This window comes from Dysidea avara, chromosome 1 (assembly GCF_963678975.1).
Source record: "Dysidea avara chromosome 1, odDysAvar1.4, whole genome shotgun sequence".
In the NCBI taxonomy this organism is placed as follows: Eukaryota; Metazoa; Porifera; class Demospongiae; order Dictyoceratida; family Dysideidae; genus Dysidea; species Dysidea avara.
Genome location: NC_089272.1, coordinates 6,752,688 through 6,824,776, shown reverse-complemented (window position 1 = coordinate 6,824,776; position 72,089 = coordinate 6,752,688). Strand labels below are relative to the sequence as shown.

Sequence of the window (72,089 nt, the reverse complement as noted above, 5' to 3'; positions counted from 1 at the left end):
GTTAATAACCGGTTATTTGTACACTGGTGCACAGCACTAAAAGGAATGTAAACAGAAAGCTTTTCAGTTTAATGTGTGTGACTGTCTCAGAAAAAACCCAATTTTTCTCATTTTGAGAAAAACAAAATTTGTATAATTAAGCATGCTATAAAGAAAAATATGCAAGATATTATCAGTCCATTACTCAGAGAAGGAAAACTAAAATCAATTAAAACTATACACCATTTTATTTGCCTGCCAATGGAGAACTCGAAACTGTTCAGTTTCTATAGACTGAACAGTATGTGTGTCTGTACATTTGTTTATGATGGGGTAAACGTAAGCAAGATTGTTGTAATTAAACCACCTTTTGTAAGTACCTAGAGGGGAAAGCTATACCTTGGTTGATTAGCTCATCCATGGCAAACCTTTTAAGCCGGATTCCAACATTGTAGACTAATACAAACAGAAGTAATGGCTGTGAATATAAGTGCCTGTAGTTTATTTTAGTATAGTCTACTGTCTCACACTATAATTCTAAACCTATTCATCACAAAAGGCTGAAACATTGGTGATCCACTCCTTGGACACCATAGATAATGCTGAGAAAAAATCAAAAGTTGTGTAAACAAGTTGGATTTTTGCAAGATGGTCACATATCAAGACACACGATAGTGTGTCGTGCGGCCCAAGAAGCCGGCGCGCCACACCGTGAGTATATTAACAGGAAGAAAGAAAATGCAATTTTCACACAATTTCACAATTTCTCTATAGTCTACAGTCTACAGATACCTTCAAACTTTTATGGCTCCCATATACTTAATTTTGAGCAAATAGGTGCTTGTAGGCATTGTATGGCTTTGTCTTAAACATTAAGCCTAGTCTGATTTGCATATATGTACACTGGAATGATTTGTCTTGGCTGTTGAATTGCAAGTTAACCTGTCCAGCCTAGGCTTCACTTGTATGGGTAATGAGGTGATTTGGGATGCTATAGCACAACTACGTATTTGGGGATAAAATGCCGACTCCACTTTTTGTAGTGTCAGCTTATGTGGCATGAATATCCCCGGAATGTAGTCAGGATAAAAAATGTGCTTGCATTAAGAACACATCCAGGTCAGGTACCAAGAATGCAGCTCACATGTTTTATTTGATCACATGATCCAAAATGGTCACTCTGCCTATATCACAGTACCATAACAACCCATTACTCTATCTCCTTTATATTGATGCTAATAGTTTACTGATTCTTCTCTCAATACTGCTTACAATCAATCTAGATGATGTGTAGTTTCTTGTGATAAGTTTATCTAATCCAAAACAGCCAAGCTGTAAAAAAAGTGTGCGGCCCTCAGAAAGGCTATGGTGAAAAAAGATGTGAAATCCAAGGTGGCGGCCAAGAAATGGCTGTGATGGTAGGTTAATGGTAAAAGTTTTAATAACAACAATTCAGGTGAATTTGGTGCCGCTTGGTCTTGGCACAAAATTCACCTGACTTGTCGTTATTAAAATTTTTACCATTAACCTACCATCACAGCCATTTCTTGGCTGCCACCTTGGATTTCACATCTTTTTTCACCATAGCCTTTCTCAGGGCCGCACTCTTTTTTTACAGCTTGGCTGTTTTGCATTAGATAGATTTAGCACCTTACATACCACCCCTTTTGGCTGTGTAACTACATACATACATGTTAGCGTAGCAATAAAAACAACTGTACACAGGAACATATGTATGTACTGTACATGTGTACATATTGTATAAAACTTACACTCTGTTCATCCAAAATGTCAGGATCACATATTCAGACAGCAACAACATAAACAAAATAGAAAACAACCATATCAACACATGTTGTATTTGTAATTTTGTACTGTGTACATGTAGGTGTTAACAAAGTTTAAACAAACTGATGTTGTGCTAATTCTAAAAAAACAGATGTTCATTTAGTTAATGCTTTATCAATGAACCACTCATAAGATTAAACAATGCATACAGTGCAAAAATATCAATGATACAAGACACGCCGTAGTAGGCCTGAGCCTATTGTCTTTTGAAATAGCCTATTATGCTTTTGAGCAATGCTCCAAATTTTTACCTATTACGGATGCTCCAATTATGCCCAGTTGTGTCCCATTATGCTCCAAATATGCTTATAAAATTGTGTCTTGACTGCTCTATTAGAGTACCCTATGCATCAGCGAATTTTCTATTAGGATATTCAATTATGCTGTGATTGTTCTATTAGAGTATATCGATCTTGAACTAATCTTTTCTTCACAATGTAGCTGTAAATTTGATTTTTAGCTAGTTTGTGCACTACCCCATTCTGCATCATGCAAAATAGACAGAGTTTCAGCTTCTCTGATGACCAATGCACAAAAATAGTGCCTATATGCTGGCATAATACTCAATGCTTTTGGCTACCTATTATGCTCCAAAATTATGCTGACATAATTGGCACAGGCCTACACGGTAGTGTGTTGTGTGGGCAAAAAAGCCAGTGTACCACACCGTGGGTATATTGACAGGAAGAAAGAAATAATATTTGTGCTTTTTCACATACTTTAAAAAAATTTGATTAAAACACAAACCCTTTAATCAATTTCTGTGGATGGAGTGAGTGTATGACGGTAAGTTCACGTACAATTAGAGAATAATTGGATTATTGCATACAGCTTTGTTTAAAGTGTGGTGCATTCAATGATGGAGTGCAGTATTTTCCTTGTTGTACTCTACACAATGCTATACAGCGGTACCTCCGTTATCTGAATGCCTGTGTGCTAATGCAACCTCAATAGTGTTCAGACAAGTGAATTACGTAGTTGGAAGAATATGTGACCCGCTGAGGGAAACCTGACTTGTTTGCATTTTCCTCCAACTTCATTTTATGACTTTTTTGTTGTCTAGAGGGAAAAACCAATGGGCGGTTAAAGTTTCAGCTTTTTCTGGTAAGTGCTTTTGGAGTTATAGGGGTAGACAACAAGAAGAGCAAAACAATTTATTTGTCAGTGCCTATATGGAAAATATTTACAGGTGCTCATTAAATAGATCATAAGTCTCGAGTGCAAAGGGTTACGGAGTTGGGACTTATGTCATTCTATTCACCATTAACTGGAGCATTCATCAAAGTATAGTTTTTGTCTAAATACACCCATGCAGCAAGAAGGCTATTTAAGGATAAAAATGGCATGTTTTACTGCAACGTAAACAAACACATGTAACTCACGTTTGCTTCCCGGTACAGAAACAAAACAAAAATAGTCCTGCTCTCCACGAAGAGGTGAAACCATTGCTTTATTAAATTTTAGTCTTTCTTCACTGTTTACTGAAGAAATTAAACCATGCATAAAGTTACTTTTGTAGCAGCATTTTACCCAATGTATTTCAATGAAATTAATCTGTAAAAAATAATTATGCAAATATGTCGGGTTTTCATTCAGCAGGTCACATATTAATTTCCATATTGAGCTCCATTTAGTTAGACTAATAGAACATAATGAAATACTCTGTAATCAAAGGGCTCAATTCTACTGTGGTATTAAAAGTGATCTAAGCATACACAGGGGTTACCAATATACTGTATTGTTAAAATATTTATCAAAGTTTCTTGAAAATACAAATGTTACGCATAAGCTATAGATTACATGAGCCTGCCAAGTTCATTGCAAGTTGCTGTTAGGAAATATGAGTGATATTGAACATGATTGCTACGCTTACAATTACGTCTACAACATTGCTCAACCAGCTGAAATTTCAGTAATTCTCAAAAAAAGTGTCTGTCACAATATGCTTGTATACCTCAACAGGACTTTATGCAATTTCATAATTACATAAGTACAACACAATACAATTGTAGACACACACCCTCAAGCACTGTCTTCCAAACTAAATACTAGTTAAAGCACCGCCGTGCATACAATATGGAAATAAAAGCACGAGGGCATGGGTGAGAGGCTAATATAGCACGAGGCGAAGCAGAGTGCTATATTAGGCCCGAGACCATGCCTGAGTGCTTTTAATTTCATATTGTACAAATGTAGCGGTGCTTTAACTGGTTTAGAGTGCTTTCTTGCCGTCTTGCTTGGAGCATTCGTTTTGTGAAGTCAAACCACGTCGGATTTCAGCCATCAGACAATCGGTAAGTGTCTATGTAGTACAGTTGTGGTAGTAATATAAGCACATAGTATCTTTTTGGCTACTTTTGGCGATTAGAAATGTTACGCATGTGATCTTGTTTTCGTATTTATTTTCCAACCAATGCGTAACTGTTCTTTAATTTCCATAACTGTACTTTATATTGTAATGCAAATGAAAAACATAGCACACTGAGATTACACATATCTTACAAAATAATTATGTGGATAGGATGATTCGCTTCTGTGTAGGGTCGAGCGATATTATTATTTTAGTAAATATCACCCCACTTGGTGGTGTAAGTAAACATACATGTTAGTTAGTAATACTGTACACATGCTAGTACAACATGTATGTATACTATATGTACTGTACATGTGTACATATAAAACTTACACCCTGTTCATCCAAAATTTCATGATCACATATTCAGGCAGCAACAACATAAACAAATAGAAAACAACCATTTATTCAGTATCAACACATGTTGTATTTGTACTATGTACAGTATGTGTTAACAAATTTTAAACAAGTTGATGTAATTGTGCTACTTCTAAAAACAGGAGCTAATGCTACCCTTATATAATAAGGAATCATAAAGCCATTGATAAAATATACTGTACAAAATAATTATTATAAACACACACAATTGATTCATTACACCTGGTTTGCCAGGGCCACCTTTAAATGAAGTGCAGTGTATTTATAGTTATCTATGTATGGTTTACCAATATAGTGTATTGTCAAAATATTTATCAAAGTCTCTTGATAAAAAGGTAATGATAAAAATGCAGAAGTTATTCATAAGCTACAAGGAGTGTATAATAGACTTGAGTGATATGCCAAACTCATTACAAGTTGCTGTGTGGAAAATATGAGTGATAAAGTAACATGATCACTACGCTTGTAATCACATTTCTTCCTGTTAAATCATTTTTTAAGTAAACCAGGTGTGTACCCACAGCCAGCCAAATAACTAGCTGAAAGTGTTTTGGTAAATATTTCAAAACAAAGCTGATGCTGTGTTAATTACCTCTAAATATTAGGCACCAGCTAATACCATACCTTGAATTAAGCAACTCTTTATCGAGACAAAATCCAACATACATGTAATGACACATTTTTCAAATTCTTTCTTGTTAAATAGTTATAATCTACTTAGCCAAGTGTATGATCTGGCAAAGTTTCTGCCTTGAATGCCAGTAACTTTTGGAGTTAAACCCCTACAAAGTAGTAACAACAGTGAGGTTTATTTTCCCACTACATATAGTACAAAGGTAAAGGCAAATTCAGTGAAGAAAATTGATCACGTACTATCACTTCAAGCAGATAAAAAGAAATGTCCATACGTATACCTTATGTACAGTATACTTTCGCAACTGCAACTGCAACAAAGATTTTAAAACTCCTCTTGAGTAGGCAATTAAGAAGGTTATTTTCTGTACCTTAAAACTTGTTTCTTCATGTGAGTGTGTGGACAAACATGCATACATGCAGACACATGGATTTTCCAAACCAATTTTAGGAACTTGGCATACGCATGGTTTATAAACTTATCACAAGAAACTATACATCATCTAGATTAATTGTAAGTGGTACTGAGAGAGGAATCAGTAAACTATTAGCATCAATATAAAGGGGATAGAGTAATGGGTTGTTCTGGTACTGTGATATAGGCAGAGTGACCATTTTGGATCATGTGATCAAATAAAACACGTGAGCTGCATTCTTGGTACCTGTTGCAGCAGATGGGTAGGATGTACTCTTAATGCAAGTAGATTTTTGCCTTGACTACATTCCGGGGATATTCATGCCACATAAGCTGACACTACAAAAATTGGAGTCGGCATTTTATCCCCGAATACGTAGTTGTACTATAGCTGTAAAGAAAGTTAGATTGATTGATGTAACTATATGATGTAATGACATGTGTGTGATGTAATGTACTGTAATTTATCCCATGTGGTTAGATTGCTTTAATAAAAATTAGTAGTTGGCGTGTTGAATAGAGAGGGCAACTTAGAGCTACGTGACAAATTGTTGGGCAGTTAATACCCGAGTGGATCAAATCAAGTTAATTGTTACAAAAAGTGGCACCCAACATGGGGCTCAATTATCACCGATCTAAACCTGAATTCCTTGGTGCCGGGTTGATAGGCACCTGTAAAGGTAGTGCAATTAGCTGTAATCGAACCGTTTTTCTCCTTCTACATTGCTCTTAGAAATTGAAGCCCTGAAACGACAGATACATCATCCACAGTCAGTTTGGACTGGCTTAAAGCAGTCCGGGTAGGCCACCGGGGAGTGCTCACCAGATTAACCAATGAATTAGATGAATTGTTGTCTCTTGCTCCTGATGAAGCTAAGGACAAGGTGGGTAGATTGAAAATATTGAATCAACAGTCGCAAAACAAATTAACAATTTTACAAAAACATGATGATGATATATTGGCGCTTTGTAATATCGACAAAATAGAACATGAGATCAAAGATTCTGACACTATTAACCTCAAGGTACTAGATTACAAGACACGAATTAATGAATTTTTAACCTTGACCACTAATCCGGTTAGTCCATCTACACTAGCTGTCATGCCACCAACAGTTCCAACTCCCTCACCTGCCAAAGCAAGGCTTCCCAAATTAGAACTTCACAAATTTAAGGGTAGTGTGATGTCTTGGACACCCTTTTGGGATACTTTAAAATCAGCAGTACATGAAAATCCAAGTTTATCAAAAATTGACAAGTTTAATTATTTACACTCACTGTTGGAGGGAGCTGCGAGTCAAGTGATTCAGGGTCTGCCACTGACAGACAGTAATTATGATACTGCAGTTTCACTGCTTCAAGAAAGGTTTGGTGACCCCCAGACTATTTTATCACCACACATGGATGAGCTATTAAAGCTACCCAAATGCACAGTTGACCGTCAACAATTGTAGAGAATGCTTTATGACAAATTAACTGTACATACACGCAGTCTAACATCACTGGGAATCAACATGCAAGAATACGGCAGTTTGTTAATTCTTATTATCATGCCGAAACTCCCAAACAAAGTACGATTACGAATAGCATGAGACTCAAAGGGGGAAGTTTGGAAATTAGAAACAATCCTTGAAACTATAAAGGTTGAAGTAGAGGCTAGAGAAGTCAGTAACGTGAATAAAGCCACCATGATGAAACAACATGTCCCTCCTAAGTCTCCATCAACATCCTCCGCATTGTTTACTGGTAGTCAGATACCAAAATGTGTTTATTGTGAAGGTGAGCATTACTCCTCCTCCTGTCAAGTGGTAAAAGATCTCAAGGAGAGATGTGCTATTTTAATGCGGGGAGGGACATGTTTTGTATGCCTTAAACCACAGCACTATGTGAAGGACTGTGATCCTAACAAGAACTGTAGGAGATGTCATAAACGTCATCATCAATCTTTATGTGACACCTTGGTCAACAAGCCATTAACAGTAGATACAAAGGAACCACCAGTTGATAAAACAACTGCAGCAAACACCACTAACTCCATTAAGGACAAGAAAGCCATACTTCTGCAGACAGCTAGGGCTGTGGTTTCTTACTCAGATGGAACTAAGGAGGTCAACATTCGCATTCTTTTTGACAATGGTAGTCAGAGAAGTTACATCACTGAAGCCATCAGAAGTAAGCTGGGTTTAAGGTCAATTAAAAGAGAAAAATTACATTTGAACACCTTTGGTGACAACAAATATCGAACACAGACGTGTGATGCAACTGAACTTCTAATTAAGAAGGTTGGTGGCAATGAGGTATGTAGTCAAAGTTAAGGTTCTCTGTTTTCCCACCATTTGCACACCTTTACCTCCCATTCTAGAAGTAAATCAATATCCATGTTTAATAATAATCCCACTTCTTCCTGCTACAACTTTGTTTAAGTAAAACAGGTGTGCACCCACGGCCAGCCAGATAAATAACTGAAAATGTATGCAAACTTCGGTAAAAATTTCAAAACAAAGCTGATGTTGTGTTACCTCTAGCACCAGTTAATACTTTAAAAACTCTTTATTGAGACAAAATCTGTGAAAACCTGACACACATGTAATGATGCATTTTTCAAATTCTTTCTTGTTAAATTGTTATAATCTACTTAGCCAATTGTATGATCTGGCAAAGTTTCAGCCCCGAATGCCAGTAACTTTCAGAGTTAAACCCGACCGCAGAGGAGTCTCCATTTGCAACACCGAGCAACAGGCTGAAAATAGATGAAAGAGAAGTGTAATGGCCACTTCACTTTCAAGTCAATAGTTGAGACGCGTGAATCATCTGAATTCTTTGCGGTAGATACATTACTTACAGAGGTGCTTTCCTGCTGTTCATCATTTGTACAGTGTGTGAAATAACTTTTCAGACATGACCTGTCGTACTGTCAGGGCATTGTGAAATTTGAGTGGACATCAAGCAATTTGACTGGACATTTTAACTTTTATTGTTACTCCTTTCCTGTGTTTCTACCACTTGTATGTTTGTTTCAAACATTGGGACCACCAATGTACTGTAGAGCTGATTACTTATCAAACACTCACAGGTACTGATAGTACAGCATTTTAAAGAGTAGCTACTGGTCACATGAAAGGGCTTCTATGGAATCAATTGGGCCTTTGTAGGAAAGGAGTCATAAAGACTTCAGTCAAGGCCTTCTATTTGCCTTGGAATGATATAGCTATATGGTCACACTTGGCTTATGCTGCCATGGCTTAGAATATATAGTGACTCTATCCCTAATGTGAGCAGATTCACTGATGCCTTGTTCATTCTAGCTTAAAAACTGGTTGTACAGGTGATCATGAATACCACAAGTATAAGTACTAATGGCAATCAAGTTATAAATACGTTATACTACTGCAGTACAGGCGACTGATACAAGTAGGCTGGTACAACATAGTAAACTGTTAACCTCAGAGGTAAACTTAGGCATGCCTTTGTGGTCAGTACAAGCCAAAAACACATAACTTAATTACATGTCAATACCATCATGTCCGGCCTCCCTCCTAGCCTAATCACAACACTACAAACTTCGAAAGGATAGTGTTTCTGGACATATTCAATTATGGACTGACACCTGGTGTAATTGACTGGAAATTTCGCACACTGTTTGTAGCACTGTGTAATGGGCTGAACATAGCTGAAAGTGAATCATAATGTCCATTTCACTTTTGAGCCAATAACTGATAGCTGGGGCTCACATTCATATGAAAACATCAACTCTGGCGCCATCCTTTCTTTTAATGCGGATTGTAAAGTAACTAACAGTCAAACTACTTCGGTGTTGATAATCGTCTGTTATCAGGTACTAACCTACTAGAGAATAGCCTGTTTGCTTTCGGCCTACATGGTAAAAAATAGCATGTATTTGCCCATGAATTTTTGAAACAGGTCTATCCATAAGTCGGTACAGAGAAGTTAAACTGCTTTTGTTTCTGCATAACTGTGTCAGAAAATCTCTTTTATCACAATGGCAAATGTAACTAGGCATCTGACCTTGTGAGTGCTCCAACTAAAAGTGGTGATTTCAGAAACTAGACCAGCTAAACTGTCATCCTTCTAGTATATTAATACCTTGAATGTAGCACTGTAGTGGATAAGCTATCTGTACTTGTGCTGTGACAGTGCAAGCAAATATACAGATTTTATGAATTCTGGCAATGGATTCTTGACACACGTTTTTCTAAGGATGTCTAATGTAATTATTTGTGCAACCACTCTATTAGACTGTTTGGCCACTAACTTTTCATATGTTATTTTATTGGGTAAAATTAAATAAATGACTGCTACAAATGATACCCTAGTGATCAAAGTTAATTGCTTAGCAAAAACATGAAGAACAACTGCTAAAGGTGAACATCAATTTAGTACCACAGCTACATAAATATCAAGACACACGGTAGTGTGTCGTGCGGCCCAAGAAGCCGGCGCGTAATACCTGTGAGTATATTGACAGGAAGAAAGAAAACGCAATTTTCGCACCTCCGTAGCTCTGTGCTGCCTTGATGAAACAAGACGATTTTTGCTGTGGACACTCCCTCCACCTTCAGCACGCAACATTCCAAATTTGAGCGAAATCGCTTCAAGCGTTCCCGAGATATGCGACTTCAAAAATTGGCTTAGTTTCTTCGTTTTTTTTTTCTTCTTAATTTTCTTCCTCTTTTCGCACACTTACAAAAACTGCTATAAAACGCGAACGCCATATCCGATCGCCTTGAAATTTGGCACACAGAAAGGGGGTAAAAAGCCGCATCTCTGCACCAACTTTGGCTGGAATACGATAAACAGGCTAAAAGTTATGAGCGATTATTCACGAAAAATAACACCAATATGTTGTCACGCCTATAGGGTAAACCGCGTATGGGAAGATGCTGAAAATCGGTGGGTGAATAGGTTAACTATTGAACCTCAAACCTTTTATGGTTCGAGCTAAAAACCAGGAAGATACAACGAAAAAACCAACAGTGTGTAACAATTATGCAATCGAGATTAGCTAATAAAAAACGACTGCTTGCCACGCCTACCAGATAAACCGCTTGGGATAATGCTTTGAAAATCGCTGTACAGATGGAGTTATCATCTTAGAAAGGCTCTTCAATGGTGTAGAAGAATCAGACTTAAAGCCACGGAGTTATAACACGAAATCCAACTTGGTGTAGCAAGTGCGAGATCGAGATACTCTAATAGAGCAGTCATCCTAATAGAGCAGTCACCCGAAGAGAATTCAAGAGATCAGCTAGAAACAAGTAACCTGTATAGAGATCAGCTACAAACAAGTCACCCTGTAGAGAGATCAGCCACAAACAATTCACCCTGTAGAGATATCAGCTAGAAGAAGTTACCTTGTAGGGAATTCATGCAACTATAGAAAGAGATAATTCAGCTAGAAGAAATCACCTTGTAGAGTTCAGCTACAAAGAAACCACAATGTAGAGAGTTCAGCTACAAACAAATCACCCTGTAGAGAGATCAGCTAGAAGAAGTTAACTTGTAGAGAGTTCAGCTACAAAGAAACCATCATGTAGAGAGTTCAGCTGCAAACAAATCACCTGTAGAGAGTTCAGCTACAAACAAATCTCCCTGTAGAGAGATCAGCTAGGAGAAGTTTCCTTGTAGAGAGTTCAGTTACAAAGAAACCACCATGTGGAGAATTCGTTTACAAACTAGTGACCCTGTAGAGACATCAGCTAGAAGAAGTTACCTTGTAAAGAGTTCAGCTACAAAGAAACCATTATGTAAAGATCTCAGCTGCAAAAAAAATCACCTGTACAGAATTCCACTACAAACAAATCACCCTGTAGAGAGATCAGCTAGAAGAAGTTACCTCGTAGAGAGTTCAGTTACAAAGAAACCACCATGTAGAGAATTCATTTACAAACTAGTGACCCTGTAGAGACATCAGCTAGAAGAAATTACCTTGTAAAGAGTTCAGCTACATAGAAACCATTCTGTAAAGAGCTCAGCTGCAAACAAATAACCTGTACAGAATTCAGCTACAAACAAATCACCCTGTAGAGAGATCAGCTAGAAGAAGTTACCTTGTAGAGAGTTCAGCTACAAAGAAACCATCATGTGGAGAGTTCAGCTGCAAAACAAATCACCTGTAGAGAGTTCAGCTACAAACCAATCTCCCTGTAGAGAGATCAACTAGAAGAAGTTTCCTTGTAGAGAGTTCAGCCACAAACAAATCACCCTGTAGAAAGATCAGCTAGAAGAAGTTACCTTGTAGAGAGTTCAGTTACAAAGAAACCATCATGTAGAAAGTTCAGCTACAAACTAGTGACCTTGTGGAGACATCAGCTAGACGAAACTACCTTGTAGAGAGCTCAGCTACAAAGAAACCATTCTGTTAAGAGCTCAGCTGCAAACAAATCACCTGTACAGAATTCAGCTACAAACAAATCACCCTGTAGAAAGATCAGCTAGAAGAAGTCACCTTGTAGAGAGTTCAGCTACAAAGAAACCACCATGTAGGGAGTTCAGCTAGAAGAAGTTACCTTGTTGAGAGTTCAACTACAAAGAAACCATCATGAAGAGAGTTCAGCTGCAAACAAATCTCCCTGTAGAGAGTTTAGTTAGAAGAAGTTACCTTGTAGAGAGTTCAGCTACAAAGAAAGCATTCTGTAAAGAGCTCAGCTGCAAACAAATCACCTGTACAGAATTCAGCTACAAACAAATCACCCTGTAGAGAGATCAGCTAGAAGAAATTATCTTGCAGATAGTTCAGCTACAAACAAATCACCCTGTAGAGAGATCAGCTAGAAGAAGTTACCTTATAGAGAGTTCAGCTACAAATTTAAAGAAACCATCATGTGGAGAGTTCAGCTGCAAACAAATCACCATGTAGGGAGTTCAGCTAGAAGAAGTTACCTTGTAGAGAGTTCAGCTACAAAGAAACCATCATGAAGAGAGTTCAGCTGCAAACAAATCTCCCTGTAGAGAGTTCAGTTAGAAGAAGTTACCTTGTAGAGAGTTCAGCTACAAAGAAACCATCATGAAGAGAGTTCAGCTACGAACAAATCACCCTGTAGAGAGATCAGCTAGAAGAAGTTACCTTGTAGAGAGGTAAGCTACAAATTTAAAGAAACCATCATGTGGAGAGTTCAGCTGCAAACAAATCACCTGTAGAGAGTTCAGCTACAAACAAATCACCCTGTAGGGAGATCAGCTAGAAGAAGTCACCTTGTAGAGAGTTCAGCTACAAAGAAACCACCGTATAGAGAGTTCAGCTGCAAACACATCACCCTGTAGAAAAATCAGCTACAAACAAATCACCCTGTAGAAAGATCAGCTAGAAGAAGTCACCTTGTAGAGAGTTCAGCTACAAAGAAACCACCATGTAGGGAGTTCAGCTAGAAGGAGTTACCTTGTAGAGAGTTCAGCTACAAAGAAACCATCATGAAGAAAGTTCAGCTGCAAACAAATCTCCCTGTAGAGAGTTCAGTTAGAAGAAGTTATCTTGTAGAGAGTTAAGCTACAAAGAAACCATTCTGTAAAGAGCTCAGCTGCAAACAAATCACCTGTATAGAATTCAGCTATAAACAATTCACCCTGTAGAGAGATCAGCTAGAAGAAATTACCTTGTAGAGAGTTCAGCTACAGTAAAATAAACCACCATGTAGAGAGTTCAGCTGCAAAGAAATCACCCTGTAGAAAATTCTGCCACAAACAAATTGCCCTGTAGAAAGATCAGTTAGAAGAAGTTATCTTGTAGAGAGTTCAGCTACAAAGAAACTACCATGTAGAGAGTTCAGCTAGAAGAAATTACCTTGTAGAGAGTTCAGCTACAGTAAAAAGAAACCATCATCTAGATAGTTCAGCTGCAAACAAATCACCTGTAGAGAGTTCAGCTACAAACAAATCTCCCTGTAGAGAGATCAGTCAGAAGAAGTTACCTTGTAGAGAGTTCAGCTACAAAGAAACTATTCTGTAAAGAGCTCAGCAGCAAAAAAATCACCTGTACAGAATCCAGCTTTAAATAAATCACCCTGTAGAGAGAACAGCTAGAAGAAGTTACCTTGAAGAGTGTTCAGTTACAAAGAAACCACCATGGACAGTTCTGTAATAAATATATGTATTATATATATAATTTGTACATTTACTGATAAAATCAGAAATATTTAAGGTACATCTGCTTCATCTTTTCTTTTTCCTGTGGTAAAGAAAAAAAGATAGGTTTAAAAAGTCCCAAAGCAGGCCATAGGCTGGCTTTGGGTATGCAAATACAAAAAGAAGTGAAATCTAATCCAAAACAGCTAAGCTGTAGAAAAGGTGTGCGACCCTCAAAAAGGCTATGGTGAAAAAAGATGTGAAATCCAAGGTGGCGGCCAAGAAATGGCTGTGATAGTAGGTTAATGGTAAAAATTTTAATAACGACAATTCAGGTGAATTTTGTGCCAATTGACCAAGCGGCACCAAATTCACCTGAATTGTCGTTATTAAAATTTTTACCATTAACCTACTATCACAGCCATTTCTTGGCCGCCACCTTGGATTTCACATCTTTTTTCACCATAGCCTTTTTTGAGGGCCGCACACTTTTTTACAGCTTGGCTGTTTTGGATTAGATAATACATTAGAACATGCTCTCCTAAAGGCAAATATGTGTGTAATATTAATAAGGAATTTCAACCTTTTTAATACAGACCACTTTAAATTGTGAGGTAATGATAGCCTTTCATAACTCAATAGACAATATGCATACTAATATATTTGAAATAAATTAGGTTTGCATGGTGCCGAGTCTCAATGGTGACTGATTCTCATTAATCCAATACAAAAGTATAGGCAGCGAATGCTACTCAGACAATAACTCACCACTAGATCTATGGGTGTGGCTTCTCAATTGCAACATATTACTTTCGAGTTAGAGGAATTTGTTGCTGTCAAAGAATCGTCCATAGCTGGTCTACCATAGACACAATGAGGCGATTTTGTACGTTCCCCATAGACCACAATACATTCAGTCACCATTGTGAGATGAATCACCTGTTTATTAGAAACTTTATGGCATACATATCGTCTATAAGCCCAGTGGCGTAGCTACCATTGAGGCAGCTGCCTCGGTAAAACTTTCAGCAATTCAGGCAGAGCAAGCCTGAGTTTTGGCACCCTAAATTTCTACTCAAACGTTACTAGACAACACTACTGTGCCACACATAATAGAATCTATACCTGTACTCACCTCAATATATAGTAGAGTAGTTAAGTAAATCAGTGAAACAGAGTAACAACAGTAGCAGGCATTATCAAGAGTTTTTTTAAATGGTTACTCGATTTTTATCAAAATTTTAATGGTGAGTCGGTATATTATGGCAGAAAAATGTGATAATACAAAACAAGATAAGGAAGCATAAAATGTCTATCTTAGAGTTATGGAGTAAGTCAGTTATTGTGTTGAGGGCAATAAACTAGTTAAATAATTGAAGCATTATATACTGTAGCACTTATAGGCTGCATGGAGCATTAGCTACTTAGGCTAGTTAGCTAAGCTTATGATATCATGTAGAAAAACGTTCAGAAATGGTTTCTTCCATCCAACCAGACAGTCAACCTGCAAATGCTGTACCACCAACGCCTGACAGAACTTGTGAATCAGATGAGTCAGAAGCAGGCCAGGTCCTAGCTGAACCAGGTTAGTAGTTAACTAGTAGCTATAAGCATGCATACACCATACATGTGTAATGTCAACATTAGAATAGTTAAATATTTTGACAGTAGTATATATCATAAAACTAAAAATCACAGAGTGCTTCTGTACAAGTTCAGAAAAGTTCTATAATGAGCTGCATGAAAACAATTACAAAACTAGATTACAACCACTAGTATATAGTGCATTGTGGTACACAGACAATCTGACTATTAACCAAAGTTACAGTGCTTATGTCATGTGTAAAAGTTAATTTTAAAGAACCATTAAGTGTGTCTCACAAAGAGATGGAGTCTTCCTGTCAATTGGAGCAACAGCTTGTTCAGCCGAATATTATCTCCATTTCAACAGCTACAATGGAGTCAGAAGTGAGCTTTGAGCAAGGTTAGAGTAATATTCAATTATTATGAGATTTGATGCATTATATCAAGACACACGGTAGTGTGTCGTGCGGCCCAAGAAGCTGGCGCGTAACACCCGTGAGTATATTGACAGGAAGAAAGAAAATGCAATTTTCGTACCTCCATAGCTCTGTGCTGCCTTGATGAAACAAGACGGTTTTTGCTGTGGACATGCCCTCCAACTTCAGCACTCCACATTCCAAATTTGAGCAAAATCGCTTCACGCGTTCCCGAGATATGCGACTTCAAAAATTGGCTTAGTTTCTTCGTTTTTTTTTTCTTCTTATTTTTCTTCCTCTTGTCGCACACTTACAAAAACTGCGAACGCCATATCCGATTGCCTTGAAATTTGGCACACAGAAGGGGGGTATAAAGGCGCATCTCGGTACCAACTTTGGCTGGAATACGATAAACAGGCAAAGGGTTATGAGCAATTTTTCTGCTTTTTGTCATTTATAAATTAAATTAGGTTTAACTTCTAGCTAGAGATCGGGGAGGATGGGAGTGCCATTAGGGCCGGTATAAAAAAAATTTTTTTCTGAAATAAAAAAAATTATTCACGAAAAATAACACCAATATGTTGTCACGCCTACAGGGTATACCGCATATGGGAAGAAGCTGAAAATCGGTGGGTGAATAGGTTAACTATTGAACCTCAAACCTTTAGTGGTTTGAAAGAAATCGAGCTAAAAACCAGGAAGATACAATGAAAAAACCAACAGTGTGTGACAATTGTGCAATCGAGATTAGCTAATAAAAAAACGACTGCTTGCCACGCCTACCAGATAAACCGCTTGGGGTAATGCTTTGAAAATCATTGTACAGATGGAGTAATCATCTTAGAAAGGCTCATCAAGGGTGTAGAAGAATCAGACTTAAAGCCACGGAGTTATAACACGAAATCCAACTTGGTGCAGCAAGTGCGAGATCGAGATACTCTAATAGAGCAGTCATTCTAATAGAGCAGTCACCCTGAAGAGAATTCAAGAGATCAGCTAGAAATAAGAAACCTGTATAGAGATCAGCTACACACAAGTCACCCTGTAGAGAGATCAGCTAGAAGAAGTTACCTTGTAGGGAGTTCATGCAACTATGGAAAGAGATAGTTCAGCTAGAAGAAATCACCTTGTATATATATAGAGTTCAGCTACAAAGAAACCACCATGTAGAGAGTTCAGCTACAAACAAATCTCCCTGTAGAGAGATCAATAGAAGAAGTTACATTGCAGAGAGTTCAGCTACAAAGAAACCATCATGTAGAGAGTTCAGCTACAAACATATCTCCCTGTAGAGAGATTAGCTAGAAGAAGTTACCTTGTAGAGAGTTCAGCTACAAAGAAAACATCATGTAGAGAGTTCAGCTACAAACAAATCTCCCTGTAGAGAGATCAGCTAGAAGAAGTTACCTTGTAGAGAGTTCAGCTTCAAACAAATCACCCTGTAGAAAGATCAGCTAGAAGAAGTCACCTTGTATAGAGTTCAGTTACAAAGAAACCACCATGTAGAGAGCTCAGCTACAAACTAGTGACCTTGTAGAAACATCAGCTAGAAGAAGTTACCTTGTAGAGAGTTCAGCTACAAAGAAACCATTCTTTAAAGAGCTCAGCTGCAAACAAATTACCTGTACAGAATTCAGCTACAAACAAATCACCCTGTAGAAAGATAAGCTAGAAGAATTACCTTGTAGAGAGTTCAGTTACAAAGAAACTACCATGTAGAGAATTCAGCTACAAACTAGTGACCCTGTAAAGACATCAGCTAGAAGAAGTTACCTTGTAGAGAGTTCAGCTACAAAGAAACCATTCTGTAAAGGGCTCAGCTGCAAACAAATCACCTATACAGAATTCAGCTACAAACAAATCACCCTGTAGAGAGATCAGCTAGAAGAAGTCATCTTGTAGATAGTTCAGCTACAAACAAACCACCCTGTAGAGAGATCAACTAGAAGAAGTTAACTTGTAGAGTATTCAGCTTCAAACAAATCCCCTGTAGAGAGTTCAGCTACAAACAAATCTCCCTGTAGAGAGATCAGCAAGAAGAAGTTACCTTGTAGATCGTTCAGCTACAAACAAATCACCCTGTAGAGAGATCAGCTAGAAGAAGTTACCTTGTAGAGAGTTCAGCTACAAAGAAACCACCATGTAGAGAGTTCAGCTGCAAAGAAATCACCCTGTATAAAATTCTGCCACAAACAAATTGCCCTGTAGAAAGATCAGTTAGAAGAAGTCACCTTGTAGAGAGTTCAGCTACAAAGAAACCATTCTGTAAAGAGCTCAGCTGCAAACAAATCACCTGTACAGAATTCAGCTACAAACAAATCACCCTAGCTGTAGAGAGATCAGCTAGAAGAAGTTACCTTGTAGATCGTTCAGCTACAAACAATTCACCCTGTAGAGAGAACATCTAGAAGAAGTCACCTTGTAGAGTGTTCAGTTACATTGAAACCACCATGGAGATTTCTGTAATCAATATATGTATTATATATATAATTTGTACATTTACTGATAAAATATTTAAAGTACATCTACTTCATCCTTTCTTCTTCCTGTGGTAAAGAAAAAAAGATAGGTTAAAAAAGTCCCAAAGCTGGCCTATAAGCTGGCCATAGGCCAGCTTTGGGGTATGCAAATACAAAAAGAAATGAAATCTAATCCAAAACAGCCAAGCTGTAAAAAAAGTGTGCGGCCCTCAAAAAGGCTATGGTGAAAAAAGATGTGAAATCCAAGGTGGCGGCCAAGAAATGGCTGTGATGGTAGGTTAATGGTAAAAAATTTAATAACGACAATTCAGGTGAATTTTGGTGCCGCTTGGCTTGGCACAAAATTCACCTGAATTGTCGTTATTAGCATATTATCGAAGGAATGTGTATTACACTTTCATTGACCATTGCATTAAGGAATTCATTGAACGATTCCCTGAGTCATCATTGTCAAGGGTTGATGGATACATTTTGCATCCTGGAAAGCTATCTAAAATCAACAGTAAAGAAGTAGAAGCAATTAAAAAGTTTTATGGCAGTGATCTTCCAAGTCCAGCAACATTCGAAGCAGAAGTGAAATTATGGAAAGAGAATTTTTCATCTTATGATGTTACCCAGTTTGATAAAATGAAGCTGAGATGTCTGAAGGACTGGAGTAGGTCTACCTTGACAGAGGAAAGGATGAATGGCCTAGTACTGATGTACATTCACCAAGATAAAGTTATTGACAAAGTTAACGTTCTTAAAAGATTTGATTGTTCTGGACTACACAGAATCAAATTGTAAAGGACACTTGCATGATCTGATTAATATTATTATACTACTATACATACTACAGCTGCTACACATATATTCAAATTTGGACATCTACTACAAACCTTATTATAACTAAATATGAAGTAATTGTAACACTAATTACAAGATAGATATCCACTTGAAATTTTCTGTCAAATTTAATACCAGGTTCAATCCCAGGACACTAAATTTTCAAACTTTCCTGGGAGGCATGCCCCCAGATCCCCCTAGATGACTCATGCTTTGCATTTCGGAGTGTACTTTGCATACTGTGGAAATTTATCCATTTTTGTGTAACCCTCAATTCAGTAGTCTTTTCCTGGCTACGCCACTGTAAGCCTAAAACTGCATATCAATAAAAAGCTTATTCATTGGCCTACGTACTTAGAGAAGGCTAAACAACCACTACAACAAGAGAGGGTTACTTGTTATGAACGATGTCTTACTTTTTCACAATGGCACATTCTTCATCTCAGTTGTCATATTGATCGTGGTTTAATCACAAGAGCTGTATATGGTCCTATTCACCATTGAATGAAAATTTCATTAATATTTGTTTGCAGCAATTTGGTCAAACTGGCAAGGAAATATGGATCATTTCCTAAAGGTATTTTTATGGTTCTTTGCTGAAAATTGTTACATAGCGAGTTTTGGTTCCTATCTTTAAGGATAACCCCTAGGTATCATTTTAATCCTTATTACATTACAAGTAGAGCACCACAAATTACAAAGCCATGAGATGAATGCTGTCGTGGACATGATGATGTTAATTAAGTCATTGACACTTACTTTTATGTTACATTACATCATGAACATTATTTAATATTACCTAATGTTAAATCTGTATACAAATGCTGTAAACACATTATTAAATCAGTCTTTTGTCAATGATAAGACTCAATAAGTGCTTTGACTCGTTGGCAAAGAGATTCTTCGCGACACTAACGGCTCCTTCAACGAGGCTTGGCATCTCCTTCGTGACATTGTTGGTGCTGTGAGCAGGATCCCGGTCTCAGGGACACGATGTCTGGTCCTATACGACAGTTAATAGGCCCTGCCAGGACTCGACTGAAAAGATACTTGGAGGAGACTGCCACCTTTTATCCACTGAAGTGGAGGAGAATACCTTAGAAGATGATAAGCTATGCGTAGAGGAAACAATTGCTCGTATATCTAACAGTTCTTCCCTTTTAGAGCGCCGTAACTGTGACTGGTCAGATGTACTAAAAGACTTAAAAGGCAAAGAAAAGACTAAGGAAGAGAAAAAAACTTCACGACTTGGCTGACGGACACAAAGGATATGTTGAGTTGTTGTTAGATGCCGGCAAAACTGTCGTTTTTCTTCAGACTAGGCTGAAGGTAATTTCAGGAGAACAAGAAAGGGCTGAAGGTAATTTCAGGAGAACAAGAAAGGGTTCGTAAAACTAAGTTAACTGGTGATGTTGATGACAGGCTGCGGTCTTCCACTTTGAACAAACATTCAGGTACAAAACATGAAAATGTTGTAACAGAAAATACAAGTTTAAAAGTCAATCTTCCTAAGTTACATTTGCCATTGTTTGATGGCGATATACAGCATTGGCCAGAATTCTGGGATACCTTTAAAGCTACAATCCATGAACAAAACATACCACCTGTTTCTAAGTTTTCTTATTTGAAAAGTCTGTTGAGGGGATCTGCTTTGTCTTCAATAGCAGGCATACCATTAATAAGTGAAAACTATAGCATGGCTATAAAGCTTTTACAAAATATATTTGGAAGAAAAGAAACCATTATAGATTCCTTGTATGCCAAGTTGCAAAATATTCCAAGGGTAGTTAATAACAAGTTTGTTGAAGTTCAGAAGGTATCTGAAACAATTGAGAGATTGCTGAGACAATTAGAGGCACAAGGTGAAATAATCAATGATCAACGAACCTTGGTTCAACAGATAATTTCCAATTTTCCTACAGAGGTTATAACTAGGCTTGAGGATTATAAACAACCTACTGTTCCTTGGAACATGAAGTCTTTGAGAGAAGCCATTTGTCAGTATGTGACAATACAAGAAAATGTACAGAGCAGTGTTGAAACCGGGTCACTACTGCTGACCCGGATGACCCACTGACCCGGGTAGCAATCCGGGTCAGACCCGGATTTGACCCGGATGTGACCCGGATTAATTAAAGCTGAGGCGTGCGATAAGAGCTATGTTTCGGCTAGTCTCGAGCGAGCAAGACTACATTTTGAGCATTTGATTCATGTTGAGTAAACAGGGGCAGATCCAGGTTTTTTAGAATTGCAACTTCAGCCTAGCTGTAGGTTGAAGACCAAAAAAAAAGGTCATCACCTACTAACAATAGCTACCCCTCACCATAGATACCCTCCGTTTCGTGCTACATACTGAACTTACTAATAAATGGGCGTGGCTGAGCGTATGTTTGTAATGCGATAAGTGGGTGTGGCTCACAAAAGAGCTACGCGATAGCGTTTATAAGTTTCCACGTCGTCAAACGAACAATTTCATTTCTCACGTGATCCAATCCGGGTCAGACCCGGATAATTTGTAAACCGGGTCAGACCCGGATGACCTGGAGAAAATGTGACCCGGTTGACCCGGATAACCCGACCTGGTTTCAACGCTGGTACAGAGATATGTGTATAACACTAACTTTTATGTTAAAGGGCAGCAGTTTGTGTCAAAACATGTTACAAGTGGTCACAAGTCTTTTGGTGCTTCCTCAGATGTTTCTCACAGGTCAGATGTGCTGACTGCTAATTCACAGAGAAGGCATATTGAGAGGAGTTCTACTGAGCCTACTTTGCCATGTATTTTTGTAAAGGTGGCCACTTCAATGATAAGTGTGATAGATGTTTCTTTGTCTGAGAGAAAACAGAGATTGGCTCAGCAGAAACGTTGTTTTATATGTCTAAAACTGGGCCATATGTGTAAGGATTGTCCTAGTTCACTGCTTAAATCATGTTATTATTGTGGTAAAGGTAATTCCCATAATAGATGTATATGTCCTCAGAAGTTTGGAACATCTGAAGTGAATGTAATGGTTCCAGAGCTACCTGTGAATACCAAAGAGGAGAGTGTTAAACCTTCTAACATTGACCAGCTTGCAGTGTCAAACTCTTTGACTACTACTACTCCCTCATTATTGCCCTCAGGTGAGAGAGTACTGTTACAGACAGCAACTGTTCTTGTACAGCCTCCTGATGGAATGGCATCTGCTACTGCTCGTGTTTTGCTGGATAGTGCCAGCCAGCATACTTTTATGGCTAATAACTTAGCTAAACAATTGAACTTAAGGTCAGAACATCAGGAATTTCCACATTTGGAGCTAGTAAGGCTACTGACCTAAGTACATGTGTTGTCCAATTTAAGGTCAAATTGAAGGATGGCACAAACCTTTCAATGTTTGCTAATGATCTCCCACAGATAACAGGGAACATTCAGAGGACCCCGTTGTTACAAAAGGATTTGAATTTTTAGATATGTTGCCTAAGGAGAAGTTAGCAGATTTCATACCTTGTACATTGGAGACAACACATATTGATCTGTTAATTGGCTCAGATTATTTTTGGGACATGGTTGGGGGTGACAAAATAGTACTTCCATCTGGAATGTTTATGATCCCATCTGGACTTGGATATATTATCACTGGAAAGTGTCCAGAGATTGCTTCTGTTCATCAGGATGGAAATCTTGGTACACTTTTCACTGCTACGAGGTTACATCATGTGGACGACTATCAGAGTTTACATTGTAGTGTTAATGTTTCTTCAGTAAAAAATCCAGATTTAGAAACGTTTTGGAGTTTAGAATTGGTGGGAATTGCTGACAATATTGACAGAGAAGGTGATGATGAAGCCCTTGAGAAGTTATGTAAAACTGTCAAATTTGTGGATGAGAGGTACCAAGTTACCTTTCCCTGGAAGAGAGATAAATCTGAGTTACCTTATAACAGTAAAGTTGCTATGAAAAGGATGAAGTGATTAGTTTGTCGACTAGAGGGTGATGTTTCATTACTACAATTCTGTGATAATGTTATTCAACAGCAGTTAGCACAAGGAATTATTGAAGCAGTACAAGATACAAATACAGTACTCGCAAATACATATTATTTACCTCATCATCCAGTGTTAACTCCATCGAAGTCTACTACAAAGGTACGTATTGTTTATGATGCTTCCTCTAAGGAAAAGTTGGGTACTAACAGTTTGAATGAGCATTTACATAGGGGACCAGTGATTTTGCCAGACATGGTTGGGCTCCTCCTGAGATTTCAAACTTATTCTGTTGTTATTTAGGCAGACATCGAGAAAGCTTTTCTCCAAGTAGCAATCCAGGAGGTAGATAGGGATGTGACACATTTTTTTTTGGCTTAAGGATCCAAATAAATTAGCAGTGGAGAACAATTTGTGTATACTTCGTTTTTGCAGAGTGCCATTTGGGTTGATATGTAGCCCATTTTTATTGGCAGCAACCATCAAGTTTCATTTGAAAAAAGAAGGATCACCCCTTGTTTTACATATTTTACATAACATTTATGTAAATAATGTTCTAATAGGAGTGGATAGTGTTGATGATACTCACGGAATTTATGAAGAAGCCAAACATATATTTAAGAAAGCTGCCATGAATTTACGTGAATGGAATTCAAACTGTTCAGAGTTTTTAGAATGTCTTCCAAATGGAGAGAGGTCTATTACAAGTGGTATCACTAAAGTTCTTGGTTTGTTCTGGGATCCAGTGGGAGACACACTTAGTGTTCCAGGATTTAATAAAGTTCCAGCAAACACTATTACAACTAAACGTGATGTTATTCACAGTGTTGCTAGGATATTTGACCCACTAGGATTTCTTTCACCAATAACAATTCATGGAAAGTTGCTTTTACAGAAAACTGTGGGTTCCTAATCAGTCATGGGATGAGCCAATAAGTCAAGAACTCATGTCAGAATGGAGTCAAGTGTTGTAATTGTTGATAGAAATACCTGATCTTAAGATTCTTTGATTTGTGAAGAATGCAAAGAGTGGTATGCAGTTTTTAATATTTTGTGATTCTTCAACTAAGGCCTACGCTACTGTTACGTATTTGAGAATCAGAGATACCAGTTTCCAACAAATTTTTTAATTTCAATGGTACGGTTGGTACCTGTTCGGCAGAGTAAAAAGAAAAAAATCTAAACATCTTACAATACCCCGTCTGGAATTATTGGCTGTTCTCATGGGAGTTAGAGTAGGTAAATTTATTGTAAAAGAATTGGGATTAGAAATAAGTGAAAAGATTATGTTCTCTGATTCACAGTGTGTTTTACACTGGCTTAAAACGAAGAAGCCACTGTCTTTGTTTATTGAAAATCATGTGAAGGAAATACTTAATGAGAGAGACACTACTTTTTGTTATATTGAATCAGCCCAGAATCCTGCTGATGTTGCTACACGAGGTTCATCTGTTTCGGAGATTGGCCAATCAGATCTTTAGTGGCACGGTCCTACCTGGCTTAAGAATGAGGATTCCTTATGGCCACTGTGGAATTTGCCTGATATCACACCTGATGTTCTGAATGAAATAAACTGAGAAACAAGGGTTCAGCATGTGTTGGAAACCACTATTGTTACAGTAGTTGAAACAAGTCAACAAGATTCGTTGCTGGGAATAGATGAGAAGCATTATTCATTACTTAGAAAGTTGCTTCGTATATCAGTGTATTTACTGAGGTTTATTAAAAGGAAAATTTGGAATAAGATAAACAGGGAAAAGTTTCTCAAACAATACAAGTTGCTAAGAACAGTTCTCGATAATGTTGAAGATAATGGATTCATTTCAGCTCAGGAAGTAAAGTTGTCATCCTTGTTGTGGACTTCCTTCATCCAGCACCGAAAATATGGCGAAGTATTCGTTGCGATCAAAAATAAAAGGAGACATTGTTTAGTTATGCAGCTCGGTTTGAATACTGATGAATATGATATATTAAGGTGTTATGGGAGGTATTTACATGCAGATATGACTGAAGAAGCAAAGTATCCAAAGTTATTACCTTGTCGTGTACATTTTACTCAACTTGTTATACAAGAAGTTCACAATTGTCTTGTCCATTCAGGTACATCTCATACCTTGAGCCAAATTTGCCAAGAGTTTTGGATCCCTCGGGGGAGGGCTGAAGTAAGATTTGCTTTGTCTAGATGTGTAATTTGTAAACGTAACAATGGAGCTCCCTTTGCCCTACCCAGAATGCCTCCATAGAGGGTTTCAAAATCAGCACTCTTTGAGTAAGTGGGCCTGGATTATCTAGGACCAAAACATGTTAAAGAGAATGGAGAGGTTCAAAAAATGTGGATTTGTCTTTTTACTTGCCTAGCTGTTCGGGCTATACATCTTGAATTAGTTGAGGGTCTTTCTGCTGAACAATTTTTGGACTGTCTTCGGAGATACATTGCCAGGAGGGGCAAACCAGAAGTGATAATATCTGATAACACTCCACAGTTAAAACTGTGTTAGATCAGAAGTGGTGTAACTTGATTAAAAGTGATGATGTTATGAATTTCTTTTCAAGTACAGGCATTGTGTGGAGGTTTACAACTGCAATGGCCCCCTGGCAGGGAGGTTTCTATGGCATAATCTTCCTAATGGTTTGTTCCTTAATGGCCCAAGACTCAGCCCCATACAACTAGAGCTCTCACAATTAATTGATAATATCAATTAATCGATGAAAACATATAATCAATTTTTTATTTTGTGATCGATGAAAATTGTGTAGTATACATATGTCATCAATAAAAGTTCCAAGCCTTTTTGCTCACTACAACAAATAGAAAACCTCTCTATACTATTCCATAAAGCACAAAGTTACAAGAAGCCTTACAACCACACGTGTAAGTACTGCTAACAGTGTTAAAATATCCTTAACCAGATCTTCTGAAAACAGTAGCTGTTACACTTTAAGAATAAAGAGCTGCATCAAAGGAAAAGATAATCTGTGTATAGCAGCCATCTTGATAACTACTCAAAACATGAAGTAATCCCAACAAGGGAGCATGTATTAGAATATTTGTGGTGCTTAATTTGTCGGGGTTGTGTAAGAGAAGCCACACCACCATAGGTAACCAGGTATTGTTGTGCTTTATAGCAAAAGTTACACCACTTCTGTTTTCTCAATGCTAAAAATCATTAGAATATACATCATGCAGTAGAATATCAGTTAACTGAAAAATACACCTCTACTTGGCTCACCATTTATTAACACAGATCCTGAGTTCTTAAACATGCCATATAGCATCCTGTAAGTTCTGACAACGATTGCTAGTGTTGCCAGCTAAACTACTAATTTTAACTACCTGTCAACTGCTACCATTCCTGTAATCTCCTTTTACCACTATAATGTTATTCTTGGTGATATGTAGTAGTGTTGTACTGATTCCCAATTTTTAGGCAGAACCAATATCTGATATTTTTTAACCTTATTTTACCAATAGTTAACCGATACCCGATTGAAGATCTTTACAAGTTACACTTGTGCATACTCCACTAAAAGTACAGCTAGTATGTGAGGTTGTACACTTACCTTAACTCAAAGTTGCTAGTCAGACAAGTAGGCTAGGGCTTCAACCATCACTGTTTATTATTGTGGTTACCACAAAACATAAACAAATTATCTAAGTACATACCACAGCCTTTGACACCAATCCTCCAGTGGTACTGCAGCTGCTGAAGCTGAATAAACTAATAATCTGTTGGCCACAGCCCATTACAATCGATTTCTGATTATGGAAAAAAGCTAATTATCAGCTTCTACTGATTACTGATCCTATGATGGGTACACCTCTAGTTTGTATACTACCATTACTATACTGTGTACAGTATTGATTCAGTGTAGCTGATGCTATATGCACGCTGTTCACTACATATAGATTAATCGGTTTAGTAATCAACGATTAATTAATTAAGCGAAACTGAGAGCCTACATACAATACCCCATGGAATAGTACACCATCCTATCACTAGAGCTCGGCGGTATTGAAATTTGAATACACGGTATTAGTAACAGGAAAATATCACGGTATATCAGTATATAGTTAGCTTGTTATTGTAACTATTGCATCATTTCTTGGGGCTAGTATGAAGCAGTACGCATCCCAAAAACCTAAAAATATACAGTTCAGTACAAGTAAGCATGTGTTGTAATGTGACAACTCCAAATTTTTGTTCAGGGCGTGTCTGCTAAACCATCAACAAATTGGATAATTTAACACCAAAGGCTGGGTTAAAAGCACTCCTATAGCGGCATTCATCAATATACAGGTATTTGGATATATCGGTTATCAAATGCTGTCATGGTATGATAATCGGTTATGATACTTTATTACAATAAACAGTATTACCGATATATCGCAGAGCACTACCTATCACTAACTATGCAAAGCCCCAGAGAGGCCCCTCTAATCTTTGTCATGTACATCTGACAACACACTTCCATATGTGCGTGCCCAACACACACACACACAAACAAACACGCAGACAACCATGACAACTTCCGCTAACATCTCAACCCATGATAAGAATTACCAAACACTAAGCACTAAACTATTCGACCAGTGAACTATTATTTGTTTAGCTTTTGAATGCACTGTACCCTAATAGAACAGTCAGATACTAATTTTCCATGTGAAATAGGAAAACACAATATATACACTAGATTTACCCTCAGATCACACACGGATATACCACCATTCTTCGCTAAAACAACACTACTGCTTTAATCACAGTACCAACATAGAAATGTATCAGCCCTGGATATGGAAACTTTCATGAATAAGGCTTTCAGTGTCTAGTAGAATAGAAACTCCCGTTGGAAAGAGCTAGATTTGCCTCTAAGGCTGAGGCTGCCAGTTTCATTAACACCGACACTCCGTATACAAAATTGAAATTTGAGTTGTGTGACTAATACTACTACTTATGTCAGTGCCTTCTTGTTGTACTCCACAAAATGCTGTACAGTGGGACCTCCATTATCTGAACACCTGTGTGCTAGTTTAATCACAAGAAAAGTTAATTAGCTGTAATAAGCCTATTCATTTATACAGAGCTCCATTCAACTACTCTAATAGAACATACACCAGTTAATGAAATACTCTGATAGAACATTCACTTTATAATAGAAATACAACTTAACAGGATTTGAACAGGTCACACTGAAGCCATCTAAGAAGTCACTAAAACATTTTATCAAAGACTCCTGAAAGGCCTCCTTAATGTAATGGCCTACACGCTTATAACATATAAAATTGAGTTACTATGCTCACAATCACAATTCTTGTATCACAACATTGCTATACCAGCTGAAAATGTGCATAAATTTCAGTAACTGTCATAAAAGAGTCAGTCACAACATGTCATGCACATATACATCATCAAGATTTCAAACTATACAGTAACTACTACATATACTGTAACACACCCATGAAGTTTGCATATGATTTGTAAGCACGACACCTGATGGCCGCAGGCCTGAAGATGGAGTGTTCACAAATCAGATGCAGGGTGTTTAACAACTGATTTGTGATATGGGGTATGCACAGGTCAAAGGTGCCTATTTGTAGGATCGAAAAAGTAAAATAGCCAGGTTATTATTGGCAATTGCTGAGTACTGTGCCAAAGGATTGAGTTTATTCACTAACTACTCTCTTGATAGTTGGTTAATTTATTGGTAGCTAGTTTATTTGTTGGTAGCACGTTGCCCATGAACAAGCGTGTGGTCAGTGTATCAATGCCAATAAGTCCAGCCATTGCAGCTTTACATTTAGATGTGTATATAACCTGTTGACATTCATTGCTGAGTGATTTAGCAATATAAATAATAGTTTCGTTATCTTAATCTATTGATGAATGAGCACGTGATATATACGTAGATAGTGATTCATCCCAGTAGTTGTACAGTTTCCCATTTATTCAGAAAAGTATGTGTACATCTGAAGCTGTGGATAACATCCCAGTGGATATTCATTCCAGACCAATTAATCAGCTTGATGTATTGGTAAATTTCACAGCCTGGTATTGTGACTTGCTGTGGTAGTGTAGTATATGGCTTCATTTGATGCCTTAGAGCCAGATTGTGTGGCCAAATAGAAGTACAGTACTTAGCCATGTTATAACCATTGCAGTTTACAATTGATTTGTAATACTGTGACCCCATACCCCCAGCACCATACTACAGTACATACAATACTTTGTGTACAACACAGACAATTTCAGACTGAGCACTGCTTTCAATCTCATAACACAAACATCATTCTGAGATTACACATTCATATGTTTCAAAATATAACCAGATTTGTGAAAAGGTACCTTTTCCATACATTTTAATATCAGCAAACAAAATGATGTAACACCTCACTCCTTGTACTGATTAACTTGCTCATATTTCAAAGTCTCCTTAAGCTGATATTAAGCCCTGCACTTAAAGATAGTCTGAAATTAAGTTCATTTTGTGTTTAATTAAAAGTTCACTTTCCGTTTGTTTCGCATGTGTAAACAAGACAAGACACAAGCTTTAAGCCTGTTAAGATATTATTATCTAATCCAAAACAGCCAAGCTGTAAAAAAAGTGTGCGGCCCTCAAAAAGGCTATGGTGAAAAAAGATGTGAAATCCAAGGTGGCGGCCAAGAAATGGCTGTGATGGTAGGTTAATGGGAAAATTTTAATAACGACAATTCAGGTGAATTTTGGTGCCGCTTGTTGTTATTAAAATTTTTACCATTAACCTACTATCACAGCCATTTCTTGGCCGCCACCTTGGATTTCACATCTTTTTTCACCATAGCCTTTTTGAGGGCTGCACACTTTTTTTACAGCTTGGCTGTTTTGGATTAGATTTCACTTCTTTTTGTATTTGTATACCCCAAAGCCGGCCTATGGCCTGCTTTGGGACTTTTTAAACCTATCTTTTTTTCTTTACCACAGGAAGAAGAAAAGATGAAGCAGATGTACCTTAAATATTTCTGATTTTATCAGTAAATGTACAAATTATATATATAATATATATATTTATTACAGAACTGTCCATAGTGGTTTCTTTGTAACTGAACACTCTTCAAGGTAACTTCTTCTAGCTGATCTCTCTACAGGGTGATTTGTTTGTAGCTGAACTATCAACAAGGTAACTTCTTCTAGCTGTTCTCTCTACAAGGTGATTTATTTGTAGCAGAATTTTGTACAGGTGATTTTTTTGTTGCTGACCTTATTACAGAATGGTTTCTTTGTAGCTGAACTCTCTACAAGGTAACTTCTTTTAACTGATCTCTCTACAGGGAGATTTGTTTGTAGCTGAACTCTCTACAGGTGATTTGTTTGCAGCTGAACTATCTAGATGATGGTTTCTTTGTAGCTGAACTCTCTACAAGGTAATTTCTTCTAGCTGAACTCTCTACATGGTGGTTTCTTTGTAACTGAACTCTCTACAAGATAATTTCTTCTAACTGATCTTTTTACAGGGCAATTTGTTTGTGGCAGAATTTTCTACAGGGTGATTTCTATGCAGCTGAACTCTCTACATGGTGGTTTCTTTGTACTGTAGCTGAACTCTCTACAAGGTAATTTCTTCTAGCTGATCTCTCTACAGGGTGATTTGTTTGTAGCTGAATTCTATACAGGTGATTTGTTTGCAGCTGATGAGCTCTTTACAGAATGGTTTCTTTGTAGCTGAACTATCTACAAGGTAACTTCTTCTAATTGAACTCTCTACAGGGAGATTTGTTTGCAGCTGAACTCTCTTCATGATGGTTTCTTTGTAGCTGAACTCTCTACAAGGTAACTTCATCTAGCTGAACTCCCTACATGGTGGTTCCTTTGTAGCTGAACTCTCTACAGGTGATTTGTTTGCAGCTGAACTCTCCACATGATGGTTTCTTTAAATTTGAAGCTGAACTCTCTACAAGGTAACTTCTTCTAGCTGATCTCTCTACAGGGTGATTTGTTTGTAGCTGAACTCTCTTCATGATGGTTTCTTTGTAGCTGAACTCTCTACAAGGTAATTTCTTCTAGCTGAACTCCCTACATGGTGGTTTCTTTGTAGCTGAACTCTCTACAAGGTGACTTCTTCTAGCTGATCTCTCTACAGGGTGATTTGTTTGTAGCTGAACTATCTACAAGATAACTTCTTCTAGCTGATCTCTCTACAGGGTGATTTGTTTGTAGCTGAATTCTGTACAGGTGATTTGTTTACAGCTGAGCTCTTTACAGAATGGTTTCTTTGTAGCTGAACTCTCTACAAGGTAACTTCTTCTAACTGAACTCTCTACAGGGTGATTTGTTTGCAGCTGAGCTCTTTACAGAATGGTTTCTTTGTAGCTGAACTCTCTGCAAGGTAACTTCTTCTAGCTGATGTCTCTACAGGGTCACTAGTTTGTAGCTGAATTCTCTACATGGTGGTTTCTTTGTAACTGAACTCTCTACAAGGTAACTTCTTCTAGCTGATCTTTCTACAGGGTGATTTGTATATAGCTGAATTCTGTACAGGTAATTTTTTTGCAGCTGAGCTCTTTACAGAATGGTTTCTTTGTAGCTAAACTCTCTACAATTCTAGCTGATGTCTCCACAAGGTCACTAGTTTGTAGCTGAACTTTCTACATGGTAGTTTCTTTGTAACTGAACTCTCTACAAGGTAACTTCTTCTAGCTGATCTTTCTACAGGGTGATTTGTTTGTGGCTGAACTCTCTACAAGGTAACTTCTTCTAGCTGATCTCTCTACAGGGTGATTTGTTTGTAGCTGAATTCTGTACAGGTGATTTGTTTGCAGCTGAGCTCTTTACAGAATGGTTTCTATGTAGCTGAACTCTTTACAAGGTAACTTCTTCTAGCTGATGTCTCTACAGGGTCACTAGTTTGTAAATGAATTCTCTACATGGTGGTTTCTTTGTAACTGAACTCTCTACGAGGTAACTTCTTCTAGCTGATCTATCTAAAGGGTGAATTGTTTGTGGTTGATCTCTCTACAGGGTGACTTGTTTGTAGCTGATCTCTATACAGGTTACTTGTTTCTAGCTGATCTCTTGAATTCTCTTCGGGTGACTGCTCTATTAGGATGACTGCTCTATTAGGATAACTGCTCTATTAGAGTATCTCGATCTCGCCAAGTTGGATTTCGTGTTATAACTCCGTGGCTTTAAGTCTGATTATTCTACACCATTGATGAGCCTTTCTAAGATGATAACTCCATCTGAACAGCGATTTTCAAAGCATTACCCCAAGCGGTTTATCTGGTAGGCGTGGCAAGCAGTCGTTTTTTATTAGCTAATCTCGATTGCATAATTGTTACACTGTTGGTTTTTTTGTTGCACCTTCCTGGTTTTTAGCTCGATTTCTTTCAAACCACAACAGGTTTGAGGTTCAATAGTTAACCTATTCACCCACCAATTTTCAGCTTCTTCCCATACGCGGTTTACCCTGTAGGCGTGACAACATATTGGTGTTATTTTTCATGAATAATCGCTCATAACTCTTTGCCTGTTTATTGTATTCCAGCCAAAGTTGGTACAGAGATGCGTCTTTATACCCCCCCTTCTGTGTGCCAAATTTCAAGGCGATCAGATATGGTGTTCGCATTTTATAGCAGTTTTGGTAAGTGTGCGAAAAGAGGAAGAAAAATAATAATAAGAAAAAAAAATGAAGAAACTAAGCCAATTTTTGAAGTCGCATATCTCGGGAACGCTTGAAGCAATTTCGCTCAAATTTGGAATGTGGAGTGCTGAAGTTGGAGGGAGTGTCCACAGCAAAATTCGTCTTGTTTTATTAAGGCAACACAGAGCTACGGAGGTGCGAAAATTGCGTTTTCTTTCTTCCTGTCTATATACTCACGGGTGTTACGCGCCCGCTTCTTGGGCCGCATGACACACTACCATGTGTCTTGATACTTGGATTTCGTGGTCTGGTTAATTGCTACAATTAGTTTGACAGCTGATCTTGGCATGGCAGGACCAAGTTGTATTTAATCAGCTTGACAAGGCACCTACTACAAATACCGTCTGTGTTATTTTATTTGTTTAAACTTGTTTATAACACTAACTGACAACTTTTCTGTCATAGGCGCTCACACTGGCAGACTGGAGCTTTGTGAATTATCTCAGGGTTTAATGGTGGCTCGTGCATGCATTCAGAGGTTTGTTGTTGCTTGTTATATTCTTTTTAACAACTGTACAAATGTTTTCAGGCAAGTTCGTCCCAGTCTGTTTGCTAGTCCGTTTTCCCAGTCCGTTCCTTGTTTTAGTCATGTACAATATGTACTCAACAAGCCTGCTGGAAGGTTTAGGGTGGTACCAAAGTGGCCATCAACATCCTGTCTTGCAATAACAGTTATTACAACCACATATTTACACAAGCTTTGAGGTTATGTTATGATGTTAACACTTGTCAGCAGGGGTAATTTATGGATTACCAAGTGGGTGCGAAAAAAACTGTTTTAAAGGTTTCTTAACCAGTTATTGGCTGACTTATACAACACTGGTTAATAACCGGATATTTGTACACTGGTGCACAGCACTAAAAGGAATGTAGACAGAAAGCTTTTCAACTTAATGTGTGTGACTGTCTCAGCAAAAACCCAATCTTTTGTATTTTGAGAAAAACAAAATTCGCATAATTAAGCATGCTATAAAGAAAAATATGCAAGATATTATCAGTCCATTACTCAGAGAAGGAAAACTCAAATCAATTAAAAGTATACACCATTTTATTTGCCTGCTAATGGAGAATTCGAAACTCTTTGTTTGTTTCTATAGGCTGAACAGTATGTGTGTCTGTACATTTGTTTACGATGGGGTAAACGTAAGCAAGATTGTTATAATTAAACCACCTTTTCTAAGTACCTAGAGGGCAAAGCTATACCTTGGTTAATTAGCTCATCCATGGTGAACCTTTTAAGCCGGATTCCAACATTGTAGACTAATACAAACAGAAGTAATGGCTGTGAATATAAGTGCCTGTAGTTTATTTTAGTATAGTCTACTGTCTCACACTTAGGGTTGAGCAAAAGTATCGATAGTGCGATATATCGCGATAGTAAATCACTATCGTTATCGCGATAGTAGGGATATCACTATCGTGATAGTTATGATAAGCTCAGATCTGCATTGAAATGGTATTAACAACCCTTCTATACTGTTTTACAGTTGTTATTACCAGCTTTCTTACAAAGGAGTGGCCTGTAAAAGCTTTACCAAAAGTCCGTATTCATCAGCCGCTCACGCAGTTAATTAACAAATGTCCTGTGCATGCAAAATAACTTTCTATATGACTGTAAATCATAGCTATACAACTAAGACTTTGTTAAGAGCAAAGTGTTTCATAAACTATCGGGATAGTATTCACCATCGTGATATTTAATGAGTAACTATCGTGATAGTAAAATTTTTACTATCGCTCAGCACTACTCACACTATAATTCTAAACCTATTCATCACAAAAGGCTGAAACGTTGGTGATCCACTCCTTGGACACCGTAGATAACGCTGAGAATAAAAAATCAAAAGTTGTGTAAACAAGTTGGATTTTTGCAAGATGGTCACATATTGATTTAGCACCTGTAATGGTGTGTTTTAGTATACCATTAGCAATTGATATGATGTCATGAACTAGCCTGAGTTGTTCCACCACAGGGTGATAAGTTACGTACGTAGATGTCACAGGGTGATAATTAAATTATTATCCAGTAGCAAAGCATGCTACTTTCTCTGGTTGTGTGGTAGTTACAACCCACTTTAATATACTCACGCACTGGGATTAAATATTGTTTTAGGTGCTTACATACCACCCCTTTTGGCTGTGTAACTACATACATACATGTTAGCATAGCAATAAAAACAACTGTACACAGGAACATCTGTATGTACTGTACATGTGTACATATTGTATAAAAATGACAAACTGTTCATCCAAAATGTCAGGATCACATATTCAGACAGCAACAACATAAACAAAATAGAAAACAACCATATCAACACATGTTGTATTTGTAATTTTGTACTATGTACATTTAGGTGTTAACAAAGTTTAAACAAACCGATGTTGTCCTAATTCTAAAAAAAAAACAGATGTTCATTTAGTTAATGCTTTATCAATGAACCACTCATAAGATTAAACAATGCATACAGTGCAAAAATATCAATGATACAAGACACGCCGTAGTAGGCCTGAGCCTATTATGCTTTTGAAATAGCCTATTATGCTTTTGAGCAATGCTCCAAATTTTTACCTATTACGTATGCTCCAATTATGCCCAGTTGTGTCCCATTATGCTCCAAATATGCTCATAAAATTGTGACTTGACTGCTCTATTAGAGTACCCTATGCATCAGTGAATTTTCTATTAGGATATTCAATTATGCTGTGACTGTTCTACTAGAGTATATCGATCTTTAACTAATCTTTTCTTCACAACGTAGCTGTAAATCTGACTTTTAGCTAGTTTGTACACTACCCCATTCTGCATCATGCAAAATAAACAGAGTTTCAGCTTCTCTTGTAACGCTGTGACTTTGTCGAGAACAATTATACTTAGCTACCACCAGTATTATTCTTAACACAGACTCCCTGTACAACAAAAGGAAACCTTAACATAACTACTTAACATCCAAAGTGTTAATTGTACAAAAATATATAATTAAACATATGTTACTACAGAGGTCTGTTACACTATCCCCCTCCACTAAGAAGATGTCCCATCTTCACGTTCTCACATAATCCTGCAGTCTCACAGGAGGCCGGTGCTGTCTGGTTGGGTAACGTCTTGTCTCACTTGAGGGTTGATCAGTTCCAACATTTGTAGGTTGTCTTGATGTAGGTTGATCACTGGAGTAGCATTCATCATCATAATCTACCAACTCCAAATCTGTTCCCACAGGTGGAGCTCGAGCGGTAGGTACATGTTCCTCACTTGCTGCGGCCGGTTGATCACTACTGGCAGAAGTGGAAGGCAAGTCACCATCTAGTCGAATGTCCTGTGGACATGGCTTTAATCGGTTAAAATGCACCACCTGTCGCTGCCTCCGTCCCCTTTGACACTGTACTCTATAGGTGCACTCGGACAGCTTTTTCATGACTTTGAAAGGTCCAGTCCAAGGGTGGAAAAGCTTCCTACTACTGTTCTTTGGGACTTTTGGGTTTAACACCCATACCATATCACCAGTCTTAAACGGTAAACCATTTGCCCTCTGGTCATAATATGCTTTCTGCCTTTGATGCTGCACTCCAGCAGTCTTCTTTGCTACTTCAAATGCAGCTGTCAGTTGCTTCTCAAGGTCTGCTGCATATTCATTGATGGATTGTGTCTTGTTATCTATTGCAGTGCCATATAGGATGTCTATGGGTAGAACTGCCTGACGGCCATACATTAAATAAAATGGTGCATAACTGGTCGAGGCATGAGTACTGGTGTTATAAGCAAAGCATACCTTGCGAATGTGATTTTCCCAATCCCACGGATTGTCTTTGCAGTGGGTAGCTAACATGCTTAGTAGTGTCCTGTTAAATCTCTCCACCATGCCATCACATTGTGGATGGTATGGGGAAGTTCTACTCTTTTGAATACCTAAAAGCTTGCATACCTCTGACATCAGCTGTGACTCAAACTGTTTCCCCTGATCTGAGTGAAGCTGGCTAGGTACTCCAAAACGCATGAACACCTCATCTACCAGGCAAATGGCAACAGTCTTAGCCTCTTGATTCGGGATTGCAAAAGCCTCCATCCATCTACTAAAATAATCAGCCACAACCAGTATGTAACTGTTGCCAGCTTGGCTCTCAGGGAATGGTCCCAAGATATCCATGGCCATAACTTGCATAGGATAGCTTGCTGTTATTGTACCTAGTGGCACTCGTTTGGAAACAGGAGGTGATTTCCTAGTAGCACAACTTGCACAGGTTTGACACCAGCTGCAAGTGTCATTCCAATATCCAGGCCAATAAAAACGTTCTTTAATCCTTCCAAAGGTCTTCTCCTGTCCCAGGTGACCACCTGCTACTCCATCATGCAGTGATGCCAGAATGTCTGACCGATGATTCTTAGGGACTACAAACTGTAGCCACTTTTGATCCCTCTGAGGTTCAGAGAACTGCCTATACAACACTCCGTTGATGACTATCAACTGGTCCCACAACTGCCAGAGTCTGCGGTCCTCGGGACTGTTATTGCTCAGAACAGCCGGTTTCTGATTAGTTTCCTTAGCAGCCAGTACTGATGAAATACGGGGATCATCTATCTGGACAGTTCGAAGTTCCTCTGGGGAGTGAGCACTCAGTGAAGCCAGATCAGTAGGGACTACTGCTGCTAGTGCAAGAGCCTCATCAGCTGGAATGATTCCACATTGTTTACAAGGGATTCTTGACATGGCATCAGCATTGTTGTGACTTTTACCTGGCCTATGCTTAACTGTGAAGTGATACTCTTGTAGCTTCTGTACCCAACGTGCAACTTGGCCTTCTGGGTCTTTAAACTTCTGTAACCACGCCAAGGCACCATGGTCAGTCCGAATTGTGAAATGTGATCCTAGAAGGTAAGGGCGGAAGTGCTGAAGAAAGGTCACCACAGCCAATAGTTCTCTTCTCATCACGCAGTAATTGCGCTCAGCCTTAGTCAAGCTTCTGCTGGCATATGCAACAGCACACTCTCTGCCCTCTTGGATCTGGGATAACACTGCTCCAATGCCCATGTCACTGGCGTCAGTGTCCAAAATGAAAGGCTGTGACCAGTCTGGTAAAGCAAGTATAGGTGCAGAAACTAAGCGAGTCTTTAATAGTTTAGTGCTCGGCGGTATACCGATAATTATAGTTATCGCGGTTTATGTACGTAACCGGTTAGTTAGTTGTGCAATATTCAGATAACCGGTTTATAGAAACACCGTTTTTTTTTTGTGCAGTAACGGTCACGTGTTTGTATGTTCTCAAATGTTCGATGGAGTTAGTGGCCAGGAAAAATGCAACGTCACCTGTGTGGACATATTTCGGTTTAGAAAAAGAGAGCGATGGAAGGATTAAAAGCGAAGATGTTGCTGTTTGTCGAAAGTGTTACCAACGCGTACGGGCGAAGGGAGGGAACACTTCAAATTTACTGTCACACCTGAGAATTCATCACCCGACGATTCATGGTTTAGTAATGACTGCTATTAAGACAAAAAATCGTCGAAAAGAAGATTTAGAGAAGCGGCAGCAGCCATCCATCGCGAGTAGTATGAAGAAAGTGCAACAATATGACAGAACAACGAGAAAATGGCGCGAAATTACTACTGCTGTCACCTATTGTCTAGCGAAAGACAGTTTGCCTATATACACCGTTGATAAAGTTGGATTTAGAAACATGGTGGAGAAAATGGACCCACAATATGATTTTCCAAGCAGTAAGTATTTCTCAAAAACGTCCATTCCAGCTCTTTATGAAGACACCCGTCAGAAACTGCAGCTAGATCTTCAAGAACAAGCGAAAGCTTTCTCTGCCACTGCTGATATGTGGACTAGCGTTACAGGAGAGCCTTATCTGTCATACACCATTCATTATATCAATGATGAATGGGAGTTGAAGACAAAGTGCTTACATACCCTATATTTCCCTGCAGACCACACAGGGCAAAATATTGCAGATGCTTTAAAAGACACTCTTTCACACTGGGGTTTAGATGCAGCAAACCAAGTGTGCATCACTACTGACAATGGTAGTAACATCTTGTGTGCCATAAGATCACACCTTGCTTGGCCGTATCTTTCCTGTTTTGGTCACAACCTTCATTTAGCAATCGGTAACTCAATTAAAGATGATTCCAGAGTGCAACGGGCATTGAGCATATGCAGGAAGATTGTTACTTCATTTTCCCATAGCTGGAAGAAAAAACGGGATTTATCAGAAGCTCAAGCTACCCTTGAATTTCCCCAACACTCACTTGTTAGTGATTGTGTGACACGGTGGGGGTCTCAACAGTTGATGGTAGGAAGGATATTAGAACAAGAATCTGCTATTCGACAGGTGCTTGCATCTGATAGAAGATGTTCACATCTACTACCAACCTGGCAAGACATTGAAGTGCTTCAATCAATTCACGCTGTTCTCAGCCCACTGGCCGAGTTTACCGACACACTGTCAGGTGAAGAACGTGTTACTGCTTCAGCCATTAAGCCACTGCTTGATTTATTGCAGAGGAAGACCTTGGCTACATCTCCTGCAGATACCACATTGGTTACTGATATCAAGGAAAGGATTATCAATTACCTTATGACAAAATATGATCAATCTGACTTTGACAAGTTAATCAATGTTTCCAGTTTCCTTGATCCAAGGGTCAAGACAAAACATTTGAAAGATCAAGATGTGATTAAGCAGCGTGTGATAGAAGAAGGCACTGAGTTGATAGAATCTGGAGCTGGTGTAGATGATCATTCTGTAGTTGTGGTCTCAGGTGATGAGCCATCTACAAGTAGTGGAGGCGTTGGTTGTCCGCCAAACAAACGACGCAAGCTAAGCAGCCTACTTAGAGAGGCTACAAGTACTGTTTGTAGCACTGCAGGGACAGTGACACCTGGCGAGGAGCAGACAGCTGAAGACAAGATGAGAAATGAAGTTGAAGAATACTTAAAAATATCTACAATTGATCCGGAAGTGAATCCACTAAAATGGTGGAAAATACATGTCACAGATTTTCCAGTGATCTCCAAATTGGCAAGAAAATACTTATGTGTATGTGCCAGTAGTTCACCGTCAGAAAGAGTGTTCAGTTTATCTGGTCACATTGTGTCTAAGAAGAGGAATGTACTTAAGCCACACAAGGTGAACATGTTGGTATTTTTAGCCAAAAACTTGTAGAAACTCTGAAGTCTCAGTTATTCAACAGTGATCTTTATAATACTGATTTTTGTTTTACTGAAAAAGTATACGTACATGAATAAGTCTGTGTGCATATACACATACAGTTGACAAGTTGTATTTCTGTAACTTTTTTATAATCTTTCATAATCATGACTGTCCTATCCAGTACTTGATTCTAACTCACTTTACCTTGTCCTGGTTACTGGCTGTAAATTGCATATCAGTTAAATTATTCAACCTGTATAAGAAGAAATTGTATGCAAAGAGTACATATGCATATAACAACTATATACCGATATATCGTAATATTTTGGGGTTACTAATATCGACTAATCAAAATCTGATACCGCCGAGCACTAGTCTTTAAGCAATCAAAGGCTTCCTGGCACTGGGTAGTCCATTTGAATTCAGACTTCTTCTCTGTAAGCTTGTGCAATGGTGAAGCTACTGAAGCAAAGTTTTTGATAAATCTTCTATAGTAGCTGGCTAAGCCTAGAAATTGTTGTGTTTCTTTAATGGTAGTAGGTATAGGCCATTCTCGTACACGACATGTTTTGTCTGGATCAGGTAAGATCCCATCTGCCGGAACAACATGCCCCAAGAATTGCACTTTAGGTTGCATGAACTGGCACTTGTGGGGTTGATGGCCATACACATGCGCAGGCACGGAATATTTAGATACACTATTAATAGAAATTGTGGGTGTGACATCATTATCTACTGTGGGGTCAGCATTGCTAGCATCCTTGTTCCTTTGTGTCTGCATCTCACTTGTAGTCATTGCCTTATTTTCTGGGTCCACAGGTATACTGCTAGCACATCCCCGAGCATAATTCCCTGGTTGCTTACAGACATGGCACATAATTGCTTGGGGCTGCCTCCTTCTCTTTCTTTGTCTCCGTGGTTGATATCGACTGCTTTCTGCATCTTCCACTTTCTTCTCCAGTCTGCTTAGCTTCTCCAACAAATTTTCTATCATCAATGTCAGGTCCGGTTCAACGAATGTTACAGCGTTCCCTTGAGTTGTTCCGGGTTGCACACCCGCGCCATCACCTTGAGCGCTGCACTGTATCAAATATGACTCGAGTTCCAGAGTAGCTGCAAGTGCTGCCACCATTGTTGAGGGGCGTTTTTGTCTCACGCCAAAAGCCACCTGGGAGTTGTCCAGTTGGTCGAGGTATCTATTGAGCGCGATGTGTTCCCTAGCTGCTTCTTCCAAGTCTGGATAAGCCTTGTTTGCTAGCACAGACAGTGCGTCAGCAAAATCACCCCAGCTCTCGCCCTCTTGCCTCTCACGAGAGTGTAACTCAGCTTTGTACAGATTCTTGGTTACTGACGGCTCAAAGCGTTCTCGAAGCGCCTCTATAGTGTGTTTGTACCCTGTGGCCTTAATTCGAGTAAGCGCCACGTGAGCTTTACCAGTCAATCGCACGTGCAACCAAAGTGTCTTCTGTACCTCGTCCCACCCGTTGAGTATGGCTACATTATCAAAGTGCTGGACCCAGTCGCTAAATTCCCCTTCCCCAGAAAACACATCAGGAAGAATCACTGGCCTTTGAGTTGTCACTTGACGTACTGGTCCTCGCTCCACCGGGTTCTCGTCGGACATTCCAGAATCAGTGCCTCTCGGGTCAGGCTTGTGGGGCGGTGCTCCTCAGCTCTGAAAATGTTTAAGCAACACAACAGTGTCCCGGTTCAATTAGACTCCACTTTATCAGGTACCGTTAAGGGTGGCCACGGTACAACAGCTTTCTCTCCTTGGGTTCAGAGTGGCGGCGATGACCAATCCTGCTGACTACGCCAATGTAACGCTGTGACTTTGTCGAGAAGAACAATTATACTTAGCTACCACCAGCATTATTCTTAACACAGACTCCCTGTACAACAAAAGGAAACCTTAACATAACTACTTAACATCCAAAGTGTTAATTGTACAAAAATATATAATTAAACATATGTTACTACAGAGGTCTGTTACACTCTCATGACCAATGCACAAAAATTGTGCCTATATGCTAGCATTATACTCAGTGCTTTTGGCTACCTATTATGCTCCAAAATTATGCTGGCATAATTGGCACAGAACTACACGGTAGTGTGTTGTGTGGGTGAAAAAGCCAGTGTACCACACCGTGGGTATATTGACAGGAAGAAAGAAATAACATTTCTGCTTTATCACATACTTTACAAAAATTAGAATAAAACACAAACCCTTTAATCAATTTCTGTGGATGGAGTGAGTGTATGACGGTAAGTTCACGTACAATTAGAGAATAATTGGATTATTGCATACAGCTTTGTTTAAAGTTCGGTCCATTTAATGATGGAGTGCAGTATTATCCTTGTTGTACTCTATACAATGCTATACAGTGGTACCTCCATTATCTGAATGCTTGTGTGCTAATGCAATCTCAATAATGTTCAGACAAGTGAATTACGTAGTTGGAAGTATATGTGACCCGCTGAAGGAATCCTGACTTGTTTGCATTTTCCTTCAACTTCATTTTATGACTTTTTTTGTTGTCTAGAGGGAAAAACCAATGGGAGGTTAAAGTTTCAGCTTTTTCTGGTAAGTGCTTTTGGAGTTATAGGGGTAGACAACAAGAAGAGCAAAACAATCTATTTTTTAGTGCCTATATGGAAAATATTTACAGGTGCTCATTAAATAGATCATAAGTCTTGAGTGCAAAGGGCTACGGAGTTGGGACTTATGTCATTCTATTCACCATGAACTGGAGCATTCATCAAAGTATACTTTTTGTCTGAATAAACCCATGCAGCAAGAAGGCTATTTAAGGATAAAAATGGCATGTTTTACTGCAACGTAAACAAACACATGTAACTCATGTTTGCTTCCCGGTACAGAAACAAAACAAAAATAGTCCTGCTCTCCACGAAGAGGCGAATCCATTGCTTTATTAAATTTGAATCTTTCTTCACTGTTTACTGAAGAAATTAAAACATGCGTAAAGTTACTTTTGTAGCATGCATTTTTACCCAATGTATTTCAATGGAATTTATCTGTAAAACAGAATTATGCAAATATGTCGGGTTTTTGTTCAGCAGGTCACATATTAATTTCCAAACAGAGCTCCATTTAGTTAGACTAATAGAACATAATGAAATACTCTGTAATCAAAGGGCTCAATTCTACTGTGGTATTAAAAGTGATCTAAGCGTACACAGGGGTTACCAATATACTGTATTGTTAAAAATAATATTCATCGAAGTTTCTTGAAAATACAAAAGTTACACATAAGCTGTAGACTACACGGGCCTGCCAAGTTCATTGCAAGTTGCTGTTAGGAAATATGAGTAATATTGAACATGATCGCTACGCTTACAATTATGTCTACAACATTGCTCAAACAGCTGAAATTTCAGTAATTCTCAAAAAAGAGTCTGTCACAATATGCTTGTATACCTCAACAAGACTTTACGCAATTTTATAATTACATAAGTACAACACAATACAATTGTAGACACATACCCTCAAGCACTGTCTTCCAAACTAATACCACATATGCCATCCGGAGATTACACATATCTTACAAAATAATTATGTGGATAGGATGATTCGCTTCTGTGTAGGGTCGAGCGATATTATTGTTTTAGTAAATATCACTCCACTTGGTGGTGTAAGTAAACATACATGTTAGTTAGTAATACTGTACACATGCTAGTACAACATGTATGTATACTATATGTACTGTACATGTGTACATATAAAACTTACAAGCTGTTCATCCAAAATGTCATGATCACATAATCAGGCAGCAACAACATAAACAAATAGAAAACAACCATTCATTCAGTATCAACACAATTTGTATTTGTACTATGTACAGTATGTGTTAACAAATTTTAAACAAGTTGATGTAATTGTGCTACTTCTAAAATCAGGAGCTAATGCTACCCTTATACAAGGAATCAAAAAGCCATTGATAAAATATACTGTACAAAATATTATAAATACATACAATTGCTTCATTACACCTGGTTTGCCAGGGCCACCTTTAAATGAAGTGCAGTGTATTTATAGTGATCTATGTATGGTTTACCAATATACTGCATTGTTAAAATATTTATCAAAGTCTCTTGATAAAAAGTTAATGATAAAAATGCAAAAGTTATTCATAAGCTACAAGGGGTATATAATAGACTTGATAGGTATGCCAAACTCATTACAAGTTGCTGTACGGAAATTATGAGTGATTAAGTAACATGATCACTACGCTTGTAATCACACTTCTTCCTGCTAAAACATTGTTTAAGTAAACCAGGTGTGCACCCACAGCCAGCCAAATAACTAGCTGAAAGTATATGCAAACTTTGGTAAAAATTTCAAAACAAAGCTGATGCTGTGTTAATTACCTCTAAAAATCAGGCAACAGCTAATACCATACCCAACTCTTTATCAAGACAAAACCCGACATACATGTAATGACACATTTTTCAAACTGTTTCTTGTTAAATAGTTATCATCTACTTAGCCAAGTGTATGATCTGGCAAAGTTTCTGCCTTGAATACGAGTAACTTTCGGAATTAAACCCCTACAAAGTAGTAACAACAGTGAGGTTTATTTTCCCACTACATATACTACAAAGGTAAAGGTAAATTCAGTGAAGAAAAATTGATCAAGTACTATCACTTCAAGCCGATGTAAAGAAATGTCCATATGTATACCTTATGTACAGTATACTTTTGTAACTGCAACAAAACAAAGATTTTACAACTCCTCTTGAGTAGGCAATTAAGAAGGTTATTTTCTGTACCTTAAAACTTGTTTCTTCATGTGAGTATGTGGACAAACATGCATACATGCAGACACATTGATTTTCCAAACCAATTTTAGGAACTTGTAATACGCATGGTTTATAAACTTATCAAAAGAAACTATACATCATCTAGTAAGCAGTACTGAGAGAGGAATCAGTAAACTATTAGCATCAATATAAAGGGGATAGAGTAATGGGTTGTTATGGTACTGCGATATAGGCAGAGTGACCATTTTGGATAATGTGATCAAATGAAACACCTGAGCTGCATTCTCGGTACGTGTTGCAGCAGGTACGTGGGTAGGATGCACTCTTAATGCAAGCAGATTTTTGTCCTGACTACATTCCGGGGATATTAATGCCACATAAGCTGACACTACAAAAAGTGGAGTCAGCATTTTATCCCCAAATATGTAGTTGTACTATAGCATTCCAAATCACCTCATTACCCATACAAGTGAAGCCTAGGCTGGACAGGTGAACTTGCAATTTAAGAGTCAAGACAAATCAATCCAGTGTACACAGACTAGGCATAGTAATTAAGACAAAGCCATACAATGCCTACAAGTACCTATTTGCTCAAAATTAAGTATATGGGAGCCATAAAAGTTTGAAGGTATCTGTAGACTGTAGAATATAGAGTAGTGCTGTGCACCCAATACCACAGCACCTGTATACTATGTTGCAAGGAGCTAGTTAGAGTTAGAGACTGTAAATTCTGGTAGCCGTCAAATGCATAGATTGCACAGACTAGCTAACAGGCCACCACATAACACAGTTTTTACAACAAAGAAAATATGACTGACTATTAGCTGCAAAATATAATCAACCAGTCTACCACTAGAGATTTTATGGTTGATCATCTGCCCTGGGTGTATGGAGCTAGGTACTGGAGATCTAAGCCAGTCTGAGCCGGTCTCACACTCCTACACACTGTATATTAGTTGGTAGTAATTTTCCACTGTATAACTGAAAAACCTGACAACACTTCATGGCAAAACAGTGGATAGAGAAGATTGACAGGTAGCTGGACTCCTAGAGTTCTGGCACTGACACACTATATAACCACAGACCCACTCTCCCAATAGACTATAGGGGCATGGCCTTTCTTCCTTCCTGGCTTAACCCAATTTGGCCAGATCACAATTGGATGCCTTAGATGAGTAACAGACAATTGATCCCAAATGAGAGACCATTTGAGAGCTCTACTTAGATCTCCTCTTTGGACTCAGATCTGCTCCCAAAATCTTTACTGGTAACCTCAGTTGTTGATTTACCTACAATGAGTACGATTTGTGGTCTTACAACACTTAACAACTGACAAGTAATCTGTTGAGACAACATCTGTAATTCTTCTCATTTGAGAGGATGACAAATAATTGTCCTGACTTGCACAAATGTTGAGTTTCAAATCACGCATAGCACATGCTATTGCAGGTCTGTTACTAGACAATGGAGAAAAGTTAATGGGTAGTGGGGAATGTGTGAAGCCGTGGGTGCTAGAAAGGAGGGAGGCAACACAAAAATACAAGGAGGTTCGCTACTTGCATTTTGTACATCAAAGTAAGTCCCATTCTGAATGGTTTTATGGCATGATCCACTTGCTTGTTCACAGCACTGTGTGCCAAACCCAGGGGTAGGTTCAGAAACAAACAGCCCTGGTACAGAACAGTGTTACACAAAAATTAATAGCAACCACGTAAATGTTAAGTTAATTATACAAACATATAAAACTGTTAACCTTCCAGTACTGTTAAGATAATACTCCACATTAACACTATTGCTGGATGAAGTATCAATTGACCACACTCGTTTAATAGATAGCAACAATTAAGTGACACTTGGCTTGATTATGTAATATTAAGCTCTAAAATAGTCCACAGAGACTATACATTTCTCTAAATAACACATCTGTAGGATATCTCAATGGGCAGTCCTGTCGCAGACAATGCGAAGAACTTGTAATATTTATATTGTAAGGCTTAATAATTTTTATTTGTGTACTCTCAACACATTATAGGCGTTGATATAGAACTTTAATGTATAGGTTTTCTGTGAGGTACTAGGCTCTTCTAGAACATTCTTGACACACTAGTATAAATAGGATGCTTGTTTGCTGTAATGTTAATGCTGGTAAAATACGGTGAAAAGTTGAATTAACTGAGCTGAACCAGGTCAAACTCTATCGATCGCGATATTTGGTGCCGAAACCCGGGAGTTTCCTTCAGAAAGGCTCGTCTTGAAGTTGTATTTCTTCACCCAAAGCTTAGAATCTGTGGTACCGTGGAAATTCATTGATAATGGTACCACAAAAGGCGAGTTGTCTGTCTAGTCAGATCTGTTGTTCTGTATAAGTTTTTACAGGATTCTGAAGGTGATGCCAGCATTGAGCACTTTAAAAAGTAATCGAACTAGAGCAAGAAATGCTTAGCCAAAGAAGAACAAGGAGCAAATGAACTCCTGCAGCAAGAATGGAGTAGTAGTAATGAACAGCAAATAATAAAGTATTGTTTATTAATTGGAAAGTCCATTCTTAGCCTTGAGACAAAGCTAGCACGATTGGAAACAGCTAATGATAGATTAATGGATGCTTATGATGAAGAAAATAATTCAGAAGCTTCTGCTGAATTTCAAACTGCTTTAGACCAGGACAGTGAGTTTATGGATAATGTTGTTGACAAGGTATCTCAACTCAAAGTACTTAAGGATGAAGTTGAAAGAAAGAGAAGAGAACTTGAAACTAGTCACACTCAGAACCTTGAGCAACGTCTTACACAAGTCCAGGAACAGATGTCCTTGTTGCAATCCAGTCAAACCCATTCTGGAGAATCTCATAGTTCTCGACTTCAACCATCATTAACAGAGCCAACCAAACTAAGCCAATTTGACATGCCATCCTACGCTGGAGATCCTTTGAAGTGGAAAGAGTTTTGGGACATGTTTGAGGCTTCTGTCCACAAAGAGAAAAGGTATGCCAATATAGATAAGTTTACTTACCTCAAATCAAAGTTATCTGGTGATGCCCTAGAGGCAATTGGAGGTTATCAATTATCTAATGAGAATTACCTAGTTGTTATTGATGTGTTAAAGAAAAGGTTTGGGAATAAACAAGTAGTCATTGATGCCTATTACCATAATTTGTCCCACTTACCTGTGGCCACTAACCATGTCAGCAGTTTGCGTCAGTGTTATGATGCCATTGAAAGGAATTTAAGGAGTCTAGAGGCTATTGGACAGGATGTAAATCACCGTCACTTTATTGCATTAATCAGTGAGAAACTGCCACAAAAGGTACTCTACCAGCTGTATATGTTAAAAGCTGAAGATAAAGAGTGGACGGTATCCAAATTCCGTCAGTTGCTTGGAAAACACATTTCAGCTATGGAAATGGCTAGCTTAGAATTTCCACAAACGGCTTCTCAACCCAAACATAGTTCAGGCCCAGGCTCTAGTCAAAGTGACAATTCCAGACGAAATCTGTTCACTTTCAAATCTACAGCCAGTGGATTGTTAGCTGGAAACAACAAGCAATATGGACCAAGGAAAACCCAAGCCAAATGTGCTTTTTGTGGCCAACCACATTGGTCAGACGAATGCTCTAAGTGTATAACCCTGCAGGAGAGACGAGAAAAATTAAAAGGATCTTGTTACATATGCTTGAAAAGGGGACACATGTCTAAGAATTGTGCCAAGGATAAAATATGTGCCCATTGTGGCAAAAAGAATAACCATCACAGGAGTCTTTGTCCTACTCTATTTCCTGACAGTAGTTCATCATCAGGATTATCCAGCATTGAAGATACAGTTGAATTTCAGCCTAAAGAAATGACCAAGACTAATGTTTTGATGCAAACAGCCACAGCAACAGTGAAGAGTGTACAGAGGGGTTCCTCTATGCCAGTTAGATTAATTTTAGATTCTGGTAGTCAGAGAACCTATGTTACAGACAAACTCACAAAAGAAATCCAGTTAAATTTAGGACCATCTGAAAGCCTGTCAATTGCCACATTTGGTGCAAGTCAGTCTACTAAGCTTCAATGCAAATCAAGTAAACTTCAACTTTATTTGAAAGATGGAAGTTTTATGACAGTTGATGTTACTGTGGTTCCTAGCATCACTGGAAGAATAACCCGTACTCCATTGTCTTCAGCAGATGTTAAGTTTTTAAAAGAATCAGCTTTAGAGGATAAACTTGCTGACACAATTGTTACAAATGCAGAAGTTTTTCAAGTTGACATGTTGGTGGGGAATGATTATTACTTCGATTTATTACAGCCAAGAAAAATAGATTTGGGTAATGGACTGTTCTTGTTTCAATCTACACTTGGTTGGATCTTTGGAGGGAAAGTAGCATCTAAAACAGAAGTGGAAAGTGAACAAGGCTTACTTGTTGGTAATGCGGGAGTAACACCCACAGATATAAACGTTGTTACACAAACTATGCTTACCTTGGTCGAACCATCCATTGCAGCAAAGCCTGACCTTGAGTTATTTTGGAATCTAGAATCCTTGGGCATCACTGAGTCACCTTCAACACGTGATGATGACTTGGCTTTAGACCACTTCAACAAGACTGTGAAATAAGAGGAAGGAAGATACATGGTAACATGGCCATGGAAAGAAGAGAACCCTGACTTACCTCATAACTACTACCTGGCATTAGGAAGGCTTAAATCAATTATCCAAAGGTTGCAGAAGCATCCTCAGATATTACAGCAATATGAAGCCATAATTCAAGAACAATTACAAAGGGGAATTATTGAAAAGGTGACAACAGAATCTGAAGAAGGACCAATAAAGCATTATATTCCTCATCACCCTGTTATCACACCAGCAAAAAGCACAACTAAGGTGAGAGTTGTTTATGACGCATCCGCCAAAACAAAACAAGATCACAAAAGCTTGAATGAATGTTTGCTCAGAGGACCCATCATGTTGCCTGATTTATTTGGCTTGTTGTTAAGGTTTCGGTTGTCTCCAATTGGGGTGGTTAGTGACATTGAAAAAGCATTTCTCAATGTAGGACTGCAGGAAAAGGATAGAGATGTCACACGCTTTTTGTGGTTGAGTGATACAGGAAATAAGAACACTAATGATGAAAACTTACAAATATATCGGTTTTGCAGAATACCATTTGGAATTATATCAAGTCCATTTCTTTTGGCAGCAACAGTCACCCACCATTTGAAGCAGATTGGAAGCATGACAGCTGAACATTTACAACGAGACATATATGTGGATAATTTGATAACAGGAGTTCACAGTGTAACAGAAGGACATCATCTGTACACAGAAGCAAAACAGATCTTTGTCACGGCTTCAATGAACCTTAGAGAGTGGTCATCAAATTCAGAAGAATTAATGGAATTGATTCCTAACCATGACAAAGCAACCAACTCTGATATCAAAGTTCTGGGCATTTGTTGGAAATTGAAAACTGATACACTATCAGTACCAGGACCATCTTCTGATAAACTAGAAGGAGCCTGTACAAAACGAGAAATACTTCAAGCAACGGCTTCAATTTACGACCCACTAGGATATTTTTCTCCAACTATCCTACAGGCCAAAATTTTCATTAAGGATTTGTGGGAAAATAGATTTGAATGGGACAGCAAACTTCCTACTGCGCAATTAAATAGGTGGGCAAATATATGTCAAGATCTCAAAACAATCTCAACATTTCACATTCCTCGATATCTTAGCACAGATGTAGTCGGAGATCAGCTAATAGAATACAGCTTGATTTGTTTTAGTGATGCATCAGGAAAGGCCTATGCTACTACAGTTTACCTACACCAATGGTCACCTACTAACTGCTCAGTTGATCTTGTTTTCTCTAAAACACGTTTAGCCCCACATGGAATAACAATTCCTAGATTAGAATTATTGGGTGTGCTTATTGGAACTAGAGCAATGCAGTTTGTTGAGAAGGAGCTACACTTACCTATAACATCCAGAGTTTTGTATACAGACTCACAATGTGTACTACAGTGGCTCCAGAGTAAAAAGCTTCTTCCAATGTTTGTAACAAACAGACTAAAAGAAATTAAATCGCTTGAGGAAACATCATTTCGATATGTTCCTACTCAGGAAAATCCAGCTGACCTAGCTACCAGAGGAAAGTCTCCAACTGACCTGCTACACTCCATTTGGTGGAATGGACCTTTGTGGTTAGCTAGACCACAAAACCAGTGGCCAGTTTACAGTGTTCCAGATAATGTTTTTTTATGAAACAAAGGAGGAGGTGAAGAAAGAAATCGTTTTTGAAGCAAAGCTTTTGGTAGGAGAGAGAATTATAGAAACTTTATCCACAACAGCAGTCAATCTTTCGGATATCAATCCTGAACGATTTTCATCACTACAGAAATTGTTAAGAATCACAGCATGGGTTGTACGATATGTTAACAAATTCATGAACAGAGAGACTACCAATGGGCCATTAACAGCAGCAGAGATTAAAAAGGCTAAGGTATTGTGGGATCAACACATTCAAGGAAAGTATTTTTCAGACACAATTAGAAAGGTCAGAAGGGGAGAAAATTGCAATTTAAAGCGGCAGCTGAACTTGATATTAGATGAACAAGGTGTTTTGAGATGTGGGGGAAGACTTCAGAATTCCGAATTGACAGAAGGAGCTAAATGTCCTAAACTTTTACCACCAAAAGATTATTATACAAGATTAATCATTGGAGATTCTCATCGCAGCATATTTCATGCTGGCGTATCACAGACACTAGCAGAAACACGACAGGAATATTGGATTCCCAAGGGAAGATCAGAAGTCAAGAAAGTGTTAAATAGATGCCAAGTATGTCAAAGTGTCGAGGGAGGGCCGTACAGGATGCCACTAATGCCTCCATGGCCAAAGGAAAGAGTCATTCAGTCCATCCCTTTTAAATGCACTGGATTAGACTATTTTGGCCCACTGCACATCAAGTACTATTCTGATGAAACTACAGAAGCTACTAAGAAGGTTTGGGTGTGTTTGTTCACATGCTTTGCAATTATAAGCTGTGCACCTCGAATTAATTGAAGACATGTCTGCTGAGCAATTCTTACTTTGTTTTCGCAGATTCATAGCTAGACGTGGTATCCCAAAGCAAATTCTCTCAGATAACGCAAAACAGTTCGAGACGGCTAAATCAGTTCTTAATAAGATTTGGAGTGAAGTGGTAACAAGTGATGAAGTGATAGATTTTTCTGCAACCAAAGGAATTGAATGGAAGTTCGTTGTCAATCTAGCACCCTGGATGGGAGGCCTATATGAGAGACTAGTGGGAATCACTAAGAAAGCACTACGTAAAGTTATCGGTAGCAGACATCTTTCTGAGAAACAATTGGTTACTGTGTTAGCAGAAGTTGAAACAGTAGTAAATTCTCGACCATTATCTTACGTGGATGATGATATCAACTCTAGTTTTGTGATTACTCTACTTAGTTTTTTAACTCAAAGTCATCAACACTTTGTTCCAGACTACTCAACAGATACTGACACTTTGTTTAAGATGACAGAGAAATTTGGCACAAGTGAACAACTACTAGAAAGGTGGAAAAGTGGCCAAAGATGTTTGATTCAGTTTTGGAAAATATGGTGCAAAGATTATTTACTTAGCCTACGAGAGAGAAATCAGTCAACATTAAACCAAGTCAGAAACACTTTTAAAGAGAAACCTCAAATAGGAGATGTAGTGTTGATCAAAGAAAGTTTACCACGTGGTCAGTGGAAGGTAGGAAGAATTTGCAAGTTGATTAAGGGAAGAGATGATGCTATTCGATCTGCTGAAGTAATGTTACCAACAAGGAGATACCTCCACAGAGCGTTGAAACTACTTTACCCCATCGAATGTCCTGATAATCATTCAGTGGAAGACAACAGAGTTACTGAACCGGAGAAAGACAACATAGAAAATACTAATTTACGTCCGATAAGACAAGCTGCTTTAAGGGCAAGACAGAAATTAAGGGATCATCTTGGGGGGAGTGTCGCAGACAATGCGAAGAACTTGTAATATTTATATTGTAAGGCTTAATAATTTTTATTTGTGTACTCTCAACACATTATAGGCGTTGATATAGAACTTTAATGTATAGGTTTTCTGTGAGGTACTAGGCTCTTCTAGAACATTCTTGACACACTAGTATAAATAGGATGCTTGTTTGCTGTAATGTTAATGCTGGTAAAATACGGTGAAAAGTTGAATTAACTGAGCTGAACCAGGTCAAACTCTATCGATCGCGATAAGTCCTTACAATCATTTCATCAACACATACGTAGCTACAAGGTGGCAAAACAACACAGCATGAAAGGGGAGAAACTACTCAGGGGGACCCTTGTGTATCTATAGCTCTAATTCCTGTCATATTGCATCCAATGGTTAGACGTGACTTCCACCAACTTCGGGAAACCAAACACGTGGGCTAGGAAACCGAATGTTTCCTCTCAGTAGAATTAATACAAACATTGTGTGGATTCTAAGGAGGCTTGTGTGAAAGAAGGAGTAATATTTAATGCCATGCTTGGGGTGTCCATGGGATGGATGCACAGAGGCCATCCAGCCACCACAGTCCCCACTGTCCCTCAAGAGGATAGCGCAATGCAAACGATTCCCATCCAGGGTCTCCGAGTTGTGATCAGACATGTCCAGGAGGCAGCTAGTCATGAAAGGAGGCTGGCATCTTTGTGGCCTGGACAATATAACATGTACACATGCATTACTCATGTCAAGTCTGTTATCACCAACCTGCATTATGGATAAAGTATTTCATACACAATATCCCAATGTGTTGGAGATTGATTGTAAGGTCAGTGGTTATGATCCAGGGCAACTTGTTGTCCTCCTTATTCAGTCTTACATGACGTTCAGCAGCATTACAGAGCATAGTAGCCACCAGAGTCATAAAATGTAAGGCATCAGCCTGATCTGGTATTCTATGAATGAAGTTCTTGGACAGAGTTCTACTGGCCATGCCAGGGGAAAGGTTTGATTAAAGCAATACTACTTGTATGCCATTGACAACATTCTCATAATACAATAATACATTCGGTCCTGTCACACTGCAACCACTGGTTGCTACCTTCACTAACTACTCATATAGTCTAGGAGACCAAATGTCACCTCCAAAGTGATTGATTCAGCAGAACATAGGGTTGCTACATATGTATTTTCAGCTGGCAAGCTTTGCTTCCAAGAAAGGACATCAAAGATGACCTTCCTCTGTCTAGGGATCTAGTCACGGGAGGGGACTAGCACCACATGTACTATTCCTTTTTATCACCAGTTTGTGATGGTTGGTTTGTCATGCACAATATCTCAATGAACTAGAGATTGACTGGACATCAATCACACAGCTAAACAGTCATTAGCATCATACACTGCTGTGTGCCACCACTGCAAAGGGTCAGAAAAGCTTGCATGCCTACTCACACTGATCCCTTCACATCTATGCACCATGCCAGCAATTCTGTGAATGTGTTTCTTGTTAGAGTTTATAAACCATAATCCTTCTGGCCATGCCAGTAATAGGGTATAGGCAACACCACTTGTATGACTATGATTATCACTTATATCCTACTGTAACTAATAATAACAGTGCTAACCTGCAGAATGTTAAAAGGACTCTGAATATACCAAGAGTTGTTGAGTTAGCTTGGAGTGTGCATTAAGCCTGCGACCATACAGCAACCAGTATCAGCCCATCAGACACTAGTTTATTTTATGGCCCCCCATACATCATGTTGGCCCTCCAGGTAGAGTTCTGATAATAATAATAATAATGATTTGAATATTACAAAACAATAAATAAATAATAAATTTTATAAAGTTGTTTGGTGTCTATTATGTAAAATTGTCTGTATTATGTTATATTCTGCATTTTTATGTTTGCATATGTCCCAGCTGTTCTCATTGGTGACAGTGAGAGGCTGGTATGTACGTATGACTTGTATGTCCAAACTGTATTTTATTGGTCACAGTGAGGGATTGGTGGGTAGATTAACCATGTATACCTTCATTGGTCACAGCAAATGTTTGGTATGTATGTCCCAGGTGTACTAATAGGTTGTCATCGCTCACAGTGAGAATGGTCAAATAATGTTTGCCAGGCCAATGAGAAATGTGGAAATAAACACTGAGAAGGAATTGTACACTTGCTATAGTTCATACTCCATCTTCTGTAGGTTTACCAAGAGAAGGAGTCTGGAAGCTTCTGGATGAAATTGATAACCCCAAGTTAAGAGACCTGGTTAGTCACCCACCCGATACAATCCTATGCAGTCACACTGATGTGTACAGTCAAAAAGTATTTCAGAATATGAATGTCATGGGCATCTTCAATTCAGCTTCTGTCTGTCCAAGGCTCACCATTTTGTTTTACTGCAACATCTAGGGGAGACAACCAAATCTAAGGCTTATGTTACATAAGCCAAGCTTAATCATGCGTACACTCAAGTTCTGGCTTTGCAGCCCCTTCATCCCATCTGTTTGTGAGAGATATTCTAGAAGGGCTTCAGTGTAAATTGGCTAAACCTATTGTGAAGAATTGTGAAGAAAGAACCACTTACAGTTGAGATGCTGGAGGCAATGGTCAGAGATGAGAAAAGCTCAGGTACACTAACAGACTTCAGGCTGGTGGTGACTGCCTGCTTACTTGGCTTCTCAGGATTCTTACATTGCACTGAGCTGGTAGCCTTGAGACCATGTGATTGCTCAGTTGCAGCAGAGATGCTTAAAGTAAATTTTATGAAGAGCAAGAATGACCAATTGTGCTGTAGTAAGGAAATGAGATTCTTCTATCTCAGACCAACTCCAAGATTTGTGGCTGTGCTGGAGTGATACATGGCCAAGAGAGGCATGAGATGGGTGGATGATTGCTTCATATTTCAGACAATCCAAAAAACAAAGAATGAGGAATCCCTGAGGCAGTCTGGTCAGATAAGCTACTCCTATATATTGGATCTATTCACGAAGATATCTACATTAGCTTTTGAAGCCACGGAGTTTGGGCTGCACAGTCTGAAGTCAGGAGGAGCTAAAACTACAGCTAATACTGGAGTCCTCGACCAATTATTCAAGCATCACAGTCGGCGGTGATTGGAGAACACAAAGGATGCATACTGTATGTCAAAAATAGTGTGCAGAACAGGTTGCAAGCTTCCAACAAATCAATGCTCTTCTATATTAAGGACTGCTTTGATGTGTTTATGTGGTCATCAGTCATCAACACATTATCCAATAACATCTAATGTCAAACTGCATGGCCTACTCCTAGGGCTGCCTTGACTCTGGCACCCTTGAGTAATTTGTTCAGTAACTGATAATTCCCAGCTGTCCAGTACTTAACAGCCAGTGCTGGGAGTGGTGGCAAGGGCAGTGCATCTAACCTGAGAAATGAAAAAACTTAATAAAATATATATTTTTTTAAATTGTGTATGTGATTTCCCAGCTCCCAGTCCCTAGTATGTGGCTCAGTTTTATCACTACCCCCATTGGTCAACCAAAAATAAACAAATGTCGATACATTAAAGCTGTTTGTTCATGGTTTTGACAGGAATGTACCTCAAGTTCTCCTCTACACCCACTCCTTCAAAGCTCTGTAGAGAGCAAACAAAAGCATGTGGCAATTATTAACAACTTGCCAGATGATGAGCACTTAATTTCATTAAGTCCCATGTTGATACGTGCTTTGGTTGTTGAGTTAGCTGTGTCATAAGGATGGAATACAGACAGACAGACAGCTATATTAAATATTTAAGATCTACTTGGGACAGTCTACAGTATGCTCTGACAAAATTTCAACCTCAAATGCCAATAACATTTGTAGTTGTAGCCCTACAAAGTAGCAACAACAGAAATATTATTTGTACAGCCGGGAAATGGGGAATCAGTTGCTGGGTAAGTTTTCCTTTCTTCATGCAATCGCAAATTCAGTGAAGAAAAATCAATCACGTACTACCATTTTGAGCGGATGCTAATAACTTATGTCACCACAATAAAACAAAGACTTTTGAACTCCTCTTGAGTAGACGATTAAGATTATGTCTAGTAGACTATTTCTTCACTAAGAACAAAGCATACAAAAAATTTACAGAATATTTTAGATAATACAAAAGTACACACATTTAGTAAACAATGATTTATCTCTTAACCCTTAAATTCGCATAACCCAGAAAACTGGATTTTATTTTTTTTAAAACAACCAATTGAATGCACAATACTTTTGCCAATTTACATAGGTGGTTACAAATAGGCATATCTCATGAAGCGCTTGTTCGATCGCTTAGAAAAACAGATTTTATTAATTGGCAAAGACTAAGCTATCTACCCGTGTATAAACTTTCAACATACAACAAGGAACTCACCTGTGCTGAATCATTTTGCATCCTTTTACCTTCTTATCGTCATTGTGGTCGTCCGACATTGATGCTATCATGTCATATCTATATAGCAACTGAATCGCCATCACGTGAGGAGCAACATGAAACCAAGAGAAACTCGATACAATGAAGTACGGCCGAGTTATGGTCTTTGTAAATCACTATGAAGAAGGTAGATGGAGGCATAGTTCTTTTACTATTTCAAAGTGAAGCGGGTATCTCTGTTGGATGAACCCGACGAAGTAAGGGACCATTCAAACCAAAATTTAACAATGAGTACGATGGTGTTTGATAGCATTAACAGTTTTTGGGTTCTAGTATTTAGTTTTACAAGGCATGCATGCGATCCAGTTTACTGGATTATGCATTTTCAGTGCTTGCATTTTATAAAACAGCTGCAGGTTTAAGGGTTAAACCCACATATGTCAGAAAACTGGCCCAAACATGTATGCCTTGCACAACTCTCAACTGAACTCTCTACATGATGGTTTCTTTGTAGCTGAACTCTCTACAAGGTGACTTCTTCTAGCTGATCTCTCTACAGGGTGACTTGTTTCTAGGCAAACTCTCTACAGAGTGACTTGCCTGTAGCTGAATTGTCTTATCAGATTAACTGTTTGTAGCTGAATTCCCTACAGAATAACTTGCAATGTAATATAATTCTATAATGGAGTAAGAAATAAATGTAGCTGAATGCTCTATTAAAGTCACTGTTACATTAGAGTATATCGATCTCACATTTGCTACACGTAGTTGCCTTTCGAATCATAACTCAGTAGTTTATAATCTGATTCTCCTCTACTACTGCAAAGACTTTCTATGATGATTATTCCAGCTACATCCCGATTTTCAGCTTATTGCTCTAAGCGGTTTTCCTGCTAGGCATGAAAACTAATAGTTTTTTTTATAATCGAACACGTCATTCTGACACAGGTTGGGTTTTGTGTCATATCTCCATGGTCTTTATCTCGATTCCTTTCAAACCACAAAAAGGCACTCCTACGATGGTTGCTCCATCTAAATAGCAATTTTCAGCTCATTCCTTCAAGGGGTTTACCCTGTGTGTGTGACAGACCTTCAACTTCATTTTACGCAAATAATTGATCATAACTCCATGAATTTTCATTGGATTCCTACCAAAGTTGGTACTAAGATCTGCCTTAATGAGCCCTTTATGTGTGCCATATTTCTGCCCGATTGGAGCATGCATTTGTGTTTTATGCCGAATTTTGCGAAGTGTGCGAAATGAAGAAGAAAAAAACAAAAAAATTAAAACAAAATTTTGTTCGATCGTATCTCGGAAATGGCTGGAGCGATTTTCTTCAAATTTGATATGAAGACTTCCCGAACTGGCCGACACTTCTCTAGCAAATTTGGTTCCAATAGGATAAGGGATCACAGAGCTACATACAGTAGGTGTAAAAATTACGTTTTCTTCCTGTTAATATACTCATGGTGTGGCGAACCGGCTTCTTGGGCCGCACAACACACTACCGTGTGTCTTGATTCATTACACCTGGTTTGCATGGGCCACCTTTAAATGAAGTGCAGTGTATTTATAGTTATCTATGTATGGGTTACCAATATACTGCATTGTTGAAATATTTATCAAAGTCTCTTGATAAAAGTTAATGATAAAAATGCAGAAGTTATTCATAAGCTACAAGGGGTGTATAATAGACTTGATGGGTATGCCAAACTCATTGCAAGTTGCTGTATGGAAATTATGAGTGATTAAGTAATATGATCACAACGCTTGTAATCACACTTCTTCTTGCTACAACTTTGTTTAAGTAAACCAGGTGTGCACCCACAGCCAGCCAAATAAATAACTGAAAATGTATGCAAACTTTGATAAAAATTTCAAAAACAAAGCTGATGTTGTGTTACCTCTAGCACCAGCTAATATTTTAAAAACTCTTTATTGAGACAAAATCTGTGAAAACCTGACATACATGTAATGATGCATTTTTCAAATTCTTTCTTGTTAAATAGTTATAATCTACTTAGCCAAGTGTATGATCTGGCAAAGTTTCAGCACCAAATGCCAGTAACTTTCGGAGTTAAACGCGACCGCAGAGGCGTCTCCATTTTCAACACTGCACAACAGGCTGAAAATAGATGAAAGAGAAGTGTAATGGCCACTTCACTTTCAAGTCAATAGTTGATAGTTGAGACTCGTGATTCATCTGAATTATTTGAGGTGGATGCATTACTTACAGAGGTGCTTTCCTGCTGTTCATCATTTGTACAGTGTGTGAAATAACTTTTCAGACATGTCCTGTTGTACTGTCAGGGCATTGTGAAATTTGAGTGGACATCAAGCAATTTTACCGGACATTTTAACTTTTATTGATTCTTCTTTCCTGTGTTTCTACCACTTGTATGTTTGTTTCAAACATCGGGGCCACCAATGTACCGTAGAGCTGATTACTTATCAAACACTCACAGATACTGATAGTACAACATTTTAAAGAGTAGCTACTGGTCACATGAAAGGGGGCTTCTATGGAATCAATTGGGCCTTTGTAGGAAAGGAGTCATAAGGACTTCAGTCAAGGCCTTCTGCTTGCCTTGGAATGATATAGCTATATGGTCAAACTTGGCTTATGTTGCCATGGCTTAGAATATACAGTGGCTCTATCCCTAATATGAGCAGATTCACTGATGCCTTGTTCATTATAGCTTAAAAACTGGTTGTACAGGTGATCATGAATACCACAAGTTGAAGTAAAAGTACTAATGGCAATCAAGTTATAAATACAGTTTCACTGCAGTACAAGTGATTGATACAAGTAGGCTGGCACAACATAGTAAACTGTTAACCTCAGAGGTAAACTTAGGCATGCCTTTGTGGTCAGTACAAGCCAAAAACACATAACTTAATTACATGTCAATACCATCATGTCTGGCCTCCCTCCTAGCCCAATCCTAACACTATAAACTTTGAAAGGACAGTATTTCCAGACATATTCAATTATGGGCTGACACCTGGTGTAATTGACTGGAAATTTCGTACACTGTTTGTAGCACTGTGTAATGGGCTGAACATAGCTGAAAGTGAATCATAATGTCCATTTCACTTTTAAGCCAATAACTGATAGCTGGGATGCACATTCAGATGAAAACATCAACTCTGGTGCCATCCTTTCTTTTGATGTGGATTGCAAAGTAACAAACAGTCAAACTACTTCGGTGTTGATAATCGTCTGTTATCAGGTACTAACCTACTAGAGCATAGCCTGTTTGCTTTCTGCATACATGGTAAAAAATAGCATGTTTTTGCCCACGCATTCTCGAAACAGGTCCATCCATAAGTCGGCACGGAGAAGTTAAACTGCTTTTGTTTCTCCATAACTGTGTCAGAAAAACTCTTTTGTCACAATGGCAAACGTAACTAGGTATCTGACCTTGTGAGCGCTCCAGCTAAAAGTGGTGATTTCAGAAACTAGACCAGCTAAGCTGTCATCATTCTAGTACATTAATACCTTGAATGTAGCACTGTAGTGGATAAGCTATCTGCACTTGTGCTGTGACAATACAAGCAAATATACAATTTTTTTTGTATTCTGGTGATGGATTCTTGCCACACATTTTTCTAAGGATGTCTAATGTAATTATTTGTGCAACCACTCTATTAGACTGTTTGGCCACTAGCTTTTCTTATGTTATTTTATTGGGTAAAATTCAATAAATGACTTTGCTACAAGTGATACCCTAGTGATCAAAGTTAATTGCTTAGCAACAACATGAAGAACAACTGCTAGAGGTGAACATCAATTTAGTACCACAGCTACATAAACGTAATACACTAGAACATGCTCTCCTAAAGGCAAATATGTGTGTAATATTAATAAGGAATTTCAACCTTTTTAATACAGACCTCTTTAAATGGTGAGGTAATGATAACCTTTCATAACTCAATAGACGATATGCATACTAAATAAATTAGGTCTGCATGGTGCCGAGTCTCAATGATGACTGATTCTCGTGAATCCCATACAAAAGTATGGGCAGTGAATGCTACTCAGACGATAACTCACCACTAGACCTATGGGTGTGGCTTCTCAATTGCAACACATTACTTCGAGTTATAGGAATTTGTTGCTGTCAAAGAATCGTCCGTAGCTGGTCTACTGTAGACACAATGAGGCAATTTTGTACTTTCCCCATAGACCACAGTACATTCAATCACCGTTGTGAGATGAATCACGTGTTTATTAGAAAATTTATGGCATGCATATTGCCTATAAGCCTAAAACTACATATCAATAAAAAGCTTATTCATTGGTCTCCGTACTTAGAGAAGGCTAAACAACCACTACAACAAGAGAGGGTTACTTGTTATGAACGATGTCTTACTTTTTCACAATGGCACATTCTTTATCTCAGTCGTCATATTGATAGTGGTTTAATCACAAGAGCTGTATATGGCATTGAATGGAAATTTGATTAATATTTGTTTGCAGCGATTTGGTCAAACTGGCAAGGAATTATGGATCATTTTCTAAAGGTATTTTTTGTGGTTCTTTGCTGAAAATTGTTTACACAGCAAGTTTTGGTTCCTATCTTTAAGGATAACCCCTAGGTATCATTTTAATCCTTATTACATCACATGTAAAGCACCATAAATTACAAAGCCATAAGATTAATGATTCAAATATTGCAGTGCTTTGTTTACAGCCATACAGAGCTGTATGTAAAAGCCTAAATGTAGGCTTATGTGTTGTCAAGGGACATGCGTAATTATAGGCTTATGAACATTTAAGGGTTAAATTTTGTGGTTGACATGTTACATTGCTCAATAGATTCAATGTGTCCCTAGTAACACATACTTGGTGGAGGATGAAACTTCAATCATCACGTATTTAGAGTAGAAATGGTCACGGAGGTTTGGACTTTCCCATAAATATCATCCAAACCAACCTCACATATTTTCTTGACAGTATTGGTTGGGCATAACTAAAAGTCTCATAAATGTCTTGAGAGTGAACCCAAATTTAACTGAATTCTCTACTAACTGACTGCTCAACTAATTCCTTCAACCAAGCATAACTCAACTATGGATAAGGCTAAAGGCTTGATTTCTTTACTGTTCAATATTGTTTTGTGCCTTTTTGCCAGCTACAATGCATGCGTCTCTTTGACCTCCTTTCTTTCTCCACTATCACATAGGTGCTAATCAGTAATGAATTGTTAGTACAAAAAAAGTATTCAAACAATCGTATAATGAAAATTAGAAATTGTATATTTGAGTAGGGATCACAGAAATGAAACAAGGGTAGTGATCTACTGTATGTACACTTACAGCTACACTATAGACATTTATTATTGAATGGTTGCTTCAGTATTGGTGTACTTAACAATCTTACCAGTACTTCTTTCCAACTGCCTTATGGAACGGGCGTGGGGCTGCCCGCATGCTACCCAACCGCCCCCGAGCAATTATACATTATCAGCCAGCCCCACGCTAACCTTAAGGCGGTTGTACTAGTTGACATGCACTAAATATCACAAACTAGGTACGACAAGCTACACACATACATGGTTATTAATCACAATGGTTATTAATCACAATGGTATCAATACACAAGAAAGGCTCACCTTACCAGCAAAATATGTACGATTACCTCCGTTATTACACGAAGACAGAAAGCAAGATGGCAGCCTGTCCCTTTTTTACCCATCCGCCCCCGAGCTATGCATACAATACAGACAGGACGCCATCCAATCCTCCCTTTTAAATGTACCTGTAATATTGAATCATGCACATGCAACAATTCACTCTAGTCAAGAATGCTTACCAAGTAGCTAAACAAAGAAGCCAGTTTAGTGGTCTAATTTGGGTGATAACTGGGCAACTGAGGGGTCACGGGATGGAAGGTCAGCAGGTACCGAGCCGCAGTTGAAGCACATGCATTCACATGTAGAAGCAACAAACCAAACTTGTCTTGAATAACATTAACTGCGGCAATGGTGAAAGTTATGCAGAGGCATGCGTCAGCGCTCTCCAGTATGGGTAGCCATGAACATTTATGTAACAGTTAGCCATAGCTATCATGCAATAACAGCAACGACACTCATGCAGCAACACCTCAATTCAAAGCAGCAAGTAACATGCACACGGTGGCATTCTTAGAGCAGCAGATAACAAGCACGCAGCGGCACTCTTGGTACAGCCGGCAAATAACAGGCACGCAGCTGCACTCTCGGTACAGCAAACAGCACACACGCACGCACGCAGCAGCACTCTCAGTACAACAAACAACATGCACGCAGCAGCACTTTCAGTGCAATCATAACATGTACGCAGCATCACATTCTGTGCAATAATAACATGTACGCACCAGCACTAATAACATGCACGCAGCAGCACTCTCAGTGCAGTGGGCAGCATGCACCATCCATCCACAATAAATATTCATGTGATGATACTTAGCATGCTTCTAGTTCTAACAGGCATACAGGTTAGACCACTGATATGCAATAAGCAACGGGTAAAAGTTGTTGTCGAAGTCAAGTACACAAAGCTGTGATGATTACACACGCAAACAGTTCAAGGCTATTTGGTTAAAACTTGCCCAAATTTTCTTTGCCCAAATTAGTTTCAGTTTCCTATAAATTTACTTCCCTCAGTTGCCCGAGTATTCATCCTCTACACGCGGCGCCAAGGTTATATTTTATAGTAGTTTATTTAATTACTTATTTTTAATTTTAACATTGGATAAGTAGTGGTTAACAGAATGTACATTTATGTTAACAAATACTAGCATATGGTGTGTCAGTTTAGTTGGTTAATGTGTCAATGCATACAGTCTGGGTCCCATTCTGGTTGGTTGGATGCGTCCATATGAGCTAATAAATGGTGAATAGCTGGAGTTCTTGATGGTTGGCAGTGAATATAAGATAAGTAAGCGTTGCTTGACCAGCGTCCAAGGCTTTTAATCATCCATGCTGGAAGACCAGCAGCTGCTGCGGTGGTAGCAGCACCCATTCTAAAGCTATGTGATGCATAGTCCATGTAATTAAGACCAGCCTGTGAAAGGAGCTGTCGAATTAATCTAGTGACTGCTGGACGGGACAATGGAGTAAACCTGCTGGCGTGATATAGAAAGGCATTAGGTGGTGTGCTGGTGACAATCATTATAGCATTTGAGTGCCATAAGTGGGCAAGTAGATGAAGTGGTTTTAAAAATGTGTACAGTGTGGCCTCGTCTGAATGGATCGGTCTTTGATTGGTGTAGAGTAATTGACATTTGTTCAGGGGTTAATCTAGGGGGGGGGGAGGCACAGGCCCCTCTGGGTTAGCTATTACCCCCCCTAGGTTTATACCTAAAGCCTTGAGAAATGGAAAGGTTTAATTGATCCCAAAGTTGTATAATCCAATGGTCAATATTCAATGGCATCACAGTAAAATTTCACCAAAATTGAGTATATTTACACCTACATTTTCAAAATTTTCGTGGGGAAGCATGCCCCCAGACCCCCCTAGAATCCGAAGCAACTTACTTCGCCCCCTCTAGGTTAATATTCTGGGTTGAGCCCTGTTGTTCTTCATCATAAGTTACATCATCCCAGCGGAGGTTAACATATTCACTTGCTCTGAAGAAGCCATAAAAGCTATAGTGAATGCTGACCACAGCATAAGCTTTTCTTGGAATGTGTAAGAGGACTGGTGGAGCTGCTCCTTTAAAGTGCGTAGGATGTTGAGGGTAATTGGTAATCTGTTAAGCTGGTTATCGCCCTGATGACGACGAATGCCTCTACAGACTAGTTGCAGGAGGTTATCTCTTGTAGGGTCTTGATAACCGTTCTCAATATGGTCAAGGCGAATAGCTGCCAAGTACACTTTAATGGTCTTATAAGAGATGTGGCGAGCTTCATGTACACAGAAGTATTGTAGCGTTAGAGAAGATGCTGGGTGGGTGTGGAGATTGTACTGGTCGCAAAAGGCGTGGAACTTTGTGAGGCCTGCACTGTACATACGGCGTGTTGATTGGGCAACTCCATGATACCGGCATTGTAGCAGCTCGCATGAAGGTCTGTGTTGGCCATGCAGGGGTGCTGTCCGGCCTCGGGTTGGCTGTTGGAGCTAGTTTCCAGAACCGGTCCATCTGAAAACGAGATAATGCATCTGCGATATCATTACAAACACCGGGGACATGCACTACACATACATTCAATTGGTGGAGCACTGCACAAAAATATAACAGTCTTACTAAGGTCATAGTGTGTGCAGCACGAGTTGACCCCTTGTCCCAGATGTCCACAACTGATTTGTTGTCGCAGTGAAATAGGATTTTACGACACGACCAGAATGAGCCCCATGCATGTACAGCAGAAACTATGGCAAACAGTTCCTTCCAGGTGATATCCATCTGTTGCTGGGCAGGCGTCCAACAAGCTTGCAGCCATCTGCCTGACCAGTATGCCCCCCAGCCACATGATCCTGAGGCGTCTGTATAGAGGTGCAGTGTTGGTGATGGTGTCCATTCATTTTTCAGTATGAGGCTTTTCCCTGACCATTTGGGTAAGTAGTTAATCCACCATTGGATATCCAGTTGTGCTTCAGTGGTTAAAGGGATGTGATGATTAAGTTTTTTCACCGTAGTGCTCAGGTCGATCATTCTATGGAGAAACATTCTACCCGCAGGGAGAACTTTGCAGCAAAATGATAGTTTACCGATGACTGAAAGCAGCTCCTTTTTAGTGCAGCTATCTTTATGGGTCATCCAATGAAGTTCATGAAGGAGATCTAGTTTCTTTTCAGGTGTTATGCTAGCTTCCATAGTAACTGTGAATTCCTAAAAATGTTAAGGTGGTGGAAGGGCCTTCCACTTTCGACATCTTAATGGATGCATTGATCTTGTCACACAATGCAAACATAGCTTGCAGGTTCTGCTTACATACTGGGGAGTCAACGGGGCCGGCAGTAAAGAAATCGTTAAGGTAGTGAAGTAAATTTTGAATGCCATATGTGTGCTGTAAAATCCAGTGAATAGAAGTTGATAGTTCATTGAAGATGTGAGGGGCTGACCTAAGTCCAAAAGGTAAACATGTGTCTACATAGAATTGGTGACGCCAGCAGATTCCCAAAAGGTTCCAGTCTTTGGGTCTGACTGGGATGAGACGGAATGCATTTTTTAAGTCTATCTTACTCAAGAGAGCTCCAGGTCCTAATGTGTTGATAATTCTATATGCGTCGTCTATGGTGCAGTAAGATAAGGAATATAACGATGGGTCGATGAAATCATTAATACTAAAATTTTGCGGTGCCGATAAGTGATAAATAATTCACCACCCTCCGTCGTGTTTAGGCACAAAGCCTAAGCCAGAAGTGCGAAAGTTCGGGAGGGGTGGGTGTTGGAAAGGTCCAAGAATACGTCCTGCTTTACACTCCTCAGTGAGGGTGGTGTCGATTACTTTAAGCTGCTGAGATGCAGATTGTAGATTGGTAGCAAAGTAGGTAAATTGAGGTCCTTCGTAGCCGATTGTACAGCCATGTCGTAGATTATTGATAAGTCGCCTGACAAAGGCTTTGTTAGGATGGTTGCTTAACTCACCTTCAAGAACAAACGGTCGTAAGGGAGTCCACGGTAGTGGCTTATTGACGCCTGGGCTGCCTACGGGAGAGGCAGCTCCTGACCGGGTGGTCACCTCCACAGTAGTCACATTTATGGAGGTAATTGCAGTATGGGTGGTGGCAGACTGCATTGTTGTAGTCGTGGCAAATTGGCGGCTGCAGCTGGGCCCTTGTCAGGTGAGATGAGTGCCCTGGGGCTCGCCGCCTAGTTCCTGGTCCGGTATCTGAAGTTCCCGCGTTTGAAATTCCAATGCTTGAAGATGATGGATGAAAAGGACATCTGTCAGGGAAATGGTTAGTGGCACCACAATGGAGCCATGGCCAACGTTGTGATTGCATGGCTTTCGAGGTCATGCATTCCAGCCACAAATCTGTGTCGTGGGTATCCCACCTAAGGGATAGGTCGTTCGCAGCTTTGGTACGGAACTTTACATCGTAGTTGAGCCATTCTGATATAGGGTGATCGGAGTTGGCTGAAGTAATAATGAACTGGTACCGTATTAATTCTGCCGCACAAGAAGGATTGAAAGCTGTGCGGACCGATAGGTATACATTCCAAGCCTCCATCCAACTAGCAAAGGAGGATATCTGTTGTGAGGAGGTGCTATGAGGAACGGCTGGCTGGACTGTAAAGGAGTCGTCGTCAGAATTCAATCGAAGTGTGACTGATTGCTGGGACAAGGGGTTATGTGTGCTAAACATTGATTTAGATAGCAGACTTGCAAAATCAATGTACTCACCTCTGGCGATTTTATCTCTGACTCTAGTTGGGATAACCGGTAGCTGAGTCCTGGTGAGGTTGACTGGTAGCTGAGTCCTGGTGAGGTTGACTGGTGGCATAGGTGATGGCAGGGTAGGCAGAGCAGGTGTGATTGTCGGTAGTGAGGTTCTAGCAAGTGTGGCACTAGGTGCTAAAGTAGCTGATGCTACTGCAGTAGTGGATGTAGCCATTTGAATTGGAGCTACCATGGTGGTGTGAGTTGGCTCCGATGCAACAGACAAGTTATCATCATCTACAGTGTTACCCTGGTTTCCTGCAGTTGTGGTTTGATGTTGCTGAAGATAGGTGGCCAGCTGTTCGACAAGTTGTTGTGGCAGGGCCAGAGCGCCAGAATGTGTGGATTGTGTGGTGGAATTTGCTGGTTGAGCATTGGAATTCGTTGTATGGGTAACAGAAGTTGTTGATTGAGAGCCCACAGAACTATTAGTATTTGCTACAGAGGTGGTTGTTTGTGAGCCAGCAGCACTCGCAGGATTAGTATTTCCTGGTTGAAGTGAAGACAAATGATTGTGGAGGCAGTCTACTAATGCAGCTGTGTTCCCTGTTGTAGCCAAATGGTAATGCTTAAGGTGTGACCTCAGTGCGTTTACCGTCAATGCTGCCAGTTGAGGCTTGGGAACGCCTACTAGGGTGTAAGGCTCGGTTAGAGGGAGGTCCTGAGATTCACGCCGGGTCACTGGCATTACAATAATGAAGTTACTACAGGTGTGAACAACAAATTCAAATGATACAACACAAACAAAAACCGACTTACACACTTGGAGCGTAGACAACGTTGGGTATGTATCCTAGTTGTGATTGCGGCTGAATTCAGCTGTTATTGGCGGCGGAACTTTCGCGGTCCAACAAAATCCACAATATTGTTAGCGACAGGCTTTCTCACAATTTCAGCGACGGGTAGTAGCTATCCCACAGGGTAATACGCCAGCAGCAATTCCGTTTCTGAGAATTTCTAAGCTTGCAATTTTTTCACAATTCAGGCAATGTGGCGGTTCACAAGATACAGCGCATCATGTGAGCTTGAGTTTAGATTTGAATCTCTCTTAGCGCCTGATAGTTTCCAGCTACTCTTAGCGCCCGATGCACCGGGTATGTTAACTTCAATTTATTGTTAATAATAAATTACATTATTGACAGGCCGACTAATCAAGATCTGCTATACGTATATCATTGAATTAATTCTACAATTACAAGTGAATCAATTATGCAATAATCAGTTAATCAATCAGTTGTTATTGAGAGTAATTGATAATCAGACCATGTACGTATGCAATAACCAATGATACAATTGGATCACATGACCACAGAATTGTATACAGTTTTGGTCCTAAAAGTACACTAAATGAGTGAGGAAGCTGTTTACTGTTTGTTTGTTTGTTATATTAAACCACTCTTTCCCCTTCCTTAATTCTTATGTCAAACAGCATGTTTGATTATGTATTAATGTAAAAAATAATCTAAAATGCATAATACCGTATTTCTATAATTATAAACCGTTAAAAATATTTCGTCGAAGCTAGCGTCCGACGAAAATTAATTACGCGAAAAATTTTTGCCAACGTAATATTGGAGGCGTTGAATGAACTCAGTTAACTGCTTTCTGGTCACCTGGATTGAAGCTTAGCCGTTGGCATTTCAATAGTAGCTACATCTTTGTTGTAGTATATTAATAAAACAAGAATGGCTTCGCCGCCAGCAATAGCGTTGGCAATGACGCCATGCCATGATAGATATCTACTAGTACAGGACACATTAAATGAAGTATATATACAAATATGATTATAGCTACAGCAATTCCACTCCAGTCCACTGCTTGAGTTCGTGACGGACAATTCTGGCTCGATCTGGGCCCGGTGCAGCCTCCATGGAACGGAGATGCCACACTTGAAGTTTCACTCAGCTTGTCATTCTACTTCTCCTATACACAAAAAGGACAGTACAATTTTAACGAATTAATATAATAAAGCTACATAATTCATTGTTAAAAAATTTTCGTCGCTTGAGGACACAGTTGAAAAATTTTTTACACGAAAATTTAACTCGTGAAAATTTCTCGCAGCTTACATTTATAGAAATACGGTAATCAGTTATGTACAGTTGGTCCAGGTCACAATTCAGACTAATAATAAAATATAAAACACCTACTTTTACAGTAAAGGCAAATTAAGAGAAAAGATTCAAGCACATGTACATTATCACAATAACACTAATATATGACAGTGTGAATTATTACATGACACACTTACAGTAAAAGGAACATCTGGATCAATTCCTTCATCATCAAGAATTTGTTGTAACATTAAAGGATTATCCTTTCCTATAGCATTCCATATATCCCTACTCTCATCCTATAACATCAAATAATACAGAACACATCTACACTACATCATCATGTCATCAAGACACACGGTAGTGTGTCGTGCGGCCCAAGAAGCCGGCGCGTAACACCCGTGAGTATATTGACAAGAAGAAAGAAAACGCAATTTTCGCACCTCCGTAGCTCTGTGCTGCCTTGATGAAACAAGACGATTTTTGCTGTGGACACCCCCTCCACCTTCAGCACTCCACATTCCAAATTTGAGCGAAATCGCTTCAAGCGTTCAAGAGATATGTGACTTCAAAAATTGGCTTAGTTTCTTCGTTTTTTTTTTCTTCTTATTTTCTTCCTCTTTTCACAAACTTACCAAAACTGCTATAAAACGCGAACGCCATATCCGATCGCCTTGAAATTTGGCACACATAAGGGGGGTATAAAGCCGCATCTCTGTACCAACTTTGGCTAGAATACGATAAACAGGCAAAGGGTTATGAGCGATAAATCAAGAAAAATAACACCAATATGTTGTCACGCCTACAGGGTAAACCGCATATGGGAAGAAGCTGAAAATCGGTGGGTGAATAGGTTAACTATTGAACCTCAAACCTGTTGTGGTTTGAAAGAAATCGAGCTAAAAACCAGGAAGGTGCAACGAAAAAACCAACAGTGTGTAACAATTATGCAATCGAGATTAGCTAATAAAAAACGACTGCTTGCCACGCCTACCTGATAAACCGCTGGGGTAATGCTTTGAAAATCACTGTACAGATGGAGTTATCATCTTAGAAAGGCTCTTCAATGGTGTAAAAGAATCAGACTTGAAGCCACGGAGTTATAACACGAAATCCAACTTGGTGTAGCAAGTGCGAGATCGAGATACTCTAATAGAGCAGTCATCCTAATAAAGCAGTCACCCGAAGAGAATTCAAGAGATCAGCTAGAAACAAGTAACCTGTATAGAGATCAGCTACAAACAAGTCACCCTGTAGAGAGATCAGCCACAAACAATTCACCCTGTAGAGAGATCAGCTAGAAGAAATTACCTTGTAGGGAATTCATGCAACTATAGAAAGAGATAATTCAGCTAGAAGAAATCACCTTGTAGAGTTCAGCTACAAAGAAACCACAATGTAGAGAGTTCAGCTACAAACAAATCGCCCTGTAGAGAGATCAGCTAGAAGAAGTTACCTTGTAGAGAGTTCAGCTACAAAGAAACCATCATGTAGAGAGTTCAGCTGCAAACAAATCACATGTAGAGAGTTCAGCTACAAACAAATCTAACTGTAGAGAAATCAACCACAAACAATTCACCCTTTAGATAGATCAGCTAGAAGAAGTTACCTCGTAGAGAGTTCAGTTACAAAGAAACCACCATGTAGAGAATTCATTTACAAACTAGTGACCCTGTAGAGACACCAGCTAGAAGAAGTTACCTTGTAAAGTGTTCAGCTACAAAGAAACCATTCTGTAAAGAGCTCAGCTGCATACAAATCACCTGTACAGAATTCAGCTACAAACAAATCACCCTGTAGAGAGATCAGCTAGAAGAAGTTACCTTGTTGATAGTTCAGCTACAAACAAATCACCCTGTAGAGAGATCAGCTAGAAGAAGTTACCTTGTAGAGAGTTCAGCTACAAAGAAACCATCATGTGGAGAGTTCAGCTGCAAACAAATCACCTGTAGAGAGTTCAGCTACAAACAAATCTCCCTGTAGAGAGATCAGCTAGGAGAAGTTTCCTTGTAGAGAGTTCAGTTACAAAGAAACCACCGTGTAGAGAATTCGTTTACAAACTAGTGACCTTGTAGAGACATCAGCTAGAAGAAGTTACCTTGTAAAGTGTTCAGCTACAAAGAAACCATTCTGTAAAGAGCTCAGCTGCAAAAAAATCACCTTTACAGAATTCCACTACAAACAAATCACCCTATAGAAAGATCAGCTAGAAGAAGTTACCTCGTAGAGAGTTCAGTTACAAAGAAACCACCATGTAGAGAATTCATTTACAAACTAGTGACCCTGTAGAGACATCAGCTAGAAGAAGTTACCTTGTAAAGAGTTCAGCTACATAGAAACCATTCTGTAAAGAGCTCAGCTGCAAACAAATCACCTGTACAGAATTCAGCTACAAACAAATCACCCTGTAGAAAGATCAGCTAGAAGAAGTCACCTTGTAGAGAGTTCAGCTACAAAGAAACCACCATGTAGGGAGTTCAGCTAGAAGAAGTTACCTTGTAGAGAGTTCAGCTACAAAGAAACCATCATGAAGAGAGTTCAGCTGCAAACAAATCTCCCTGTAGAGAGTTTAGTTAGAAGAAGTTACCTTGTAGAGAGTTCAGCTACAAAGAAACCATTCTGTAAAGAGCTCAGCTGTAAACAAATCACCTGTACAGAATTCAGCTACAAACAAATCACCCTGTAGAGAGATCAGCTAGAAGAAGTTACCTTGTAGAGAGTTCAGCTATA

General features: G+C 38.9%; 6 protein-coding genes across 6 annotated transcripts; all 6 read left to right on the top strand.

Moving 5' to 3' along the window:
* The first annotated feature begins 22,440 nt into the window (after window positions 1-22,440).
* LOC136251398 (uncharacterized) lies at window positions 22,441-23,866 on the top strand. Its single transcript, XM_066043879.1, has 3 exons — window positions 22,441-22,859; window positions 23,087-23,115; window positions 23,517-23,866. The coding sequence occupies exons 1-3, from the start codon at window positions 22,441-22,443 to the stop codon at window positions 23,864-23,866; spliced, it is 798 nt and encodes a 265-aa protein (XP_065899951.1).
* Window positions 23,867-37,892: 14,026 nt separating this feature from the next.
* LOC136251235 (E3 SUMO-protein ligase ZBED1-like) lies at window positions 37,893-39,788 on the top strand. Its single transcript, XM_066043688.1, has one exon. The coding sequence runs from the start codon at window positions 37,893-37,895 to the stop codon at window positions 39,786-39,788; it is 1,896 nt and encodes a 631-aa protein (XP_065899760.1).
* A 7,365-nt stretch (window positions 39,789-47,153) lies between these two features.
* Window positions 47,154-49,154, top strand: LOC136251151 (uncharacterized). Its single transcript, XM_066043573.1, has one exon. The coding sequence runs from the start codon at window positions 47,154-47,156 to the stop codon at window positions 49,152-49,154; it is 2,001 nt and encodes a 666-aa protein (XP_065899645.1).
* A 15-nt stretch (window positions 49,155-49,169) lies between these two features.
* Window positions 49,170-50,804, top strand: LOC136251070 (uncharacterized). The gene has a single exon (XM_066043474.1). The coding sequence runs from the start codon at window positions 49,170-49,172 to the stop codon at window positions 50,802-50,804; it is 1,635 nt and encodes a 544-aa protein (XP_065899546.1).
* A 181-nt stretch (window positions 50,805-50,985) lies between these two features.
* LOC136250988 (uncharacterized) lies at window positions 50,986-51,606 on the top strand. Its single transcript, XM_066043385.1, has one exon. It carries the CDS (start codon window positions 50,986-50,988, stop codon window positions 51,604-51,606), a length of 621 nt encoding a protein of 206 aa, XP_065899457.1.
* A 4-nt stretch (window positions 51,607-51,610) lies between these two features.
* On the top strand, window positions 51,611-52,582 carry LOC136250909 (uncharacterized). Its single transcript, XM_066043279.1, has one exon. It carries the CDS (start codon window positions 51,611-51,613, stop codon window positions 52,580-52,582), a length of 972 nt encoding a protein of 323 aa, XP_065899351.1.
* The last annotated feature ends 19,507 nt before the right edge of the window (window positions 52,583-72,089 follow it).

What these genes read in the sequence shown, in the direction of transcription:
- LOC136251151 (XM_066043573.1), top strand. Translation starts at nt 47,154, where the DNA reads ATGGATGCTTATGATGAAGAAAATAATTCAGAAGCTTCTGCTGAATTT.
- LOC136250988 (XM_066043385.1), top strand. Translation starts at nt 50,986, where the DNA reads ATGAACAGAGAGACTACCAATGGGCCATTAACAGCAGCAGAGATTAAA.
- LOC136251398 (XM_066043879.1), top strand. Translation starts at nt 22,441, where the DNA reads ATGTTGCCTAAGGAGAAGTTAGCAGATTTCATACCTTGTACATTGGAG. An exon ending in GTCAAATTTGTGGATGAGAG is followed by an intron (nt 22,860 to 23,086) that starts GTACCAAGTTAC and finishes CTCATCATCCAG; the next exon opens with TGTTAACTCCATCGAAGTCT. An exon ending in CATCGAAGTCTACTACAAAG is followed by an intron (nt 23,116 to 23,516) that starts GTACGTATTGTT and finishes ATGTTCTAATAG; the next exon opens with GAGTGGATAGTGTTGATGAT.
- LOC136251235 (XM_066043688.1), top strand. Translation starts at nt 37,893, where the DNA reads ATGGAGTTAGTGGCCAGGAAAAATGCAACGTCACCTGTGTGGACATAT.
- LOC136250909 (XM_066043279.1), top strand. Translation starts at nt 51,611, where the DNA reads ATGTCTGCTGAGCAATTCTTACTTTGTTTTCGCAGATTCATAGCTAGA.
- LOC136251070 (XM_066043474.1), top strand. Translation starts at nt 49,170, where the DNA reads ATGGTAACATGGCCATGGAAAGAAGAGAACCCTGACTTACCTCATAAC.